Here is a 72,089-nt window from a genome sequence, read left to right as displayed (position 1 = left end):
CATCATATCCTGAGGAGGCAATGGCAGCTAAAAATAAGCTTACTTCTCACTTGGCTGATACTGAGGGATTAAAAAAAATTAACTATTCATATTCTTTTATTTAAAGGTATTGCCTATCTGTGTAATCCTACATAAGATGCTTTTGAGTCTCGTTTAAGATTGTAAGATCACCCCCTTTTGTCTTCTGAAAGCAGTTCCTTTTAGTTAATTAGTTAACTAAAAGTTTAATAGTTAAATTAAACTATTATCTTTGATAATTATGCTTATTAAATGAATTAGTGAAGGGAGAAAGATATAGTCATTTATTTTTCCTCTGGGGCAATCTGAAACTTCAGTTTATTCTGCATGCTCAGCTTCACTCAGCCTTACAGCTTAGAATTTTTCAACAAAGCGGATTTGGTCTTATAACGCTTCCTGTGATACTGTCATGATTACTGCGAGGTGCCTGTAGAAAAGAAGGGCCAGCCCTCTTACTAACTGGATTATACCTGAGAAACAGCTTCTACACTTCCTATTATGGCAGATGTCTGTGCTTGGTAATTACCGAAGGCTATTATAATATCTTCTCCCAGTCTACCCCAGGGTCCTTGGCAATTTGCCGCTATGATGCATGGCTTTCATTATTAGTTAACTAGTGATAGAGCTTCACCTTGGGTGTTCTCTGGAATTAGGTTATCTGTAGGGGTATTACTCAGATTGGATCAAAGCAGAAGAATATAATCTTATTAATAGCAAGGGGGTAAGGATTCCAAAGTATTAGTGGGCTGCAAAAGGTTTCTGATTAAAACATTCATGCAGACTGATCAGAAATTCTCTGAACATTGCTGTGTCACTTGATCTTCCTTTGGTCAATTTGTCTTTGCACCCACTGTGAACAATATTATCTTGTTTTCTACAAAGGCATCACTTGCACTTTCTCATAGTGGTGTCTCTACTGCTGTTTTCACCCTTCAGAGGCAATGTATCAACCAGGTAAGAGCAATATCACACTGTGTTCTATGAGCCCAGTTTTATTATTCTGAAAATGATGTGACTCTTAGCCAGTATTTGCTTCTTCAAAACCACAGTTTACTTATTTATAAAATGGAAACACTTACTTGCATGAATGCCTTGCACTCAGTAGACAATTAATAAATGATAGGATTCCCCCAGAACGTCTTACTTATTCCTAATCAGACCTCAAGAACTAGATTTGGCTGTAAATTATAAGCAAGAAGTTCTACAAAGTAAAGGCATCTTTCAAAGGAATTGCCCTACAAGGAATCATCCCATTAAAAAGATTGTACCTTGAACACCTGATCTCTGTCATATTCTCTTATTCATGTAACAGTGGATCCACTTAGAGAATGAGATTGTTGGCTGTAGTATTTCCAAGAATGAGTGTTAAATTTTTATTCTTCATCCCAACCTTGTCCCCACAGCCCCTGTCCTGGAATATTTTTTTGTTGGAGTTTTCCTTGGAGCACTGTAGGGAAGCAGCCTTAAGGGGCATTGAGATAGAGGCAGAACTATCTGCTGATATAGTTGGGCACTGCTCTTGCTTGTGGTTGACTGCTGGTGAGGACTTGGTGTGGACAAAGGGACATTTTTGTGATATCTGGGCACAGGTACAGGCCCATCTGATTGCCTAGGAGGGCACTGAGTTCCTTCTCCAACACTCACAGTGAACCCTTTCTTGGCCACCAGCCAACACATAATTATAAGAGTTTCCCCTTAGATTAGTTTTCCAGCACTGTTCTCCTGGAAACTGTATTTTATGGCTGCCTCCCTCATCATCTCTGAGCTTCCTATCCACATTTCCATTTCCCTTCACACCAAATACTCTCCCCACTCCTTCTCCCAGTCTCTTACAAAAGCACCCTCTCACTCTCTCATTCTCACAGTAGTCCTTAATGGCTAACAAAGAAGTGTCTGAGCACTAACCATTATCGAGCTTAAATTATCAATCATAGAATAAATGGTTTCTGCATTAGTCAGTGTTCTCTAGAGAAACAGAACCAACAGGAGAGATCTGTAAATGTGAGCTTTATAAAGGTGTCTCATGTAACCAGGGGAATGGAAGAGTCCAAAATTTGCAGGGCAGGCTGTAAAGCTGGCAGCTCTGATGAAGGGTCTGGACAAACTCCACAGGAGACGCTCGTTGCCTGAAGAAGCAATAACCAAAGTCTCTCTTTCTCTTTAAAATTATCCAACTGATTAGATTATATCATTTGTGGGATATATCAATTTGTGGGATAAATCATCAACTGACTGATGATTTAATACAATAGGTTTCCTGTTTCTCAACCAGCCACAAAATGTCCTTGCAGCAATGGTCAGGCCAGTGCTTGCCTGACAAGACAACTGGACATCACACCTGGCCCAGTTCACACCAGAACCATCACAGTCCACCACTTGTCAACTTGGCAGCCATACAAATCACCTTGAAATATGCTTAATTTCCAAAAAGAACACAATAATAGACATATGTTTCATGTACTCAACTGTCCAGCATACAACCTGAAATGCACTACATTTCTCCAGAATAGGCTGAAAGTCCTTAGGTAAAATTCACTCTCAAACTTTATATCCTAAAACTTTTTTTTTTTTTTTTATTAACGGAAAGAAAAAAAACAAAGAAATTAACACAACATTTAGAAATCATACCATTCTACATATGCACTCAGTAATTCTTAACATCATCACATAGATGCATGATCATTGTTTCTTAGTACATTTGCTTCGGTTTAGAGGAACTAGCAACACAACAGAAAGAGATATAAAATGTTAATATAAAGAAAAGAAATAAAAGTAGTAGTAATAGTAAAAAACAACAACAACAAACAAACCAACAAGCAAACAAAAACAAAAAAAACCCTATAGCTCAGATGCAGCTTCATTCAGTATTTTAACATGATTACTTTACAATTAGGTATTATTGTGCTGTCCATTTTTGAGTTTTTGTATCTAGTCCTGTTGCACAGTCTGTATCCCTTCAGCTTCGATTACCCATTGTCTTACCCTGTTTCTAACTCCTGCTGAACTCTGTTACCAATGACATATTTCAAGTTTATTCTCGAATGTCCGTTCACATCAGTGGGACCATACAGTATTTGTCCTTTAGTTTTTGGCTGGATTCACTCAGCATAATATTCTCTAGGTCCATCCATGTTATTACATGGTTCATAAGTTTATCTTGTCTTAAAGCTGCATAATATTCCATCGTATGTATATACCACAGTTTGTTTAGCCACTCTTCTGTTGATGGAGATTTTGGCTGTTTCCATCTCTTTGCAATTGTAAATAACGCTGCTATAAACATTGGTGTGCAAATGTCCGTTTGTGTCTTTGCCCTTAAGTCCTTTGAGTAGATACCTAGCAATGGTATTGCTGGGTCGTATGGCAATTCTATATTCAGCTTTTTGAGGAACCGCCAAACTGCCTTCCACAGTGGTTGCACCCTTTGACATTCCCACCAACAGTGGATAAGTGTGCCTCTTTCTCCGCATCCTCTCCAGCACTTGTCATTTTCTGTTTTGTTGATATATATCCTAAAACTTTAATACTTGAACATAAGCAATACAACTTATGTCATATGATAAGAGGAAAAGAAGATATTTGCTTATGTACAAATACAAATATACTCATAAGAAAGCAGGGAGGAAATAGTCTTATAATCACAGTCCTTGCTTCTGTAACTGATCACATGGTTGTAGTTAATGTTTATCACTACCTTCTTCCACTACCCATTCCATGTTCCCTTTACCCTCAGCAAGCACTTCACCTGGCCGTGGTTCTTTGCCCCATGCGGGGACCCAAACCTTAATTCCTGAAGTTTCTGGGCCATTGGTAACCCTGCATGGGTTGAGCTGTTGCAGTTTTCCATTGACTTTAATCATAGGGAATGGCAGTACTAGGAGACACCCTAGGAGGTCTCCTGTATCCCAGGAAATTCTTCTTTACCTCTATTGTGTAGTTGCAGTCCTATTTGCCCTTAATAGTCAGGATCAATCACCTCTGACAGAACAGTGATCCCCCTTCCTTGCTTGTTGATTCAGCAGCGTGAGAAGCCCAAAGTGGCCAGGTAGTGGTCTTAGCTTCTAATTTAATTGAGTCGTTGTTGTGTCTCCTGGTAAGAGCACTCCTCCTTTTGGAGCTAAGACCTATAGACCAACAGAGCTTAAGGTTTCAGGAGCAGGAAGCAAAAATTCTTCTAAGATCACGAAGGGTGATAATGAGTGGTGCCACACCCATTTCTGTATCTTAATTACTGGACCCATAAATCCTGGCTATGGGAGAAACAGCACCATACAGTAGAAGCTAATTTAGAGCATATACAGCCTCCTGGAGAACACTGCATGAGCTCTGCAAGTTACTGCCACCTAGTTGGTGCAGTAATTGTGTCTTCAAGAGGCCATTCCACCATTCTATCAACCCAACTGCTTCTGATGATGGGGAACATGGTAAGACCAGAGAATTCCATGAGCATATGCCCATTCCCAACTTCATTTGCTGTGAAGTGGGTTCCTTGATCAGAAGCAATGCTGTGTGGAATACCATGACAGTGGATAAGGTATTCCGTAAGTCTATGGATGGTAGTTTTTACAGAAACATTGCATTAAGGGAAGCAAACCCATATCTGGAGTATGTGTCTATTCCAGTTAGAACAAATTGCTGCCCCTTCTATGATAGAACTGGTCCAATGTAATCAACCTGCTACTAGATAGTAGGCTTATTACCTTGGGTAATGGTTTCATATTGAGGAATGAGTATAGGTCTCTGCAGCTGGCAAATTGGGCACTCAGCAGTGGCCACAGCCAGGTTGTCCTTGGTGAATGGAAGTCCATGTGGCTGAGCCCATGCATAACCTCCATCCCTATCACCATGCAACACTTTGTTCATGAGCTACAAGAGTGGCTGGGGAAAGAGGATCGCTTGTATGCACACATGGATCATCTTATCCACTTGATTGTTAAAACCTTCCTCTGCTGAAGTCACCCTCTGGTGGGCATTGCATGGGACATAAAAATCTCCGTGTTTTTTGCCCACTCAGAAAGGTCTATTTTGTCATCAATTTTCCAATCATGCTCTTTCCAAGTCCCTGCCCATCCTGCAAACCATTAACAACAGCCCAAGAGTCAGTATACAAATGCACCTCTGGCCAGTTCTCCTTCCAAGCAAAATGAACAACCAGGTGCACTGCTCTAAGTTATGCCCACTGGGAATATTTTCCCTCACCACTGTCCTTTAAGGATATCCCAGAAAGGGGTTGCAATGCTGCAGCTTTCCACTTTTGGGTGGTACCTGAATATCATGCAGAAGTATCTGTAAAAATGGCCCGAGTTTTCTCTTTCTCTGTCAACCTTGACTCAGTCAAGGAACTTCCTAAGAGACCATAGCTGTGTTCTGGGAAACAGGATAATGTGGCAGTGGATGGTCATGGACATTTAGGCTTCTTCCTCATGTAATTTACTTGTGCCTTCAGGACCTTCTTGAGTCCTATCTCTTATATACCATTTCCATTTTATGATGTAGTACTGCTGTGCATGCCCAACTTTATGGCTTGATGGATCAGACAATACCCAGCTCATGATAGGGAACTCAGGTCTCGTGGTAACTTGGTGGCCAGTGGTTAAGTGTTCAGCCTCTATTAAAACCCAGTAGGAGGTAAAAAGCTGTTTCTCAAAAGGAGAGTAGTTATCTGGAACAAATGATAAGGCTTTATTCCAAAATCCTAAGGCTTTATATTGTGGTTCTCCTACAGGGACCTACCAAAGGCTCCAGACAGCATCCCTATTTGCCACTGACACTTCCAACAACTTTGGACCTCCTGGATTATATGAACCAAGTTTCAGAGCAGTTTGCACAGCAGCCTGGACTTGTCATAGAGCCTCCTCTTTTACTGGTCCCCACTCAAAGCTAGCAGCTTTTCTGGTCATTCAATAAATGGGCTGAAAAGCACACCCAAATGAGGACTATTGTCTCCAAAATCCAGAGGCCAACTAAGCATTGTAGCTCTTTTTTGGTCATAGAAGGGACCAGGTGCAACAGCTTATGCTTCACCTTAGACAAGATATCTTGACAGACCCAACACCACTGGACAGTTAGAAATTTCACTGAGGTAGAAGGTCCCTGTATTTTTGCTGGATTAATGTTCCATCCCCTGATATGCAAATACCTTACCATTAAGTCTAGAGTAGTTGCTACTTCTTGCTCTCTAGGTTTAATCAACATGATATCATCAATATAATAGACGAGTGTGATGTCTTGTGAGAGGACAATATGATCAAGGTCCCTGCAGACAAGATTGTGACATGGGAAGGTGTACTGCTAGCCTTGCCAGCTGAATGTAAACTGTTTCTGGTGGTCATGACTGACAGCTATTGAGAAAAAACATTTGCTGGATCAATAGCTTCATACCAAATACCAGGTGATGTGTTGATTTGCTCAAGCAATGATACCACATCCGGAACAGAAGCTGCAACTGGAGTCACCACCTGGTTAAGTTTACAGTAATCCACTATCATCCTCCAAGACCCATCTGTTTTCTGCACAAGCCAAATAGGAAAGTTAATTGGGGATGTGGTGAGAATCACCACACCTGAATCCTTCAAGTCCTCAAGAATGTCACTAATCTTTGAAATCCCTCCAGGAATCCAGCATGGCTTCTGATTCACTATTTTGCTAGGTCAGGGCAGTTCTGATGGTTTCAACTTGGCCTTTCCTACCATAATAGCCCTCACTCCATGAGTCAATGAACCAATGTAGGGATTCTGCTGGTTGCTGAGTATGTTGATTCCAGTTGGAAAATGACCACATATGGGTCCAGGGACTCACTGGACCCACTGTGAGACTGAGCTGAGCTCAAACTCCATCAATTACCTGATCTCCATAAGCCCCTACTCTGACTGGTGGACCAGAGTGACATTTTGGGTTTCCTGGCATTAGTGTCACTTCTGAGCCAGTGTCTAATACGCCCTGAAATATCTGATCGTTTCCTTTTCCCCAGTGCACAGTAACCCTGGTAAAAGGCTGTAGGTATCCTTGGGGAAGCCTGGGAAGAAGGTTAACAGTGTAAATTTGGGGCAGTGTAAAAAGGTCCTTCCCCAAGGGTACCAGGCCCTCCCCTCATTCAAGGGGCTCTGTTGTCTGTAAACTGTCTCAAGTCTGGGAATTGCTTAAGGGGTCATGACTCTTTGTTTTTTCTATTCAAGTTAGACTTCTGTTCACTTGACCTAGAATTCTTCTGCTTCTACAGCTCAGATAATGTCAGCTGTGTTTTGATCCATGTTTCAGCCAACCACCCAAACAAACTGTTAATGCTTTTTCTAACCCCTTGAGCTATATAACATCAAATGTAGAATCTCTGCTTAGTGGGCCCATATCAATGAATTCAGCTTGATCCAACTTTATATTACTTCCACCATTATCCCAAACCCTTAATATCCATTTCCACACATATACCTCATTTCTGTCTATATAGATTGGAAAACTCATGCAGTTCTTTTGGAGTATAGTGTACTTCCTTATGGTCACACTTTGTAACTCACCTATCTGGGCCTGTTGGGACTTTAGTCTAGCTATAGGTCTTGAAGAAAAGAGGGTGGTCAGAGTGGGTCATGAAAAGAAATAGAAGTGTCTTTCAAGCCAATTACCTCAGGGCATTCCATTGCAGTTTCATCTGGTGAAACAGGACAGAGAGGAGGAGGGCTGATTCCTCAGGGGAGGTGGTTACAGATTTAGCAGGCAGTGAAGAGTTAATCTCATTAGGTGGAGATTGAATGGCAGACTTCTCTGGAGAATCTGGAGTCCGGGAAGCTGTTGTAATCCATTACAGGTCTATCTAGAAATGGCTCGGCTTTCCACGGATCCCGTCTCCACATTGCCTTCATTATCAAGCCATATATCCCCATCCCATGTTTCAGGATCCCACTCTTTGCCAATCAAAGCCCTTAATTTAACAGTAGACACCCTCCAAAATTGAGATTTTATTTTATATTGTAAATCTGCTACTCGCACAATAAGGCTCTGTGTCTGGTTTTCAGAGATTTTAAGTCTGTGACCACAGGAAATAAGACACATGAACATTTTTATATGATTCATATGGTGTATACATTGCAAATTTGAAGTCTTCAGTTCATCCTTTTCCTTCATAAGTGTATCCAGCATATCTGCCAACAACCAGCCAACATCATTATACTTCATAATTCCACAAAACTCCATTAAGGTGTCGGAACACTCATCCAGAGCCCTGCCTTGTAAAAGTATACAACTGGCAGAATTAAATGGTGATATTTTGCATATCTCTCTTGCCAACTTACCCCATGGACTGTCAGTTCCATATTGATTATTGGAAATAGAGTCATTAGTGCCTTTGAGTCTAATCAGATTAAAAAACCAATTGTAAAAACCCATTTGTAAGATTCTGTTTCTCAAGAACCACTCCTGGTGCCAAGCTGTTAGTCAGGCTTCTCTACAGAAACAGCAATAACAAGAGAGATCTGTAAATATGAAATCTATAAAAGTTTCTCACGTACCTGTGGGAATGGAAGAGTCCAAAATCCCTAGGTCTGGCTATAAAGCTGGCAGCTCCAATGCACTTCACAGGAGAGACTCACTGGCTGAAGAAGCAATGAAAAAGTCTGTCTTCTTCCTTAAAATTCTTCAACTGCTTGTATTATCTCATTTGTGGAAGACATACCCTTAGTTAATTGCAGATGCAATCAGCCACAGATGCAACCTTCCAGCTTATCAACCAGCAATGAAACGTCCTTGCAGCAATGGTCAAACCAGTGCTTGCCTGACCAGACAACTGGGCATCATCACCTGGTCAATTGACACCAGAACCTGCTATCACAGTTCCTCTATCGTTGGGACACTTTTATCCTCTCCTTGGGAAAGTGACCTTCTTTAACCAGAATATCTAATAATTTCCAGTAATCCTATGCAAGCATAACCTTAGAGTTTTCCTGTCAGAAAATAGGTTAAACTTTCATTTCCCGCAGTATTTACTGTGATGTAGTGGCTACAACATAAAGAAACTTCCACGGAATAAAACAATTTTGGTGTAGTATAGCTGCCTCCTTCATCTTCTGCAAAACGCTAGATGCAGTATATTCTTTAGCCTTGATCCTGCCTGAAGATTAAGATAATCAGGGATGCTGTTTCTACATTGGATAAAAGAAATCTCTAAAAGGAACAGATTTCCACATGGGGAAATACACCTGTGTCTTCAGATGACTGAAAAAAAAAAAGAGTAAAATAGTGTAAAAGAGGAAATGGTCCATTGTCTTGTCCTGGAAATTCCAATCAAAGACTCCTGTCTGTAATTTTTTCTTTCCTTTTTTTTTTTTTAACAGTTTATAGAGATATGATTCACATACCATACAATTCACTCAAAGTGTGCAATTCAATGGTTTTTAGTATTTTCACATAACTATGCAACTATTACTTCGGTAAGCTTTAGAACATTTTCATCATTCCCTAAAGGAATTCATTACCCTTAGCATTCACTTCCTATTTCCTCCATCCTCCTAGACCTAGCAGCCACTGATCTTTCTGGCTGTATATTTGCTTATATATTTGCCTCTATAGATTTGGACACTTGATATACATCAAATTATACAATATGTGGTCTTTTGTGACTGGCTTCTTTCACTATGAATAGTTTTCAGGGTACATCCATGTTGCGGCATGTTTCAATACTTCATTCCTTTTTACTGCTGAATGCTGTACTTTTATATAGACACACCACATTTTATTTACCCATTTATCAGTTGATGGACATTTGTGTTGTTGCTATTTTTGGCCATTGTGAATAATTCTGCCATGCTTGAACATTTGTGTGCAAGTATTGGGATGAGTATCTGGTTTTATTTACCCATCATTGGAATTGCTGGGTCACATATTTTATCTTATGCAGAACTGCCAGACTGTTTTCCAAAGCAGCTGCACCATTTTAAATTCCCATCACTAGTATATGAGAGTTTCAATTTCCCTGCATTCTCACTAACGCTTGTTACTATGTATCTTTTTTATTATACCCATCCTGGTGGGTATGATGTTATATCACATTTTGGTTTTTATTTGCATTTCACGAATAGCTAATAATATCGTGCATATTTTCATGTGTTTATTGGTCATTTGTATATCTTCTTTGCAGAAATATCTGTTGAAGCCCTAAGACTTTTTAAATTAGGTTATTTCCTTTGTATTATTAAGTTCTAAGTGCTGTTTATGTATTCTATAAGCCATTATCAGAATATGATTTGCAAATATTTTTGCCAATTTTATGGGCTGTCTTTTCACTTTTTTGCATTTGTCAGTAGTGTCTTTTGAAACACAAAAACTTATTTTTTTTGGAATTCAAGTTGCCTATTTTTTTCTTTTGTCACTTGCGATTTTTGTGCCATAACCACGAAGGCTTTGCCTAAACCAGTGTCATAAGGATTTACTCTTGTATCTTCTTCTAAAAGTTTGTAGTTTTAGCTTTTAGGGTTATGTCTCTGATGCATTTTCAGTTAATTTTTATATGTGTTTAGTGAGGTTGGGTCCAACTTTTTTCTTTTTCCTGTGGATATACAGATGTCCGTGAACCATTTCTTCAAGAGATCTTCTCTTCCCATTGTTTTGCATTAATACCCTTGTAGAAATTCAGGTCACCATAATCGTAATGGTATATTTCCAGACTGTTTGGCCTGTCTCCTGATCTCTATGTACATCCTTATGCCAAAACCACACTGCCTTGACTACTGTAGGCTGTTAATAAATTTTGAAATCAGGAATCATGGGTCCCCAAATTTTGTACTTTCCCCCAAAAGATTATTTTGGCTATTCTGGGTCTTTTCCATTTACATATGAATTTTAGGACAAGCTTATCAATTTGTGAAAAAAGACAGCAGAGATTCTGATAGAAATTTTGTTGGATCTATGAATCTGTTTGGAGAATATTGCCATCTTGACAATATAAAATTCTCAGTTTTATAGAAGATTTCTTTCCATTTACTTAGGTCTTCTTTCTTTCCACAATGTTTTATAGTTTTGGGTTAAATTTTGCACTTCTTTTGTTAGATTTATTCTTATGTATTTTATTGTTTTTAGTGGATTTCTTTGGATTTTCTGTATACAAATTATTGCATCTGCAAATATAAATAGTTGTACTGCTTTCTTTCCAATCTAAATGCCTTTTATTTCATCTCCTTGCCTAATTGTTCTGGTTAGAACCTCCAGAATGATGTTGAATAGATATGGTGAGAGCAGATATCCTTGCCTAGTTCCTGATCTTAAGGGAAAGCAATGTTTTATCATTAATTTGATGCTAGCTGTGGGTTTTCATAGATGTCCTTTATCAATAGACATTCTCTTCTATTTCTAGTTTGTTAAGTGTTTACTGATAAAGGAGTATCAGATTTTGTCAAATATTTTTTCTACATTTACTGAGATGACCATGTAATGTACTTTTTCTAATTGATTTTTAAGATGTTGAACCAACCTTGCATTCTTAGTATAAATCCCACTTGGTCATTAACTTTTCAGTGTATTCCTAGGTTTAGTTTGCTAACATTTTGTTGATATCTGACAGATTTTTTTTTATATCTTACTGAAATTTAATAGGAAAAATAATAGGAAATGTACAGTTCACCCTTCAATATTTTTCTTTTCTTTTTCCCTGAAAAGTAAGACAGATACACACACACACACACACACACACACACAATACCCTGAAAAAGTACATTGCAAGACACATCCTTGTTTTTTTCTTCAATTTGATAACAATAATCTTTTTTCTTTCTTGCTTAATGACCTTGACTCCATTATCAGTAGAGTATGTTTGGGGTATGGTCACTTTCTTCTCCCAGAGCCTAATGATGTGTAGTAAGTGGAATTCATTCGAGGTAGAAAAGCTGAAAGGAGAAGAATGAAAATAATGAGCCAATTTTAAAAAAATTGTAAAAATATATAGGCAAATATTTTAAATGCTTCCAACTTCCATAGGAGTTGAAATTTTTTAAGCATAGTACCAATTTGATGAGATGATACAGGAACATGGGGTAGAGTGGAAGAGGGATGTTGGAGCATTAGAAAGCAGGAATAATGTTGAGGATATAAGGTCAATTATATTTTGGATCTCAGTTGTCTAATCTTTATGTCTTAGATTTTATGATGTTGCAACAAGGGATCTAGCAACTCCCTTCTGTGTCACAGAATCAAACATTAGTCACACTGGAACTTTTAGTAAAGGCTTGGTATAATAACTCATTCCTATTCTATAATAGGAATATGTGACCAGGCTATTCTCACCCATAAAACAAACAAACAAACAAAAAAGCAAGCACAATGGAAAAACAACTCTCCAAACCCAGCCTGAAGTCCTGAATATATTTTACTCTCTCCTTTTCATTAATAACTATAACTAAGATTATTTAATAATCAAAAATATTGTGAAATAGGAACTACTATAGATGATGAAATTGAAGCATATAGTACATACGTTGGCCAGGATAATCTAGCTAATAAGAAAAAACTGAGCCTGCATGACTCCAAAGGGAGTGGATCTTACCACTCTGGGGTCAGAGGTTAGATTGCCTTGTGCCTGGGGAACAGTTTGTGGAAAGGAAAAAAAAAATCAGTTGCCTGGATTACTCCAACAAGCCGATTTCACTGGGGACAGCTGTGAGGATTGTGATGATTGGTCTTCTCAAACCAAGCTTGAATTTCCATCTCGAATCCACCAATCAGAGAGCAGAAGGTGGTGCTTAAGCCTTGTCTTCTTATAATGGAAATATATAAAAATTTGGAAATACGTTTCTTATCTTCTTGAAGGGATGCTCTTTCATCCTATCAGCAATTATTCATCCTCTCTTATGCGTTGTGGGGGAAAAGAAATGATTCCCCTCTAGGCTTTCACAAAATTCTGCCTTGAAGACTTGAATTTCAGGTTGATGAATGGACTCTGGGGGTGTAGAGTAGAAAATGAAATTTACATTTATCATCCTCATTTAATTTGTTCTAGTGTGGACACAGACTGAGAACTCAGATTCAGATGCCTGTGCATTCAAGTTTAATATTATTGCTTGGCTCATCCTACAGTTCCTTCACTGTAAGAGACTGTTTATTCACTGTTTATTATAACAGAATCTAAAACCATATCCTGTATTAGTTACTATCTTTCTGGCACATATTCTGAATCTGATCTTGGCCCCTGTGTCTTTATTTGAAATTACTCTGTTTGCCCGACTCCTCACATTAAAAAAAGGAGGAAAAATGAAGCAGCAGAATGTGCTTCTAAGACCAGCTGGAAGTAGGTATTAGGAACTCTGGCATGGTTATGCTTTATTGCTTAAAAATTAAGTAGGGTCAAGAAAAGTTTTGAAGATGGTCACATAGTATGGGGGAAACAACACTGAACCTGAAGCCAAAAGCTGCAAGATACACTGTATCATATAAGAAATGATACGTTGTAGTAATTGGTCAGAGAAGGAAGGGATGTCCTCTGGAATATAAAACTAAGTTGATTGTAATATTGGCCCCCAAAGAGAGATGCAAAAGTCCAAATGATACTTTAAAATGAAACTCAGTGTGGGGGGGAATGAATCATGTTCCCCTCAAAACTCATGTTCATGTCCAAGCCCTGGTTCTGTGGGTGTGAACCCATATATAAATAGGACCTTTGAAGTTGTAGCTAGTTAAGATGTGTCCAAACTGAATGAGGGTGGGTCTTAATCCAATATGGCTGATGTCTTATAAGCAAAGGAAATTGAACATGGAGGAGAAGCCACAGGGAGCAGCCAGAAGCCAGAAGTCAACGGATCCCAAAACTAGAAAGGAGAAGGTGCTGCCATATGCATTACCATGTGACAGAAAAGCCAAGGGCTGAGGGTCACTAGCGGCCAATCCCAGAGCACTACAGTTTTCTGAATAATAGCATCATCTTGCCGATAACCTTGATTTTGGACTTATGTAGCCTCAAAAATGTGAGCCAATTGATTCTTTTTGTTAAGTCAACCCATTATGGTGTTTGTTTTAACATTAGGGAAATTAAAACCACTGGTAAACCCAAACTTCAATTTTAAAATGATAATATTTATTTCTAGTGCATATTCAAGGAAATAGACATAGTTATCATTGATTATTTTACTGGAGCATAATTTATCAATATTAATCGAGTTGTTTATTTTTCTCTATACTGTCATTGGCATATTCACATCTTATTTTGTTTGCTAAAATATTATATCTAATGGCTGCATTATATTCTGCTAAATAAATATACCAAAATATTTTCAAAAGATACCCTATTATTGTACTTTTAGGTCATTTCCACTACCATACATAAATCTGTTAATAAGAGATGGTAAAAAATATTTTTAAAAAATATTGTATAATATATAAATGTATATATTAAAATAATTTTAAAAAATAACAACTATGATTTATCCCTGAGAATTAAATTTAGGGATTATTTTAATTTTCATTTTCTATTTTTTTTAAGTTTCCCAGATTTTCAAAGAAATGAGCATGCCATATATGCAGAATAATTCCAAAAGATGATAAAATCTATCTTTTCACACAGAAAAAAAGAAAACCATCATGGATTTCTAGAGTTGCATCTGAAGTGCTCAGAAGCCTACCTGAAGAGGCTACTGCTTCCCAAATTTTGGACAATTTGAAGCATTAATAAGAATAACAGAAACAGACTGCTCAAATAAAATAAAGTAAAATCTGTCATAATTATACTATAAGTGAGAAGCTCATTAATCATTTTTGGAGGATTCTAGGAATCAAGACATTATTTTGAAAACTATTAAATAAGGGAAAAGACCCAGGCATGTATTCTCGGGTTCCTTTGGGAGCTATACCTAAAGGTAATCAAATAGCATTAAATAGTGATTTTTACTTATTGAAGCAATCTAGTTAATAAATGAGAAGAAATTGTAGAATAGTTGTAAATCTCAGATAAAATGATGGATATAGGTAATGATCATCAATGGCTCCTAAAATTACACCAAGGACAGCAACCTAAATTATGTGTCTCCTGATGGACGTGCACAGAATCTGTGAGACATTCTTGATGAAGGGTCAACTCTGAACCTGATCAAGACCCTCAGATAGATCCAGCTATCCCTTTGCAAAAAGTGCAAATGAGAAAGAGACATGTTAAATGACCCCACAGGGATGCATTCATGCAATGGAACAGTCTACAGCATCTACAACCTATTTTAAGCAAGATAAAGAAAAAAAAGGAGGAAAAATATAGGTTAAAAGTGACTTGAGGGGCAGTGCAAGGGTAGCTCAGTGGTAGAATTCTTGTCTGTCATGTGGAAGACCTGGGTTCATTTCCCGGACCCTGCACATGCCAAAAAAAAAAAAAGAAGTGACTTAAAGGACACGACAACTATTCAAACCTTATGTGAATACTTATTTTAATGAATATTTGTAGAATTATTCTACAGGATAGTCAGATAAATTTGAACATTTACTAGATATTTGATATTAGGGATACAATTTTAATAGATCTAATGGCATTGTAGTTAAGGTTTTTCTTTTGAGTTCTTATCTTTAATTACATTCTGAAATGTTTCTTTATGCATTGATAGGATGCCTGGGATTTGTTTCACAATAATCCAGTGGGAGAGGGAGAAAATGGTGGGGATGCTGATGGGATGGGTTGGTTAGAAATTGATGATTGTAAAACTTGGGTGTTAGGTATATAGAGATTTATTATATGAGTCTCCCTAATTGTGTAAATTTTTAGAATTTTTCATAATATTTAAATGATCAGGCCACATAAACTGGGGAGGGAGGGGCCAGCCCTGTGTGTGGGGCGTGACCTCAGTTTAACAACTGAAATCTGTGGCAACAGAAGGCTGCCAAGAGCTGGTAGAGGGTCATGGAAATTGGAGGAAAGGGTCCTATTTCCATCAAAAAGCTGTAATGGAAGACATTTAGAAGGACATTTAGTAACACAGCTTTGAAATCAGATAATTCTTATCTAGACTTCTTACCCCTCTACTTGCCCAGATCTTAATCTTTCTGAACCCCATTTTTCTCATTTGTAAAATGGTGATAATGATGGTTCTTTCCTCATAGATTTGTTGCAAGTTTGAAGATCATTCTTGTCAAGTGCTTGGCACACTGTCCAGTCCATACAAACTTTAATAAATGTTAGCTTTTACCATTATTAACTAAAGGCCATCTTGGCATCCAAATTCCATGAAATTAGCTAAAATTGCTCAAGTCGCCATTCCATGCCAGATGCAAAGCTCAATACCCTCATCCCACTTGTCTGCAAAATTTTTGGGAGGAAATAAAGGTCCTTGTGTGGCTAAGGTCCCCTCTCCTCCAGGCTGGTTCAGATTCCTTATGGCGTTATCATTTGCATGCACTTTCCCTCATCAACCCAGTCAGAGAATAGGGCCCCATCCCTCAATTCCCATGCACACAAAACAATGACCTAAGATACTTGCATGCAGGATGATTTATTAAGTGTTGAGGTGCATGGGTGGGTTACATCACGTAGCAATCCACACCCTCAGATGGAAAGTAATAATAGCCTACGTATTGAGAACTTACCAGATGTCAGGCATATTACATCTATTCTCTCTTGTTTTATTCTCATGTTGCAGATGAGAAAATTGAGGATTAGGGCATATAAGTAACTTTGTCAAGGATTAATGAAGAAGTAAATGACAGAGCATTTTTGTCCCTCTTCATATTTGTGAAAGCATGTAGATCTCTTCACTTCAACTGGCTTTGAGAATGAGCTCCTCCAGCATCCCAGAACCCAAAATGAACTGACTTGGGATGCATCCCTAGAAAGTATATTGACCCTGAGATAAAACGTGTCCTTGGCATAGAATGTCATACTCTTGGTAAAGTGTTGTATGCCAAGATGATATTAATGTTATTGAATCCTAAAACAACAACAAAAAAACCACAAAAAACACTGTAAATATGTTGACCACAATTAGTATGTAAGCAAATTGAGAAAAACATGTTTTTGTAATAAGTGATAACCACTTATTTATGTGAGAATGATGAAAGCGACTCCCTCCCCCCAGAAGGGCACTTCCTATAAAATCCAGGGCAGCTGCCACTTCAGCGAGCATGAGCATTAGGTAGAGGCAGGCTGACACCGGTGGCTGTAACTGCCAAATCCATGGCCCATGCTGTTCTGGTATCTGCCGCTGCTCTCACTGATGCACTGCCGCCAGACCTGCACCTCCCACCACTGGCTTTGGAAGCACCACTGAATACTGCATCAGACCCGGCTCTGAGACCCATGGTGAAAGGTGTAACCTGCTTGCATTCAGCTTTCAGGCAGATGGACGGTCAAGACTCTGGTTCCTCCACCTTTAAATGTGTTCATTATTGCACATCGGTCAACCAGCAAATAAGTTGTATTGAACATTCAAACTGGAGTTCTGTGGATGTGCTTTCAAGTGATGAATTTACTTTGCAGTTTTAACTGCTCTTTATTTGTTACAACAGTTTCATTTACATGACCGTTGGCAGAGAAACCCCAGGATCTCAATGCCAATGCAAAGTCCCTTGTTAGGGCACTACAACTGTAATATTTTCATTTAAATTCTAAATTCAGAGAACAAACTTATAGAAGGTGAGAATTAGTCAGTCCCCAGACCAAAGGGAGAAAACTGATCACAGGTCATAGACAGATGCCATAAAGGTGCTCACTAGTGCAAAGAAAAATTCTGTGGAAGGGTCCACTGGTCCCAATTCAGATATACGCTATTAGAGCATCCACCAATATAAGGAGTACGCTGTGAAAGCACACGTAAAAGAATAACATCTGAATCCATCCACGTTATCGAGAGTTGTTATCCAGACATTCTCACCATCTATTTTGGAATTTTGTATGTTCTTATTTTAATTAGCATTTGTGCTTGCATAAAAGAAAACTGAGAAAAAGATAAGAGAAAACTCAAAATGTGGAAAAGTCTTTTGAAACAACAAAAAAGAATACTATGGATTAAAAGGGAGGATCTTTTGGAGGCGATGGAGGCATCATAGAACTAAAACGTAGGATGAGAGACCCTCCAGATGTGGGCATGGTATGTGTCCAGAGGAGTTGACTCCTCTAATTAAAAGACCTGGAAAGGGTGAAACATCTTCTTTATTGCTGGGAGTAATGTGCAACACAGACAAGGATGGAATCAAAGGAGAATTCTGGCCTTGAGGATTGTGCCTGAACATCCGATCCCAAATCCCAAACCATTTGCTCAGATCATGACGGAATTGCCCCAGGGGTGGTGACTGCCCAGGTGACCCACACAGCCTGGGGGGACAGTAGCAAGACCTGTGACTCATTAAAACCACCAAAACAAGCAGTGATCATGATCCCATGGTAGTAACAGCAAAGGGCATTTGCCAGCCAAGATATCGTAAAATAGAGGCAGAAGTCTTGTAAAATGGAGAGACAACTGAAACACATGCTTTTAGATCTATGGTCCAAAGGAGGATATAATTTGCCACTAACAGGCAGCAAATTAATGCAATTAGGAAGCATAGCTAATGATGCTAGACTGAATCAAATACTTAGAAGTTCTGCAGAAGAATATCCAGAAATAGGAAGATCACTGTTTTGTTGGATATCTAGGGCCTGGAAATTAAGGTGGCCCTTATCGTTATTTAACAACAGCCAAAACAGGGACTTAGTCTTCTACAGGGGTTGCCACAAATATTTTGGTGAAACTGGGGCCATTGACTATGATTTGTGATGGCTGTACTAATAGTCTATTAGAAGCAGAAGCCAACAGACCAAATTAAGAAAATTATACTGAGATCAGTACCAAGTCATGAGAGAACAGCTCTATTTATAATTTTCACAGGTACTGATACAATTGTCAAATTAATTGGTGCAATTAGAAGTGCTAAAGAATTAAGTCAAGATAAAAATTGTGCATTCAGAACACTGTTCAGATTTGAAAAAAAACAATAAGACCACCCATATTCAATCCAGAATTTAAAAAAAAATTACCAATAGGGGAAATGCAGATATAAAATGGGATACCAAATTTGAGGAATCTCTTCAATGCGGGAACAGGGAATTTGGGAAGATAAGAGCACCATTTAGAGACAATGGCAGTGGCAGTCAGAGCTTTAGACCACCAAGGACCTTTGCATAACGGGGGCAGTAAGAAGTTAAATGCAAGGTAAACCAAGAGAAAGGATGGAGAAACAAAGAGACCTTATCACCCTAAAAGGACTGACAGTCTTTCTTCTGGTCAAAACTGGAGACAATCACCCATGAAGATGGCCATTTCAAAGTGTAATTATAAATATGAACAATATTTAATGTTAGTAGATACTGAATCTAAGATCACGATGATTAAAATCCTGACTAACAAAGATGAAGAAAATAATGAAAAAGGTTATACTGAAGATCTTGGAGGCAAAATCAGTGCAGGAACTTGGGTTAATAGATTTATTATAAGAGGAGAAATGGAACCCATGAAAGCCAAATACCTTACAGGTCTTAATTTAGAAAATGTATTGGGAATGGATGTTATGCCTCCACATGTAAATAGAAATAAGGAATATAAAACAGTTCCATTCGCAAAGGCTAAATGGACTTCTGTAGTGTCACCAGACTTAAATAGAGTAATTAATACCCCCACAATAAAATTTAAAAGGAGGATTCCAGGATATTACTAAAAAGATACAAGTATTACTGGAAGAAGGCATAAGAATTTCTGTCATCTCACTTATAATAATCCCATTTGTCCAGTTAAAAAACTGAATGGATCTTATAGAGTCACTGTAGATTTTAGAAATCTCAGTAATGCTACTCCTAAACTGGTAGAGAGCACTATCAGATATTGGCATGCTAATTAATAAAATTACAGTAAGAAAAGGAATATGGTATACCAGCTGTAGATCTTGAGTGATAGGTTTTTTGTGATAACTATGGCTAGTCACCATCAACATGTGACAGCATTCTCATGGGAAGCAGGAAAATGTTCACTGGATTTCCACATGGATATAGTAATAGCTCAGCCTGTTAACACAGGATTTACATGTATTTTCTAACACAAATCCACAGTAGGATACTGCTTTATTATACATTGATAGAATCATTATAACTGGTTCAGACAGACAAGAACAGAATACTAACAATTTTCTTTCTAACAAAAAAGAAGCTGGACTACAAGTTCTAATAAATTACAAGAAAATGTTCAGGTCTTCAGAAGGACAAATTATACCACATCCAATCATAAACAAATTACAAAAGTTATAACTACCCAAAACAAAGGAAGAGGCACAAAAACTGACAGTTTTATTCTGCTAATGGAAATTGCATATACCTCATAGAGGTATATTGTTGAAACCAATATTTGAAATAGTAAGGAAAAGAAAATCATATTCCTGGGGAGAAAAGCAGGAATTAGCATTATAACACCTAAAAGATGCAATTTACAATTTACCAGACATTAGCCCCAATAGTGCCAGACTCCACATTTAGACTAGGAGGTGTATTTACACAATACTAGGTTAACCTGGGTCTCGAAATTGTTGCTTTCACTAAGACTTCTGCTCTGCCATGGGTTCTTTGGACTGAGCCAGTTGACTCCCTGACTTCCAATTCTTTCATGCTCTACTCTCCCCAGTTTGACCACTGAGGTAGAAATGCCTGGAATCCCCTTCAGCAAAGTTCCATTAGTCCTCTCAAGGGCTGCACAGACACCCCAGAATTCAAACCATCTCAGGAATTAAGCTAACTGGAAACGATCCCCTGAAGTCTTGGAAAATTAGCAGCAGCTTCTTGGCCTGCACAAGCAGGCCTCCACAGGTGACCCCTCCAAAATTGTATGCTAATTGAGCTTATGGAAATCTAATGATATGTTCATTGTTCTTTGGAAGGAATTGAAATTTAATTTCCCCTAATGCATTTTTAATACAATGAATCACCCCATCTTCATTTTTACGTTTTGTAAATCCAGATGGGGAGTATGCTGGTTTGAAGCTATTATGTACTCCAGAAAAGCCAAGTTCTTTAATCCTCGTTAGGTGTTGATGGGTGGGAGCATTTTGATTATTTCCATGGAGATGTGACCCAGCCAATTGTGAGTGATAGTTTTTGATTAAATGGTTTCCACAGAGATGTGTCTCCACCCATTCAAGGTGGAGTTGCCTACTGGAGCCCTTTAAGAGAGAACCATTTTGGAAAAAGCTCAGAACCACGAGCACCACCAGAGCTGACAGAGCCGACAGATCAGACAGAGCCCTGGAGAAGCCCTTGAAGAGAAGGCCAGCAGATCTCTCACCATGTGCCCTTCCAGCTGAGAGAGAAACCCTGAACATCATTGGCCTTCTTGAACCAAGGTATTTTTCCCTGGATGTCTTAGTTTGGACATTTTCACAGCCTTAGAACTGTAAACTTGCAACTTAATAAAAAATTCCCCTTTTTAAAAGCCATTCCATCTCTGGTATATCACATTCCAGCAGATTACAAACTAGAATAAGAGGTATGGCAAATCAGGGGTCTGTACATGGAGTTGGCATTTGTTAGCATCTCAACAGTATCGTCATCTCCCACTTAACTCTTCTAGGTATTATACAGAGTGAGTGAATTTTAGACATCAACATGGCTTCAGGTGAAGGTCTGGAGAGGCAGCTGATGTAGGAAATGGGAGGGAGGGAGTGCTTTTGAGCCAGAAAGACTTGGGCTTGAATTCCTTTTCTGTTATCAGTTGGGTACATTTATGTGAGGAAGTAAATCCTTTCTAATCTGAAAAATACTAGACTTGGTGTCCACATCTATTAAGGGGTCTGATAATACAGACCTTTGAAAATGATTAAGGACGATCTAAATAGTCAGTGCTTGGTAAATGATAGATTTCAGTGTTGTGAGGCATTTTGTGAATCCCTAACAAAGTAAATTGTTAATATAATTGTAATTGCAAATGTAATTGTTAATATAGTGATATATTATCTTTAATTGTTGGAACTGATGCATCCTGTAGGTCTGTTCTCTGAATTTACCTTGGAAGATGATTCCTAAAGTGACCAAGTTACTCAACAATGGTTTATAACTAGTTCAGCTACAGCTTCAACCAGAATTTATTGCACTAACCACTGTATATTCAAATAACAATTCCAAGAGTAATAAACATTTATGACTGTGAGCCAAGCACTAGGTTTTATACTTCACTGGCACTATTTTATTTAATTCATATAAGAATCTTTTGAGGTTTATTCTGTTATTATTTCCATTTTATATATTAGGTATTTGAGGACATGAGAATTAAGCATCTTATTCAAGACACTTATTCAAGATGCACTGAGAGATCAAAACCTAGGGCTGTCTACCTTCTAAGCTCATGTTCTTATAGGCTGCCTCTCTTTTTCAATGCTTCCAACCTTTCTTCCAAAGAGGTTCTCAAATTAACCAACTGGGCAGAAGTATGGAAATTATGCCATGGGTATATGTGCTTGAGTGGAAAAGATTCAGGCCCTGAAATCATACAACCTAATTTGTCAAGCACATTCAGTTCATCTTCTTAGTAGCTGTGTGATCTTTAGTAAGTTACCTAACCTCTCTGTGCCTAGGTTTGGGAATAATTCTATCACCCACCATGATTCTGAGAATTGAGTGAATTAACACAAGAAAGACTCCTTTAGCAGTTGACAGTGCTCAGTCAATGCACCAGCTATAAATTTTAACAGATGAGTAAGCCGAAGCCCAGAAAGGTGAGCAGCAGAGCTATTAGAGCTGTTAGAGCTCAGTCTCCTAGTTATAAGTCTGGTTTTCTCACCACCCTTCCTGCAGGTCCCGTTTTGCACATCTTTTCCGGATAGTGTTCTGAAATGGAAGTCTCTCCTCACCCAGTTCCACTTGGCTTTTTCTTAAAGCTCTATCTGGGAAGCTTCCTCCAGATTGTCCTCTTCTTTGTTTAAACAACTGTATACATTATTTACATACTATGAAATCCATACGTCATCTGTCTTGAGTATAAAATTCAATTAATTTTCAGATATTTACATTGCTTGTGGACTCTCTGCTTTGTGGCGCTGCTCTCTCTGAATCTCCTTCATTCTCCAAAATGTTTCCTCTTTTATAGGACTCCAGAAACTTATCAAGACCCACCCACATGGGTGGAGACATGTCATCACCTAATCCAGTTTAACAACCACTCTTGATTAAATCACATCTCCAGGGAGATGATCTGATTACAGTTTCAAACATACAGTATTGAATAGGGGTTATTCTGCCTTTATGAAATGGGATTTAGATTAAAACATGGCTTTTCTAGGGGATCTACATCTTTTCAAACTAGCACACAGACTTTAAAGATTTCTAGAATTCCTCCTGTTCTAGAGTTGGAAGGAACCTGATGACCTAATAATCAGCTGAGCAGACATTATATCTTCCATCATAGGAGCCCTTTTGAGAATGAGAACTTCTCAGCAATGGGAGGAAAGGAAATTTGAAAACAGGTAGTTGGGCATTGCTTACCTCTACCTCAGTTACCTAAATTTGATTATCTCTGTCATTGCTGTCTTCAACAGGAGAGAGGGAAGGGAAGGAGCATCTCATTCTAGGACCCCTTTGTTATGGGTTGCTTTTCTCTGTGACCGTACATTGTCCCTTCCATGAGTGGTTCAGCATACTTCCCAGTTACCCAATTATCCCTCATTACCCAGATACCGCTGACCCAGTCCCTACTTTATTTAAACCAAAGGGATTTTTTGTACTGGGACTATGACAGAGGACAATTACATCAATTAATCATAAAATCAATCAAACAACAAACATAAAAATTAACTATAAATTCCTGTAACTTGAATCCTTTCTGTGATTAAATACTTACAGAAATATTACCATTTGCTTTTTAAAAAAGGCTTAATGACCATTTTCAATTCAATTGGGCTTGAAAATAGGTAACAGAGGAATCCTGCAGTAAATTTAACGTTTTATGCTGTTGTTTTATTTTCAATATAGTTATTTAAAATACACTTTTTTCCTCTTGGAATATGTCATTGGTAACAGAGACTATCAGGAGTTAGAAACAGGGTAAGACAATGGGTAATTGGAGCTGAAGGGTTACAGACTGTGCAACAGAACTAGATACAAAAACTCAAAAATGGACAGCACAATACCATCTAATTGTAATGTAATTATGTTAAAACACTGAATGAAGCTGCAGCTGAGCTATAGTTTTTTTTGTTTGTTTGTGTTTTTTGTTTTTTTCCTTTTATATTTTTATATTTTTTATTTTTATTATTATTTTTATTTTTTTCTCTATATTATCATGCTATATCTTTTTCTGTTGTTTTGCTAGTTCTTTTCCTAAATCGATGCAAATGTACTAAGAAATGATGATCACACATCTATGTGATGATATTAAGAATTACTGATTGCATATGTAGAATGGAATGATTTCTAAATGTTGTGTTAGTTAATTTTTTTTTAATTAATAAAAAAATACACTTTTTTCCTCATTGACTTTATAAGTCAATGCATACATTAAAATTTCTACCTACAGAATTGTCATAAACCCAACATAAAATTTGAGACAGGCATTAATTAATTTCATAAAATAGATAAAATTTCATATTCCTTTAGATATTGGAAAGTCTGGGTTATATGTAAAAACTTAACTAAATTTGGAGATGAGGAAACTGAATCTTAGAGGGGAGAAATAACTTCTCCTAAGCTCACAAAACTAGAGACACAGTCTAGATTCAAAACAAAATCTGTCTGCTCCAAAATCCATTTTATCATAATATTTTGTCTGAATTTATTCCAATATTAAAATATCCTTATAGTCTAAAAATTTGGTCATGCATTTATGGGTATACAAATAAGAAAATTATAAATTAGCATTTCTGGATATTATGTTTGTAACATAATCCTGTAGAAAGCTCAGTGTTTATAATTCCCCTGCTTTTAGCTTTAACTTTATCTAAATTATTGTTCAAAATGAATCACAGTAAAGAAATATATCAAAAAATTAAAATTGGTTTTATATGACAGATAGGATTATGGAATTTAAAAATGTCTCTTTTTCTCTAGTCCCCGAATTTTGTCAATTCTGTTTAATAAAAAATTACCATGTTTTGGAGATGATTTTTATAAGCTATTTTACTGTGTGTCTTATTGCCATGTCACCAGTGCCTGGCTCAGTGTTATTGTTAAGTAAATAGACGTTGACAAATAAATGAAAACAATGAATGAACTTAACTTTCATATATAAATTGCTTCTTCTTTTAATCATCTTTTAACATAAAGAAACTTCACTATTATCATTATTTAACATGAAGAAACCAAAGCTCAGAATGGCTAAATAACCAATCTGAAATCAAATAGCTTGCAAGTGAAGAGATGACCTTTAAAACCATTTTGCTTGACCCCCAAATCTGTCCCATTATGATGATGGTGGAGGTACAAGTATTTGTTTTTAAATGAGAAATTCAGTATTTCTGTAAAGTTTAGCCTAAACTGTTCAGAAAGGCAGCAGATATGGATTGGAACCAGTTGTGAGTGTTTGGTGAGCAGTTTGGGACTTTGCTCTGGGGAATTTATACCTGGAAGAGTCCTAACTTCTCTGCCTACTTTCTTACCAAACAGGAGGTGTCCAGTTATTTTTGAAAATTAGTAAAAGGCGAAGGAAATAGCTGACGAGTTTCCATTCTCCAAACTTGCGTTTCTTTATAGCAGTGAAAGGCTGGTGGAAGCAGCGAGACTCGAGCCCCCGCCTTCCTCATCGACCCTGCTGTGTTGTGGGCTCTCCCTGACTTTTTCATGCAGGCATAAGAACGAGCCCCAGATGGTCCCTCTAAAACTAACCTTTGTGCTCCAAGCCTTGGCCAGTCCATCTGGCCTTTTGTGCCTATTAATAGATTTCTCATCTGAGCCTTGGTAGTCAGGAATGGAAATATGCTTGTTTCATTCCTGTGGTGCCAAGAAATAAATCATCAAAAAGCATTGGAGAGGTTTAAACCAAGCAGAGTCTTTCCCAAAGATAGCGATTCCTGGCTGCTTAGGACTGTGCTAACTCCTTTGTCTTGCAGTGCTTAGCAGGAGTCGGAGCCATTAGACCATATTTTATATTTTTTATTCCTCATTTGAAACTCTCTCAGACTGCCTTCTATCTCAGCCTTACTGGCACCATAATAATGCTGCAGCTTTTGATTCTTTGCTTTTTAGTGGACAGGTGCTCCATGAAATAATGCACATTATAATAGTTTCATTTATTGAATGCCACCAATCCTTAAGGTGATTATAAGGATACCTGTAAACTGTCCCCATTTTATAGATGGTTATATTGTGTCTAAGACAGAGTAAATGACTTGCCTACCTAATATTCTGGATCTGCTGCATGTAACTGCATATGAAATGTTAACCCTGTTCCATGATCAAAGCCATGCTTTTTAAAAAACGATGCCAAAGTCTCTATTGTTAAAATTCATAGTCACTGTTATTGCCATAGCCTTGGGTCTGATTCTTTGTATTTTATTAATCACTTTAACCTGAGTATTCCTTGCAGCCAGGAGATGCCCAGGTGTAATAGCATGAGCAGGATAGACAGGCATTGTGGGCATATGCGTCCTAAACCTCTCAGACACACATCAACATGCCAGTGGAATAAAACTGTAAGAAGAAAATGCTTATCAATATAGAGGCCACAGAAAGAGTATATTTTTAGCCAATAAACAAACAGCAAAAAACAACACAACCAACTAAATACTGAAAGACATCACCAGGAGCATAAGTGGGTGAACATAAGAGAGTTTCCACTGCCGTCCTTGGTTATTTGTGAGTGTTAAGACTATGATCTTTCTAACTTTCTTCATAGATTATATATTTTTCAGCATTTTTCCAAGAGAAAAGCAATTAACATTACAATAAATGTTATTAATTAATAAACACACATTGAAAAACCAAGCATAAATATCGATCTCTACTCTGAGCCTTGCAGCTTTTGTAATACAGGAAAAAAATGTGTAGTTCTGGAATAATCCTGAAAAAACAAGAAAGAAAGCCATCAGAGATCAAACGTGTTGATGAATTCTCAGAAGATAGAAAGCAGATGTGATTAGGTTAACCAAGAAACAAGATGGGGGCAAACAACAGCACTAAAAACTGGAGAAGAGAGCATGGCTGTAGATGGGAGGGTCACAGAGGTGCTCTAAATTCAGAGTAGTGGTACCGGGCCTTAAAAGGTCTGGGAAAAAATGTTAGTGTGACTACTGAACTGCCTTGAAAGCAGCTGGACCAGTCAGTTGTTCACCCACTTATGCCAAGCAGTGAACGATGTGGCATTTGTCTCGTAGAGAAAGGAGTGGGGATGGCCTGGCCTGAGTCCTAGGCAGATAAAAATTCCAGAAAGATGAAACCCAGAATACAGGGAGACAAGTTACTCCCCATCAGACCTATAGCATAACTCTCACGATGTATGTCCCTCCCTTCCCTCCTGTGATATGCAGAGAAGCTCTGATAATAATTTAAAAATATATAATCCACTAAATGAAAAGAGGGCTTTCTCAAATGAAAAATAAACATAGACATCCAAATATCATCATATATTTGAGGAGACTGAGAATTCTCATAGAGATTTAAAAATGTCTTGAGAACAAAATAATAATAGGTCATTATGAAAAGATAGGGACATTGAAAGTTTAAAATATGCCATAAAAGCCCTTAGTAAATGTGGATAGTAAAATGCATCTAATATAAGAGCAAATGAGTGAGCTTTTTTTAGTGATATTCAATTTAATACTCTAGTGGTCAGAGAACATATTCTGATTTCTATTCATTGAAATGTATTGATTTTTTTCGTGTCTCAGAATATGATCTATCTTGCTAAAGTGTTCCAAGGAAATCCAAGAAGATGGTGGGTCTAATTAGATGATGATATGTGCGAAAAATAAACTTTTGTATTGTTTATTTACAAAAAATTATTGTTTTGTAATAAATTGAGAGAGGGGGTTATTATCATTTCTATAGCGAATATAGGTAGAAACAATATGCAAAGGTGAAGGAGCTTGTGCTGGAAACTTTGCTGGAACCCAGTTAATGGTTAGTTCTCAGGTGATTCAGTTTCCCCCATTAGCATCAACATTAGCAAGGCTACCCTTGTGATTACAAGTTTCCAAGGTAAAAAAATAAAACAAATGGATAAAGAGGGTACCAGCTCTTTATCTTTTGTGATTGTGCTTTTTACAATCACAAAAGCACAAGATAAAGGCTTTTACAATCATCACCAGAGATCAAGGCCGATGGATTACAGTTCAGAGATTTCAGGTATTTCCTTCTGTATACTCTAATATACCAGAAAGTAAAAAGGGATATTTATACAATTATCCAGTAACCATACTCATCCCTTAAATCCTTCTCAGGCGCAGTATGAAGGCATAGAAAAAATTTAACAGGTAAGTGCTAAGTAAAAGGATTGTAGATGTAACAATATTAAATGGAATTTGAGGTAAATAATACTAGAAGAGATAAATATGGATATTTCAAATTGATAAAAACATGTTCTGAAAGAACACTTGACCCAAACCTAACAGTATTGTTTCAAGATGGATAAAAGAAAAATTAACGGAAGCAATGGGGAAGCTACAAAGCTGCTACCATAGGAAACTTCTATAGAACAGAATGGCTGTGATGGCGGCACAGCCTCTGGACGCCACCTCGGGGCGTGGCTACGTACAAATTCTGGGGCCTCATCTTTGTCTTCCTGAATCAGAGCATTTGTGCATGAGGACCCCGAATTTGTGTCTTAGCCAGCTCTCCAGATGACCTTTATGCATCCTAAAGTTTGAGAAGCATTATTTCAACACCCATCTCACAGAAACTAACTGATCAGCATTACAAAATTAATAAGGAAAAGAGGATTTAAATATCAGTATAAAATATTGTCAAGCTTTCACGGACGGTTCACCAAAATTCAGTATGTTGAAGGACACAGAAGAAATCTCAGTCGTTTTAATGACAGAACTATAAGGGTTGCACTTCCATGCATTAACCCACACCCAATGATATTAGGAATTGATAAAATAATAGCTGAAGAGTATTAATTCAATTGTAAATTTAAAATATTACATGCCAGTCGAGGAGAAACAAAAATTTAAATAAGTACATTTTCAAAATAAATAACAATAGACAGCAATTAAGCAACAATTTGTAAGTTTTGTCTAATGCAATACTCAGAAGCACATTTATAGTCTACATTTCATTATTGAAACACAATGAAGTTTGAAATGAAATGAGCCAAACATTCAGCTTGAATAAATAGGAGATGACAACAAATAATCCTAGAGAAAGAAGGAAGAGAAAGGAATTAATAAAGATAAAAGGAAATTAAAATAATGAGATAGGAAACTAAAGGCTGGTAATAATTCTCAAATGATTGTCATGCCTGAACGACAACATCAAAAATTAATCAGAAAAGATACACACAACACAGTTATGTGAGATATTAAATCAAATATAAGGGCATTTAATGTATGATGCTATTCTAGGAAATAGCAGAGTTAGAGTAAATGGATACCTTCATTTCAAAATACTAAAACATTCTAGAATGTAATTAAAGAAAGTTAAAAAAGAAAAGTTGAAAAATATGCATAGACAAATATGCCCAGGAAAAATTAACAAGTTAATTCCAGATCATTCTATAGAATAAGCACCAGGCTAAAATGGTTGTATGGATGAGTTCTATTAATCCTTAAAATAATGGATATTTACTGAGTTGTATGTTATATTTCAGAGCAGAGAAAATATATAAATAATGGCCATTTCATATTATTAGGCTAGTACAGCCTACAGACAAAACTAAACAAGAAGATATATGAGCACATATATACCACACTTAAACAGAAGCCAGTCTCATATACAGATTCTATATTTCAAAATCAAATATTATAAAACTAAATCAACATTATTTTAAATCCTAATATTTCATGACCAAATAGGTTTATTCCAGGAAAAATTATATTTCAAAAAGAAATATTTTGTGTATGTTACCTGATTGTATAAGACAAAAAACTGGCCATCAGAATGGAAATTGCAAACACTTGCTAAAATTCAGCACCATTTACTGAATTAAAAATTAAAAATATCTTAATGAACTAAAAACAGTTTGAGTTGTTCTTAATTTAATAAAGTGTATATACCAGGATGTATTAAATATATATTTTTATGCTCACTTGGGTCTTATATTGCACTTCCTGAGCTTTATTTTTCCCATAGCACTTATCATCTTTTGACATAGTCCATAATTCACTTTTTAATTGTATTTATTGTCTGACACTTGTGTTTGTCTTATTCATTGATGCATACATGAATGTGTCAATAAATCAATGAATATTCAATGGTGAAGCATTAGAAATTTGTTGTATTATAATTAAAAAAACACATTGTACTGTTTAATAAGGTGACTGTATATTAGAGCAGAATATTAAAAAATTATAATTTTCCCCTACAGCAAAATGAAGCAATTAGAAAATGCAGAAATACAAACACATTTAAAGTCACCGTAAAAATTTACAAAACATAGGACCTATAAAGCACTCATATCTCGTAGGGAACATAGGATACACACATAGGCAGCTATAATAAAAATTAAAGTACTTAAATTTTAACAGCTTGAGGAAGACAAAATTAAAGTTTCGGAGGAGAAAAAATGTGTAATCATCTTGGAATGAAGGGGTGTTTAGGGAAGCCTTCATGAAGGGTGGTGTTGGAATCCGGTTTTAAAGAATCACTAATACCTACACATGTGGAGGGTTTGGGGATGGGCTGGCAAAGGTTCCATGCACTCCAATATGAGCTTAAGGAGTAAGAGACAGTTATCAATTTATAAGACATATGAAAGAAAGCACTGGGAAATAAAGTTGAGAAGTTGTGGTTGGGAATACATGCTAGGTGGATTTAAACTGGAACTGATAACTAAGCGTTTTGAAAAAGGGAGTCACCTGCCTAGAGCAAGGATTCAGAAATTGACCTAGCAGCAATGTGCAAGAATAACTGGAAAGAGGGAGGGACACTGGATGTGGAGAGGTAGTTCATCTAATTCTCTCTCTCCTTGTCTCTGTCTCTCTGTCTCTGTCTGCCTCTCTGTGTGTGATAATGTGAGTGATAGACTGAGACCCTTAAAGACATTGTAGTTTCCTGATAAGTTAGAACAAGTTATGAACACCTTGCGTGCTCACAAAATTTAGTATAAACAGAGTGTTCCTTGAGAGCAAGCACTGTGCCTTTATCTGTTTATCCTTAGTGCCAAGTACAAAGCCTGCCCCATGCAGACACTCAATAAATGCAGGTATATGATAATTGCTCCCTCTCATTTAATTCCTGAAGCTTACATGGGAGAGACTGTTTGATCAGACTGTGATATTATTAGGTGAAATATTAAAATATTAGTCAGTTGCAAAATATTCTGAGACTCTAATACGGAATGACATAAATTATATGGAATGTTTTGGGGTTTCATTCATTCATGCATTTACTGGATTTCTGCTCTGTTCCCAGCACTGTTCCAGGCACTAGAAATTATAAAGGTGATGGCATGGTTCCTGCTTTCATGAGCTCAGTCTGTATCAGGATGAAATCCATCGGACACAGCATTGCAGTAATAGTTAATGTTGATAATGATAAAGATAAGCAAAGGGAGTTATGTAAGAGCAGAACAGTTGGAATTCAACTGAATCATGAAGGAATTTTTTCATTAGTCAGGGTGAAAGAAGAGTGAGGAAGGATGGCCTAGCTAGAAGAAGGAGTATGGGCCCAAAGTAGCAAGGTATATGGAAGTGTGATGCAATGCGGGTTTCAAGCATGCTCAGAGTATAGGTCCTTTTGAGGATAGTTGAGGAATGTAGGGGCTTAATGATGGAATGAGTGTGTTTATGTGTTTCTTTGCTCTCCTCTGGCTTTGGTATCATGTGGGACCAACCAGATAAAGGGCTTTGAAAATTTGCCGTATTTTCTCATGCCCTAAAACATCGTAATTATGTAAGAATAGTCTATTCCTTGAAAGTTTAGGCTTTTTCTTGTAGTGTTTGACAAAGAGTTTTATATCATTAATTCACCAATCTCCAAATCTTTTGATTGATTATTTACAGTAAGGAATTTTGGAGCCTTTACTCCAATATATAAGTATTCAATGTATGAATTTTGGATTGAGTCCTCATTGCATTGATCTGTTAGTGATGGAAGTAATCCACTCATCAAATATTTAATGTTAGGAAAGCATACTTTCTTCCCTATAATCTTAGATGCAAGTCATATAATAGTAGTTCTAATATTTCCTTCCCATAGCCCAATGATTTGCCTTGAACATCTTTGTATTTGCTTGTTTATTAATACTACCCTTGGGCTTACATAAGTAAGCTTATGACTTTTCTTTCTCTAATTATGTCCCTGCCTGATAATCAGTTGCTGCAAAACCTATGACAGGTGTGGTGGTTTGAAGCTGTGTGTACCCCAGAAAAACATGTTCTTAAATCTAACCCATTTCTACAGTAAGGAGGACCTTCTGATGATGTTACTTCAGTTAAGGTGTAGCCCAGATCAATCAGGATGGGTCTTTACCGTATTAATGGAGTAACTGGTTAAGTGGAATGAAATTCAGACAGAGTGAGAGAAAGCCACAGGAAGCAAGAAGTTGAAAATCAATGGAACGGGGAAAAGAAGGGAGAGACCAGGAGACATCTCCATGTGCCTTGCCATGTGACGCACTAAGGACCAAGGATTGCCAGCAGCCAGCCCCAGAAGGCCACTGCCTTTGGGAAGAAAGCATCACCTTGATGATGCCTTGCTTTGGACTTTTTCCAAGCTTCAAACCGTGAGCAGATAAATTCCTATTGTTTAACACAACCCACTCCTTGGTATTTGCTGGAGGAGCCTAGGAGATTAAACAACAGGTCAAGCATGCTTGAGAGCCATCCTCCAAGGGTCTGGAGGGTGTGACACAGGGAAACTTTTTGTGAAGTAACATTAACCTCTTTTTAATACAGAGGGCTTCCCTACTGCCTCCTAACGAGCAGTCCCTAAAAGTTCTTTCTTTCTTTCTGAGCTTTCTGGAGGCTAAATGGATATCACTGACTTGAAAACCAGTCATCTGGACCCCTAGTTTGTTTCAGGAATTACTTTGTTGTAAATGATGCAATGAATAAACACACGAAAGAAAAGCATGATGTTTTTTGTAGGTTCATGTAGCAGACCATAAAAAAATATATACTTGGCTGGCAGTAAAATCTATCAAAATTTCTCAACAGCCCCATATTTTTTACTTTCCTTGGCTGCCACCAGCAGCTGCCTTTACATATGTTCCTTGATTTTATTGTGCACTACAGCAGCATCAGAGCTGCCGTAACACTGCAGGCACGTTTTTATGGGGAGCGATTTCAGCACCGTGCCATTCGGCTGGCCCACCCGGCCTTCTGTTGCTGGAATGAAATGGCAAAGGTGTTTAATGAAGAGGATAAAGAGTTATATAGAGAGTAGGTGGTCCAACATGAATAGTGCCTTTCCTCCATGTCAGGAGAAAGGGTTTGGAGGTTATCTTCTTTTCCAACTCATCAGGGCCACCAGCCTCCCTAAAATGGTCCAAAGAGCAAGGTTTTAGAGGATCCTTATTTCTACGAGAATATAACCCATGAAGAAGCAATTTATAACCTCCATGAGGACAGCATGACAAGTGTATGCGGTTAGAGGAGATGCCTATGTTCCAGCAGGGTGATCTTAATGATTATATCATTATTGTCAATGCATGCAGCAATTGTGTAATCATGTCATTAATATTGGCTATTTAGACTATTTCTACAGAAGGGAAGTGTTTCCAAGAGTACCGCAATTGGGGGCCCCATTTTTCTTTTTTCTCTAGATCTAGACAGTGAATGATCAGATGGTGTGTGGGTGGCCTTGTCTTCGTGTCCAGAAGGCGCACAGACACCACCTCCTTCTTCCAGGCTTCATCTCTGCTTTCTGCATAAGTGTGGGCTTGAATGTGTCTAGCTTCAGCCCCATGAGAAAGATGTTTCAAGTGGTGAGAGTGGGGAGGAAGGATGCAAGGATACGTGTGAGAGAGGAGATGACAACTTCCCCCTTGGCATAGATGATAGAAGCTCATGCTACCACCTTTAAGGCTCTGAGCAAAGTCTCTGTTAAAAGAAGCGAGAGAAACTCTTGGTTACTGTTCTTGGGGAAATCACACTTCAGTGCAAGTGTAATGTTTCCAGAGTTGGGTTTTCAGACCACCAGACTGCACTGGCTCCAAGGTAATAACAGCCAAAGTCCTTAAAGTGACCTTATGTTTCAATAACTGGATGTAACTAATGACTTTGAGCATTCACTAGGCACCCACGGATTGATCTTAATTTTGAAGCAATGCACTTCCTAGGATATTGCTTTATTCAACTTCTGCTGTTCCAGGCTCTATGCTAGAGGCCAACTAGCAATTTACTGAGTTTTTGGTGTTAATATACCTTTGGCTGAAAAGAACAGCATTTATTGGGCTGGAAGGGGTTCAGAAATCAGTCAGTGCACCCACACTCTATTGTGCAGATGGAAAAGCTGAGGCATGGAGAGGGCAAAGTGGTTTGTTCAAGGGAAGATAAAGAGTGGAGAACAGGCTGGAAGCAAAATCTTCTGATGGTTTTCCCACTGCATATCTTCAGAGTTCCTTTTAACAGTAGACTCGGAAGTCACAGTCTCATACGTTGTCATTTCTGACTTGCCTTTCATGTACTTAGACAATACTTCTCAAAAGGGTGTGTGTTCTGTGCATAATTTTCTGGGGGCGGTGATGATTGGAACAGAGCCCAGCAGTCCTCTTCCAGCTGCATTTCATGAGCAGAGCTCACCGCTCCCAAGGCTGGTGCCCCAACATAGACTTCATGACATTCTTTCTGCCTTTCTTTTGTACCACCAAGAACATGTGGCATTTTTCCCAGTGGTCCAAACACTTATCTGGCTTGCTCTCTGTGAATTTCTGTGCTGACCTTTAAATTCAAAGAGCACAGCTCACTGATGACCTGTTTTATTGTAGTTATGACGCTCGTGATCTTGATCTCTTTGTGAACATTAGTTTATAAAGAAATCAGAATGCATATTGTCTTGGCTGTATTGTTTCAATTGTTTTTTGTAAATTCTTTACTTTGTAGGTGAATCTTCTGGATTTCTCTTTATGTTTCATTAATTTGCGGTAGGCATTTTCTTGTCATAACACCCATCCCTCCCTCCACCACCTCAATACATACCAGTTTGCATTTTCTGATGAGAATCAAGGGAAGTGAAGAGAAAAACAATGACAACCCAAGAAACAGGCCCTGGTCTAGGCAGATACTTTGCAAATGAAATGTGTAAATTTTACAACAAAATTTCAAATTAGGTGTTATTTTCCACTTGACAAATGAGGAAAACGAAGCTCAGCAAACTGGAGTTACTGTTCAAATTTTCAGAGAGAAGCAGAAGCATAGCCAGGATTCTAACTGCACAGTCCACCTTCCAAGATCCTGCCCTTTCTATTGCAGTGTGAGGCCAGACCCTGTGCTCTGCATATTTGTGTAATTTTCCTCCTTTATTCCTCATAATAACCCTCTGAGATGGGGTATACGAAGTCCATTTTACAGATAAGGAAACTGAGGTTCAGGGAGGTTAGTGATCTGTCTAAGGTGACTCAGAGAGTGGAAGAATCAAGGTTCACATTTAAGTTCTGACTCAAAGTCCATCTTCTTCCCATCTGACCATCTAACTTTTTTTTGTAGGCTGCATGACGGGGATCACAGGTCATTCTTTTTCCATGTGAGTATTCCGTTATTGCAGCACCATTTGTTGAATTTTTGTTTGTTTGGGTTTTCTGTTTGTTTTTGATCATTTGTTTGTTTGGGAAGTGCCTGGGCCTGGAATTAAACCCAGGTCTCCTGCATGGTCGGAGAGAATTCTACCACTGAACTACCCTTGCACCCCACCACGTACCATTTTATTGAAATGTAATTATCTGACTCATGATACTGTCAGATCCCAATCATTTGTTTAGGAGTTGGCAACGTTATTATTTTCTTTTTACTCCACAACCAATTAGATATGCAGATTGCTTTAATTTATGTCGCTGATCTCCCTGAGTGGAGAGAAATAAAGGAGGAACCAAAGAGGATATGAGTTTATCTAGTCAGAGAAGGGACAAAGAACAGAAGATGTGATTGAGGTTTCCAAATTCTTTCAAGGGTTGCCATATGGAGGAAGGATTAGCTTTTGTTCTAAGTGACTTAACGGATTCGAAACGAGCACAAAGAAGAGCTTTCTAACAGTCAGGGCTGGCTAGATATGGAATGGGCTGTCTTCAGTGACCACTTGTAAGGATTGGTCTGGGTAGGGGGATCTGATGAAATTTAAGGTCCTTGAGATGGGATGATTTTCTGACATGGTTTTGCATTCCTTTTCGTTCATCCTTGGGTGCTTGCCTAGTCACTCTGCAGAGTCTGGGATGAGCTCCCTAACAGGTGGCACCGGTGGCTTGGAAGAACACAGAGCCAGGAAGGCTGGGTCTGTACCTCAGTCTCCATGAACACTGCACGTGTCAGTCTACAGGACAAAGGGGAGGAAGAACACTGCTGCCACGTGTCATCAAAGTCCCAGAAAAGGGAGGTAGGATAGGTCATGACTGCCTCTCTTGATCCTTTGTCACCACAAACAGCAGAGAAGAAAAATTGCTCCCTGAGACCTGTTTTTAAGGGCAGAGAGTAGATAGAGTTTCAATTTTGAGGAACGTTACCATCTGTGGCACAGATACTTTTCTCTTTTGTTTGAATGGCAATTATAAAATTATTTTATATACCAATATAATAATGCTAAAGTAACAATAATGATAGCTCATTGGTAGGTTACTAATTTTTAGGTACCATTATTCTTGACACTTAATAGAGGAGCAAAGCAGGGTGTGGAAAGCTTATGCAACAAGGTCCCACAGCTACAAATGGCAGAGCTAGTGTTCAAATCTATATGCATTTAAAATCAGAGCACATGGTCTTATCTTCTTTTTGTTGCTGATAATTTCCACGTATGATACCTTTTGCCTTTGATATAAAAGGTTTTTAAAATATTTTCTATTGCTATATTGGATCTTTTTTGGTGAGACCCTAATAGGATACCACAGTGGGTCTATTCTAGGTGTATTTTGTGAGTATGCGGACCGTCAATCTATAAATAGGACAGTGGAAAGAATATTGCTTCAAACAATGCTTTGTGTAGGTATGCTGGTTTGAAAGGATGTATGACCCCTAGAAAAGTCATGTTTTAATCTAAATCCCATTTCATAAAGGTAGAATAATCCCTATTCAATACTGCATGTTTGAAACTGCAATCAGATCATCTCCCTGGAGATGTGATTTAATCACGAGTGGTTGTTAAGTTGGATTAGGTAATAACATGTCTCCACCCATTTGGGTAGGTCTTGATAAGTTTCTGGAGTCCCATAAAAGAGGAAACATTTTGGAGAATGAAGGAGATCCAGAGAGAGCAGAGCAGAATGACATAGCCAAGAGAAGCAGAGTCCACCAGTCACTGACCTTTGGAGATGAAGAAGGAAAACGTCTCCCAGGGAGCTTCATGAAACAGGAAGCCAGGAGAAGAAGCTAGCAGATGATGCCGTGTTTGCCATGTGCCCTTTCAGATGAGAGAAGAACCCTGATCGTGTTCACCATGCTCCTTTCCAGATGAGAGAGAAACTTTGACTGTGTTTACCATGTGCCCTTCCACTTGAGAAAGAAACCCTGAACTTCATCGGCCTTCTTGAATGAAGGTGTCTTTCCCTGGATGCCTTATATTGGACACTTCTATAGACTTGTTTTAATTGGGACATTTTCTTGGCCTTAGAACTATAAACTAGCAACTTCTTAAATTCCCCTTATTAAAAACCATTCTGTTTCTGGTATATTGCATTCTGACAGCTAGCAAACTAGAACAGTAGGATACATTGGTTTCTTCTCATTTTAACTTATTCATCTATAAAGGAAGATGAATAAGTGAGTTTGTGTTCACCTGACAGCAGAGTCCAAGACAAGTACTTGGATGGAGGGAGTTTTTTAGGATGACCCACGAAGCAGATATAAGGGAGCAAAGAAGGAAGAAAATCCAATCACATTATAGAGGTCCCTGCTGTAAGCAACCAAATTAAAATCTCTGGCACACAGAGAAGCATACCAAATGCCACAGAATCATCCCCTAAAATATGGGAAAATGGCACACTTTTCTACCCCCTTCTGCCCCCTATTGGTTGAGGATTACCCAGGGATTCCACTTGCTTGACACCTAGTGAACTGAGCAGAATGTGCAAAAGTAGTGTGCATGTTTGAAGTAGGAAATGGACAGGGTGAAGGAAGTATAACTTTCCCAGTACTGCCCACTGTATATTATATCTTAAATCAGAGGTGGATTTAGGGGATGTGATTTGATACTAGTGGTATGTGCCACATATTAGAATTAGAATTAGAATTAGAATTAGAATAAATGCTCTTTAAAATTTCTCTTAATATAAAATTTGTAAAGCCATCCAATTTTGAGCTGGGGTTGATATTGGTAACCATCTAATCTAACTTCCCTATTTGTCAGTTAAGGAAGCTGAGGTCCAGAAAGGGAAAGCTGACTCTGACACTGTACCATACTGGTCACTTCCTACTTGACTCTAAATAATACCTAATTAATGACTCCTTCCCTTTTTATAGTCTGGAAGTCCTGTGAGCTGGTTATCTCTACCAGCTTAGTTGAGCCTTTTCAAAAGCTGTCCTAATGGGGGTGCCTTGTCCAGATTGGTTAATTCCTCCTAAGACTGCAGACTAAGAAGGATAAGATGATAATTAAGGAGAAGAAGAAAGCTCCTTCCTCAGAGCTGTGCATCTCTCCCGTTGTTCATCTGTACCCATGTGATCCCCTCACACTGCCATTTCCAGTTGCATTTGCATACATCTACTGCTCCCAGCAAAGGCCAGGAGAGTGATGAGGAGGGATTACTAGAACATGAAATCCAATAAGGATACTGAGTTCCATCTTCTGAACTAAGACGTGCAGTAATTAGAGCAGTATTTACAATGCAATAAAGGCAGAGCTAATTACTGGCAAATGAGACTGAGATGATGCTCTTTCCCAGTGAAACCTGACTAGGTTCAGCCTCCTCTATAAATCCTCCAACTGTCTCCTTTCTTAATTATGATCTTTATAATCCCCTTCTTGGCAATATTTGCCTAATTTATTGCTACTCAATAAAGAAGAATGGGAACTGACATAGGAGTGATAGAGGGAAATTGGGATGTTTATTTGGACACCTGGATTATGAACATAGAAGTGAAGTCTGGTGGAGAAGGGGGCTACTGTAATAACTTTAAGCCAAAATAAAGCTATTCTTTTGAATAAGTAGCACGACTTGATCCCTTGCCAAAGTGTTGTTTGACAACTTCTTTCAGGCCACATAGAAGGTGCATCAGGAAGCTGTATATTCTCTGTCTTTATTATTAAAAATAGATTCCTGGTGCCCATGCAAAAAAAGAAAATATATTTGGGACCTCTTTGCACAGTGCTGTGATGCATCAGTGCTATCTAAGGAGACATTTAATCACTATCCCTACTCTCAAAATATCTAGAGTAAAAAATTATCAATATGGGAATGGACAAACTTTTAAAAGGCCAGAGAGTAAATGTTTTTAGCTTTGTGGGGCCATAAATGCTCTTAGTTGCAAATCTTTCTCCTCCTTCTCTTGCTTTTTACCAATTGTCTTAGTTTTCCATGCTGCTGTGACAAATGCCACACAATGGGTCAGCCTAAATAAACCATAGACATTTATTACACATGGCTCTGAGGCCAGAAGAAGTCCAAAATCGAGATACTGGCAAGACTTGCCTTCTCAGGAGTCTGTGCTGCTCTGGCGCTGGCCAGTAGCAATCCTTGGGGTTCCTTGGCTTGATCGCATCTCTTGTCCTTCTGTCCTGTCCGCTCGTCTGGTTTCTGCCGATTCGCTGCTCTTATCTGCAGCCTTCTCTAAATTCTGGCTTCCTGTTTCCTCTCTTTATAAGGCCTCCTGTAATCAGGATTAAGATCCGCCCTTACTCAGTTGGGTCTCATCTTAATTAAAAGTGACATCTTCAAGATGTCCTAATTACAATGGGGTCACACCTATAAGAATGTGGATTAAGATTAAAAGCCTGTCTAAATGGTGCACATAATTCACACAACAACCTCTAAAACTGTAAAAACCATTTTTAGCCTCTGGGTCACACAAAAACAGCCTATGGCTGTGGCCTGGTTTGGCCTGTGGACCATGGCCTGCTGACCCCAGCAATACATTGAATGCTTGTACAGTCAGACAAAATATAACCTGACTGGCGCCGAGCCAGATAATCGAGCACTTATATCCTATTTATCTATTCCTGTCAGGGGTTAAATTTAGGGTTGAAAGTAAGATGTAGAACTAGGAAGGGTGCAAAAGTAATTATTCTAGGACAATGGCGAACAGTATTAATTTTGTGTGATAAGCCTTTCTAGGTTGAAAGACTTCTAGGTTCTACAATTTTTAAAGTCGCATTTAAAATTAAGAAACGTGCTATCAGCAACTCTGATTAAGAATTATTATATTATTTTACCATTTACTCTCCTTCCCCCATTATTTGTTTTTTTAATGTCTAAATTTTAGAAAATAACTATTAATTCTAATATCTGGGACAAAGCTGTTTTTTAATAACATATCTTGTGAGAGGCATGGGATGGTTTGAGGGATTTGGGGACAAGGAGGTGGTTTAGCATCAGGGTTTAGCCACAAGCTAGGAGTAAAATGTCAGTTCTGGGGCAGAATTTCCAGAACAGGAGGCACTTCGATATTTTGTACAGAGCAATTCATTTTGCAGGATAGTCTCATGTACCTCCTTTGGATTCCTGGTCTCTTCCAATCCAGGAGAGACCAGCTCCCCAATCCATTTACAACAGCAGTACTTCTACACTCACACACATTTCCACCCCCTAGACTGTACCCGGGGTGGGGGTGGGGGGTGTTGCCTGGGGCTGAAAACCACGGCATTGGTTGATTCTTAGCTGTGGGGTGCCATATGGAGACATGTTTGCATAGGTAGGTCATTGAGACTGTGGCAGCAAGGAGAAAGCTTGGGAATGGTAGACGCGGAGTTCTGTGGAAATGATTTACTCCTTTCCTCAGTGAGAAGGAACATTCTTGTGGTAATCCCTTCCCTGGGAGAAGAGAAGGGGCAATTTTCTAATGTCTGTGTGCCATGTCATCCATGCTGTCATGTATTTAGCTAAGCAAGGTTTGAACAATCAGATTGCCAATGGCCTTTGCAGTGCTCAGTGCGGTGTGGCCCCAGTGATGTGGAGTTGGGGCGACTGGAGGGACCAGTTCCTGGACAGCTTTCTCAGCGTTGGTCCTGAAACGAATCTTCTATTCTCCTTCAATAATGCCTCAATGACAAAAGCTGTAAATATTGAGATGGACCTTAGGATGCAAGGCCAACAATAGCTCCATATTTGAAAATGTCACAGCATGGTATGTGGAAAAAGTATGAGTTTTCAAGTTATATAACTATAATTAAATCCCTTGCCTACCACTTGCTAGGGGAGGAACCCTAGGAGATTTCCTCAATTTTTCTGACTCTCAGGGATTATAAGGTCTGCCTTGAAGGGTGGGCAAGGAGATGATGAGTCACTGTGAGCGAAGTGCCCAGTACAAGGTCCAGGCTAAACTAGTTGTTCAATATTCCATCATTGTAATAACAATAACAATTAATTATTTTTTAAGAATAACAATAACGATTACGATGGGCCTATGCACAAAAGCATGACCAGAACTATTCTTTTGCATTATCAACTCCTGCCAATCTTAATTGGTAAGATGGGTGCTCTGTACCTATCTAGGAGCACAAAGCAAATGTCACTCTTTTTAGGCCAATATCCTTTGTGTGTGACTAAGCATGGAGCTGTCCAAGGCATAGTGTGTGGAACAAGCCCACCTTTGACTTAATTACAGGCCTGCCCCTTCTCAGTTCTCTGTCCTTGGGGAAGTTTTTCCATCTCAAAATGTCTTTATTCCTTCTCTGTATAATAAAGATACTGAATCTGTTCTTTCTGGGTAACCTGAGGATTAAATCAGACTCAGATGAGCCGCTGCTACGTCTAATGCAAACGACGTTCTCCAAGCAAGTAGACTTCCTTTATCTTCCTGTTCAGGGTTTGTCCTTGGCAAGGTTTTGCAACAGATGTTTCTCAAACATCCCTGTGACTTGATTTCCTTGCTTCTCTATACGCTTTCCTTTCAGTGTATTGAGTTTTCTGGTTCCTGAAGTACCTAAAAATAGTCCATTTGCATTAAGGTGAAGGTCATGCCTTACTTTGCTCGCTCTTTCCATTTGGCACTCACTCATTCACAGATAAACCTTCCCTCTGCTACTATTAAAGGAATGTTTGACAGTTTATGATCATTACAACAGTGACAGTTATCAGGGTCAAGTATGAGAGCTCCGGCATAGGTCAGTCCCAAGAGGGGTTGTCCTGGGGTCAAGCACATATGTGGGAGCAATGCTAATCTAGGGCCCTCCCTGGATTAGCATGGGTCAAGTGGCCCCCCCAGCCCACACTGAGACTGGCAGAAGACAAACCTGAGCAATAAGCCAGAAGAAGGTAAAGAAGCAAAGGGTGATAGGATCTGTGAATTTAATCAGGATTATTGCAATATTTTACAGAGCTACAATCCTTTAACTAAAACTCTTGGGGCAATGCGTTTTGGAACTCACATTTTTCAGGTTTTAGAAAGGTGCTTCTGTACATGTGGTACATATTATACGAAACCCCCAGTGGGGTCTGGGTCAGCACTCCCTTCAAACATACCGTTACTCTCTCAGCAAAATGGATAAATATTCACATTAATTGCAGGAAATTAAGATTTAAAAATAGTCTTATGTCAGTCCAGGTCAGGTTTCTCCATGAAATGAGAACACATTAGGGTAGTTTTGACACAAATTAGCCAAGGAAATACTTTTGATTCTCAAAAGCTCTATGTATTTTGTTATAGCTAATAACAGACTGTGAATTTGTAGCAGGAAACAGGCATATACAAAGCTATGGTAAAAGACAAGATAACCAAACTTCTCACATGCTGTTCTCTCTTGCACTTGGAGTTCATCATCTGTTCAATATTTGAGTGACAGCAATATGCTAGTAGGTTAAATAAAAGTGTACAAGAGGGGGCAGTATGATGGTGGCTCAGTGGCAGAATTTTTGCCTGCCATGCTGGAGACCTGGGTTCAATTCCCGATGCCTGCCTATGAAAAAAAAAGTGAACAAGAGGGACCAAGTCTCTACCTAATACAGAATCTAGAACAGGTACACCCCCTACTTCTTTCTCTTTTCTTTCTTTTGTGAGAAATGGACTGTTATCCTTCAACTGCTTTCACCTTCTCTGTGAGCTTTCCTGGGTTTGCCTAGGCAAAGAAGTAGTTTCTTCCTCTATGTGCTTGGAGCACTTGATATGTACCCTCTTGTAGCTTACAGCACAGTGTCTTATTTTCTTTTCTCACCCAACTCCCCAATTAGATGTGAGCTCTAGAGGAAAGGGAGTTTTCGAGTCTAGATGCGAAGTACAGGGCTCTACACATAGTAGGTGCTCAGAAAGGGCTTCGTGAATGAACACTTGTGTCTCTGGATGATCTAAGCATCTTCAAATTTCAATTTCATTAAATTATATAGAGAAAAGAAGTGAACTTAGACATTCTCCCTCTTCTGGATCTCCTGAGTGAATGGTTATTTCTGAATTGTTGTGTTTAAACAAAGGAATAAAGCATATTTTTAGCATCACACACCAGCAGTGAATCACCAGCAGTGATGACCCTTTTTCCTTTTCCTGTTGTCTTAGCTCTATAATAATATTACCATATTGCACCATCAGATAGTAAAATCATATTAATTATCAGGAACTGTATTAAACTGCCCAGAAGTTAGCTAATATAGTAGCACATTTGAAGGTTAGTAGCATCTGTTGGGTGTGATTCACCATGCACAAATGTAGCTCCTTGCTTCTCTGGCGATACAACAGTTTGTATTGTTTTCTAGAAGATTAATTATAATTATGAGATCTTGGAACATACAATAAAATCAATGTCATTAGGCTTTTTAAGTTACACAATAGAAGTTAAGATGATGGAATCACTCATCTGAGGCAGTTGGGTGTAAGAGTTGTTTACTTTAGAGAAAATCTTTCTTGCTTTCCACATTTCTTATTGTCTGATGTGGTTAGGAATAAGGGTTGGTCTTAGTTTGGCAAGGCTGCCATAACAAATACCACAAATTGGTTGGCTTAAATGACAGGAATTTATTGGCTCTCAGCTTGGAGGCTAGAAGTCTAAAACCAAGGTCTCAGCAGGCAGGTGATGCCTTCTCCAGTGTTCGTTGTATTTTATGGTGGCTTGCTGACAATCAATCTCTGTTCCTATCACATGGTGACCTGTCTCTTTCTGTCCCTTCTTGTGGCTCCCAGTTTCATGTCCAAATTTCTTTTGCTCATAAAGACTCTGGTCTTAATGCATTAAGACCCATCATGATTCATTTTGGCTTCATCTTAACAGGATCTTTAAAGATCCTATTTACAAATGAATTCACACCCCTGGGAACCCTGAGTTAGGACTTGAACATGTCTTTGTGGGGAACATTATTCAATCTACTACAGGGTAGAAAGTTCTGGGGTCTCATTTGCATCTGACTGGCTAGGCAACTTGGGGCACTTAAACTCTATGGGATTTGGTTTTTCTATCTATAGTGGAAGAAAAATATCTTGCCCTCTTTTCTTTCCCAATAATACTGTGAAGTGGATTGCGATATTTCCTGAGAATTTCTTTTCAACTCTTGAAAGGATAGTTATGGCCATTCATGTGCAGAGTGGAGAGGATTCAGGATCTGCTCTGCTACTCATGGGCTGTTCTAGCTTAGGGAACAACCTTCATTTACTGCCCCAATTTTTGTTACATTAAATAGGAATGACATTTTTTACCCTATCTACTTTGAAGGACTGTTTTCAAATATCTGCAAAAGCACTTTGTGAGATCTTAAAGCCGCACGGCCCCTAAGGGTTTTTGGATGCCCTTTAAGGTCCAGGGGCCCTCAGTCCTCAAGGACACCAGCCACGCATTTGAACAGCGCTCAGCACACCCTCGGGGCTGCTCCTTGCAACATGGAGACACTAGGAATTGAACAATCTAATTTTGCTTTTTGTGAGCTCAGGCAGGTTTTTCTCATCCCATTAAGAGGCAAAGGCAGGATTTGGTTTGTGAGTCTCAGAGAGAAATTTATCAAAGTCCTTAGAGTTTACAATTGGAAAAGAGATTAACCCAATTTTAAAAATCAAACATTTTTAGTATCACATACAGCAAAAATGAAAATAAACTACAGGAAAACAAGATTTGGTGGAGGGGATTGAAAGAAACAGTCTTTCTAGAGGTTTAATGCTATGGATACTTAAAATCACCTTGAATTTTTCTCCTAAAATTCTGATGTATTAGTTAGGGTTCTCTAGAGAAACATAGTCAACAAGGAACACTCGTAAATATAAAATTTATAGAAAGTGTCTCATGTAATCGTGGGAACATAGAGTCCAAAATCTGTAGGGCAGGCTGTGAAGCTGATGACTCCAACGGAGGGTCTGGACGAACTCCACAGGAGAGGCTCGCTGGCCAAAGCAGGAAGAAGAGAGACTGTCTCTTCTGAATCCTCCTTAAAAGCCTTCCATTGATGAGATTAAATACCACTCATTGCAGAAGACACTTTCCTTGGCTGATTACAAATGCAGTCAGCTGTGGATGAAGCAGACATGATCATGATTTAATTCTATGAAATGTCCTCATAGCAACAGACAGGCCAGCACTTGCCCAACCAGACAAACGGGTACCACCACCTGGCCAAGTTGACACATGAACCTGACCATGACACCTGATTATAGAATTTAATAAGTTACAGTGCAGCATGTCAGAAAGGGCATCATTGTCTATCAAGAGCAAGGTGGATTGACTTAAGTTTCCTGTGGCCTATGTTCTTGGACATGTTGGTGGGTGTCGGGTAAGGGACTCTCCTTCCATGATTTTCTATGCCTACTTTCTCTTTGTCATACGCTATTCTGTGCTGCTATCCTACATTGATCCAGATAGAAAATCAACACTTTTCTTGAATTCCTAAGAAATTTCACTTAAGAAACTACTTCTGGATATGGCCTTTATTGAAAAGTTGGGGTTCATTTCATCCATCTGATAGGCTTATAGCCTTACTGGATTGTTCTATGTCAGTTAGGGTAATTCTAGGATCCCTAAGTCTGACCCTGATTGATACAATGAAGGAAAAATCCCTCTTTTTGATATTAGGGAAAGCAGATAGAAATAAAATAAGAATTACCCAAAGAAAGAACTTGTGTGAGATTTGGAAGCTTGACGGGAAGCAAAAACCTTCTAGTTCTCAGAAGGTTGTTGTGGTCTGACAGTGACAAGCAGATGAAGAGTTTCCTTGAGGGTTTCAGCTTGTCCTTGCTTGGCTCTGCATCCAGCTTGTCTTCCTGACTGCTAGCAATTGCCTGTGGGCCTACTGAGGAGGTAACTCCACAGATGCAATGCTACCCCACTAGGTATTTGGACTCAAGCACTTTATCTGTGGGTCCATGTATTTGGACACATGGCAGTGTCCACAGACCTCCCCATGAATTCTACCTTTATAGTCCCATTTCAGGTGTGGTTGGCTTCCAGCTGTCCATCCACACTAGTAACTTCAGAAAAACTGGTTGATTAAGGTTTCCCTGATCTTCCCTCTCATCCCTTTTAGGCATCACTTCTTCAGCTCCTGCCACAATTGTATAGTCTAATTCTTACATTAAACCCTTATTTCCATAATACTTGTAGTTCCCTCACCAATATACAGCTTTGGTCTATTCTTGGCTCCTTTCCCCTTGTCTTACCCTCCTGTTAGCTCTTCTCTCTCCCCCTCCTTGTCTGTAGCAACAAATACATTGTTTCCTTTTTCTCATGCCTAGAGAATTTTTTCCTGCATTCAGCCCCTCAATCTACTTCAACCTCATATCACAGTATTTCCCAAAATTCAGTAATTTTCTTCTTTAGAGCAACTAAGTACTAAATATTTAAATTCAAGTACTTTATTTATGACTCCATGTGTTTAGAGGCATGTTGGACTTTAGATTTCCTCCATTTTCTTGGCCTGCTGATATTTCTGTGAGAAGAGCATACAAAGCATTTTATGATGAGGATCAGTGGCCATTTGTGGTAGGATGCAAAGACCCCCAAAGATGTGTCTATGGCCTAATCCCTGGAATCTGCAAATGTTACCTTATTTGGAAAAAGGTCTTTGCATTTGTAATTAAGTTAAGGATCTTGAGATAAGAAAATCATGCTGGATGCCCAAAAAGTATCCTTATGAGAAAGAGGCAGAAGACAGAGTAGAGGAGGCAATTAGACCACAGAGGCAGAGATAGAAGTGATAGGGTCAGAAGTCAAGGAATACCAGCAGCCCCCAGAAACTGGAAGAAGGAAGGAACAGAGTTACTTCTAAAACCTCCAGGAGGCTGCTGTAAGCTTTGATTTCAGCTCAGAGAAACTGATTTTGCATTTCTGTCATAAATTGCCATTGTTTTAAACCACCAAGCTTGTGGTAATTTGTTACAGCAGCCATAGGGAACTAATACACTACTCTAGGGTTGTTTTCTGTGAGTCAATTGCCTATAAATCTGAATCTCCTTCTGCTTGCCCTTGCCTCTGGGACCTCAATTATGCAGTTCCTCTTCTCCACATAATTGGAGGAGGCTTCCACCTCCAAACTTATATTTATGCAACTTCTGCTTTCTTTTAAAAATTCAGCTGAGACATTACTATCTTGGTATAGGTGCTCCTTATGTGCCTTCCACGACCATCTGTATTTCTCTGATAGAGCACTTGTCATACTGTTTTTTTTTCGTGCTATTTTGTAATTACTATAAAGTTAACTTTTTCTCTTTCCCCCAATGGAAAGTCCATTGAAGATAGGAACTGTGTTCTCTATAGTTCTAAAATCTAGCATTGAGTCAGACATTATTCAAAACACAGTAAATGTTTGTTGAATGAAATTAAATGGAGTGAGTGAAGTAAATAATTCATATTGGATATTTTACCATTTGTAAATTACTTTGGGAAAGAAAACTAGCTAGAAAGTTGTAAACTGCTAAAGTTGAGGAATTTTCTTGATGTTGAAATTATTTCTGCTAACCAATTCTTTCATTCACATGGATTATAAGAGATGAAAGAAGAGTGAGTGAGTTCAAACAGTCGATTCATATCTCAATATATTATTCTACTTATTGAATATGTGGTGTAAATCTAATGTTTAAAAAACACTTGCAAAAGAGATGGGCAAAAAAGTGATGCTTATCATCAAGAACTTTCTAAGGTGAGGGAAGACAGCCTGTTTTTAGATAACAATAAAATGCTATATTTTAAAGTCAATGCTGTGTTTCATTGTGAGGAAAGAGAATTTCTTGTAGTAAGAGCAGAGAAAGTTTTTGTGAGGGAGGTGGTTTTGTAACTGGGATGTGAAAAATGTACTAAAAAAGATAAAAGTCAACTAGTAGGCAGAACACATGGAAAAGCATGCAAATGGAATTGCAGGCATTTTCTGGAAATGGAAAGTAGCATAATCTTTCAAATTGCAATATTCCTATTAGGACGGTGATAGATAAATTTGGAAAAATGTGTCCAGTCAGGATTATGGAAGTCATTGAATGCTAAATCAATATGTCATTGGATCTTACTCTGTATGATTATGAGAATTATCAAAAGCCTTTGATAAAAGAAGTTACATTCTTGTAATCTTTTTTTAAGGACCTTTATCTATCGGGAGGAGAAAAGAACTATCAGAGTAGACAGGTACTGGAGGCAAGAAGGTCTTTAAAGAGATCTTCATGGAAATCCAGGTAAAAGAAAATAAATGATCGGAATGGGAAGGGAATGAAGGAAAGGAATAGAGAGACACAACTGGGCTTGGTGCCTTGACATTGAGTATGAGGGAGGATCTGAGGTAAAGATAACCCTGGGATTTTGGATCTAATTGTTGTAGATTCAGTCCTTCCAAAGGTTTCCTTCCAGTGATGGGCAGAAATAAGGGAAAAAAGCTTAGGTTCAAGGATGAAGAATTTGACTGCATACATAAATGATGAAGGGTCTCTCATCCCAATAAAAATATAGAGCTATAGATTAAGGGAATTGATACTTACAGCCACTGTTTAGCATTGTATATTGATCATACCATGCCTTACGGAGGGCCACTGATTGAACTTTAGAGGCAGCAGAAGGGCAGAACTACTCACTCATCTTGACCAGAACGCCCACAAAATGAGGCTTAGCATCTTCCTGGGCTGTGCTGTAAAGCCAGGGGTCACTGGGGTTTATGAAACATTAGTTGTGGCCACTCTACCAACCATAGAAGTGGTTCCTCAACTAGAAAGAAAGCCAAACACTTACCCTGGGTTTGTCATGGAACTTTTCTCTCATGTCAAACCAACCTTCTTTTGTCTATAACATTTTAAGTCTTCATTTTTGCTATTAATTGTAGCAACTCCCTAGCTTTCCTGGCTGTATTAGATTCCTAGGACTTGTTATATATATATATATATATATATATATATATATATATATATATGTTGTTGTAACAAATAACAAACAGGGTGACTTAAAACAACAGAAATGTATTCTCTCACAGTCCTGGAGGCCATAAGTCTGAAATCAAAGATGTCGGCAGGGTTGTTCCCTATAGAAGCTCTGAGAGAGGATCTGATCCATGTTTCTGGTGGTTGCTGACAGTCCTCGGTATTCCTTCATGTATAGATGCATCACTTCAATCTCCGCTGCTGTCTTCACATCGTCTTCTCCACTGTGTGCCATTTCCCCTTCTCTTTTCTTATAAGGACACTTGCCATTGGATTTAGGGCCCACCCAAATTAAGGATGATGTCACCTCAAAATCCTTAACTTAATTACATCTGCAAAGACCCTTTTTTCAAAACTAGCTGTGTTTGTGATTTTGAGTGGACATATCTTTGTTTTTTGGGGGCGGGGGGAAGAGGCACCATTGAACCCACCACACTGGCTTACACATGCTTTAACTGCCCTATGTATTATTTGTCTTATAATATCTTAGTGACTTGATTCTCTAGTCCTGCTATACCAGTGAAGGGTCTTAACAGTTCCATTGTTTACCTTTCTTGCATTCAGCTCTGACTCTAGCCTCTTTTTCAATGATTCTTATATATTTGATATCCAGCCCTCAGCTATGTTGTAACAATCAGAGAAATAAAAGCTAAAAGCACAAGATAACTAAGATGGCTTAGGAAGGGAACGTCAATATGTTTTCTTTTACCTGGTAAAATAAAAGTAGTGTTTGGAACACTGAGTTGCAGAATATTTTTGTGTTTAATAGGAAAGAATACCATGACTGATTAGCAATGTGTTCCTATGTGGTTGAAGATAGAGAGATGACATTCATGCAGTTATAATCACTCTTGTCCTAGAGAGATATTTTGGTTTGCTAAAGCTGCTGCAATGCAATATAATAGAATGATTGGCTTTTATAATGGGGATTTATTAGGTGACAACTTACAATTCTAAGACCATGGAAATGTCCAAATTAAGGCACCAACAAAAGTATGCCATCTCAGAGGAAAGGCAGCTGGCATTTGGGTTCCACTGTCACATGGGAAGTCACATGACAATGTCTGCTGTCCTTCTCTCCCAGCTTCTGGTTTCAAAGGGCCCTTTCAGCATCTGGCATCTTCCTTCTGCATCTTCAAATGTCTGCATCTGTGCTTCCTCCAAAATATTTCCCTCTTTAAGGACTCTAGTAAATGGATTAAGACCCACCTTGAATAGCTGGGGTCGTATCTCCATGGAAACAACCTAATTAAAAGGTCCCACCCACAATTGGTTGAGGTCACATCTCCATAGAAACAACCTATTCAAAAGGTTCCACCCAATAATAGGTCTGCCTCCAAGAGATTGGATTAGAAGAATATGGCTTTTCTGGGATACATAACAGCTTCAAACCAGGATAAGCACTAAGGGGAGAAATATGAAAACAGAACCTTGGGACATTATTTTGTCTCATCCTCAAAGAAGAAAGCAGTTTAGCATCAGACCAGATGAGGATGGGAATCTAATTCCTTCTAATGAAAGTTGTTCTTTCTACAAGTTCAACTAATGCAACAAAGAAAGCATTTACTAGCCAAGAAGGAGCATGAAAGTTCTCTTTCATATGCCTGGAAGACAAGTGATGCCATGTTATAGGGGAATAGAATTATCTGAGTTAGAGTGGATGATGATTCTGCAAGTACTTCCTTGAGCTGTGGTACAGCATCCTACACAGGTGACGTGAGTGATACAGCTCAGGGTGCTGACCAGTGTCCCACATAGGTGACAGTCATGATAAAGTTCACAGGTGCTGACCTGATGAAATCTGACAAATGTCAGACTTCTTTTTGCTGCACATAATACAGTCCAAAAGACTTAAATGCCGTCTGGCTTCCCCAGAAAAGTTTGCCATTTTCTGTTAATCATTTCTTTTCCATGTGACCTGCAACAGCTGTTTTTCAGCAATTACACAATTTCTTTCTGATAAGTTAAAAGCAATTCTATTTAAATGTTATAATGAAACCATCAATCTATGCTACTGAGGCAGAACTGTAATGTAATTAGCTATTGATACCACAAAGCAAGGCTTTATTGGATGAGAGTAGGATAGGTGACTGGCTCTAGAATGCATGCGAGGCACATGATCATCGTTGGAGACACTTGAGTAATTCCTCTGATTGTTTCCCCAAAGGACATGTTTTATGCTATTATGGTCCAAGGAAGCAGTGTAATAATATTGGCTTGAGATATAATGCAGCTATTCTCAATGCCAGCAGTGAGGTGTACAGGAATTAATAGGTTATTTTCTTTGGGTAGTCCTGTTAATCAATAATTTCCAAGGAAAGAACAATTTATTTGAGGAGTAAATAGGAATTCTGGAAGTATAATGAGGACTTTTCTAGTTTGTGTGCTGTTTGGATTACAAAGAAATGATGATAGTGAAGGCAACTTGAAAACTACGATGATCTCCTATTATTAATTTTGTATATTTCATCTCTGCTATCTGTTGTGGTGCTTTGTACACAGGAAGTACTGAGTAATGGCTCACAGAAACCATGCCCTAGTGTTCTGGATAATTGCACTGAACAGCACTGTTGGAATTTCCATATCACTTTACAAAATGAAAAACCAATTGTAAAAACTATACCTGCAAATACACCTCCTTCTCCTTTTAACAATTCAAAAATACATGTACCAAAGGTATAAGTATTTAAAAATAAGTGAAAAAAAAACTTTCATAACACCAAGATTGGGCCAACATGCCCCCTGGAATGTATAAACAAATGCTTAGTGTCCTAAATATTGGATTTTCCCCATAGAATGTCAGTACCGTTGCTAACTTATCAACATGAATAAGATTAGCCTTTTTTTCCTATTACACCCTTTGTATGGTGCATAAAAATGTAATCTGTGTGATTCATTATTTATTTTCTCAATAACTATAACTGCTGTGCATTGTCAACAATGACATCTGGTTTAACCAGGAAAGACGTTTATAAAATGTCATGTGTAACTTATAAGTCTCTGGAAGTATATGAAAGCCAGACTCTTAAGCCACCAATTCAGGGACAATTCCTAACCCCACTGAAGGGCTTTCTTCAGGTGAAATGCTGCACCAGCATTGCTTGGCCCTATGATGCTTAGTTCTGCAAGTCAGAAACTCTGCTGCTGCTACCTACAAGGGACCAGGTGCCACTGCAGCACAACTGCCAGAATGGCAATTACCGCACGCTCAGGGTGTCTGCCTCGCCCCTCAACCCAAACTGGTTCAGGTATATGTGAATGGCAGAGTCTAGATTGCTAATAAGCCATTAGTGGTGGGGAGTGTACAGATGTAGGCTCTCTGGCTCCTGCCTCAGAACAGCTGGATTCCCCAAAGTAGAAAGTGGCCAAAATAAGAGGGTGTGCAAGGTATGCTGTGGAATCATGAATGGTGCATGCGTGTCACCCAGAGGCATCCAGGTGGACAATTTTTACACAGCATTAGGGGCTTACAGGCTCTTGAAATGTTTGAACATTTTCAAATGAAAGTGAGCATTAATTCATCTACAAGTGACAGCTACTTCAAGCTATTCACAGTCTTCCCAGACTAGTGCACGCTTGGATTTTTATTGTAATGAACGTGGGACAGAATGGCTTAATCAACTAAAAAATTTTGGTCATGCATGATAGAAGAGACTCACACCGCCATTTTCTGACCCAGTGACTTTGTGGTACTTTCTTTGTGAAGGAATTCATAAACTCTAAAGGAAAATAGCACTGAATAGATCACGTTAATTTGGAATGGATTAGTTTTTCAGGGAATTTGAAAGCATTTTCTATGCCTGACTTAGCAAGATATCTAAGGGCAAAGTTCTAGGATGACCAGTTATTGATATTGAATATATTTCAAAGTGAAAAGTTCAGCTCCTAATAAGTGAGGTGTATTGAATAAAGATTTATCCCTAGAGAAATTTCAAGGTATACCCTGCAGTCTATGGAAGACTATAACATAGAAAAGAATGCCTTTGTCACAAGTTTCTCTATTTGAAAGAGATTCAAAATTCAGTTCTATGGGATTGCTTACAGGCAAAGAGATCAGCAAAATCAGTGTACTTTATTCTAATTTATGCTAATTTTGTCCACCTACCCTCAACATTATGTTAATTTTCTTCCATATAACCTCATAGATATTTTTCCTATTTCCTGGGAAGGTTTTGAAGTATTCAACCATGATTCATCCTCCTGAACTCTTCTTATTCAAACAGCTAGGGTATCCTGAGCCATTGCCTCAGGAGAGGGATGTGGCAAGCCAGAAAGAAAAAAGTTGCCTGCCAATCTCCTCCTGGCTTTGGTTAAAAGCCTAAAGCACTTAAGAGAATTGAGAAGGCTCCAATCAAGCACAGATAAAATGTTTAGAGAAACACAATGAGACAGAGAAAAAGAGTTCCACCTCCCCTCCTGCCCCTGCACAGCCTGTAGTCCCACCCCATCTATTACAACTGCCAACTTTTCTAGAACAGAATCACCTAAGCTGCACTTTAAGGAGGGATGCATCCAGAGACAGCTGTCCACTGGGTGCAGCCAAATGGGGTCCTTCAAAAGCCTCAGAATATGTCCCCAAGTATCCTAGAGGCTGCATGATTTGTCTAACACCAAGTACTATCCAAAGTAGCAGAGCCTCTGTGCCTGGAAGGTTGGTCAGGTAGCAGGGAATGAGGCTACTTATGCGGACCCATAACCAAAGGCCAAGCACCATGATGGACTGCCCAATAGATGTTTATTCTGCCTGCCTCCCCACCTCTGCTCCTGCAGCCCGTGTCATCCTATCTAGAACTTCCCCTGGAGAGGTGAGGAGAAACTCATCAAATTGATGGAAATTAAGTTTCTGCCTTCCAGGTTTTGTAAAATAAATTATGGTTATAGAAAAAAAATAAGTACCTTTTTCTATGCCTGAACTGTGGACTTGGATACCAACTACACAGAGAGATAAAAGAAAAGGTTTTGTTCTTCTTGGTTTTGCATTAGAATTAATTCAAATACAGTTCTTATTTTGTTGAGCACATATGTATTCATCTGCCATTTATAGCTTTAAGGATTCTACTTGGATAATATTAACCACATCTTTTACACTTATCCTTTACTGGGGGTATGCGATTTTGTCATATTTGTTTGTATGAATAGCAGCAAAGTCAGAAGAAAGCTTTCTTTATGACAGCAATAACTAGTTATGGCCTCATGTTTTAGCATCTTTTATTCATATATTATAATTGTTGGTCTTGTTTTCTTCTATTTTATCTTAATTCAATTAGTTGTGGATCTAATGGTTTCTTTTCCAATGCGAACTAGGTAAAAATAATGGATAAATACTACCACATTTTCAAGTGGAAAAGTGCAGACTTTGAAGATATCAATGCATTAAATTATGTTACAAATTTTAGAGCTAGGCTTAATGAGACCAATCCATAAGGTGCAGTTTGCTTCTCTTTTTTTTTTTTAATTTTTTTTATTAATCAAAAAAAAGAAAAGAAATTAACACAACATTTAGAAATCATTCCATTCTACACATGCACTCAGTAATTCTTAGTATCATCACATAGATGTATGATCATCATTTCTTAGTACATTTGCATCGATTTAGGAAAAGAACTAGCAAAACAGCAGAAAAAGATATCGAATGTTAATATAGAGAAGAGAATTAAAATAATAATACTAATAAAATATATATATATATATATATAAAGGAAAAGGAGAAAAAACAAACACAAAAGATACAAACAAACAAACAAAAAACTATATTTCAGGTGCAGCTTCATTCAGTGTTCCAACCTAGTTACATTACACTTAGGTATTATTGTGCTGTCCATTTTTGAGTTTTTGTATCTAGTCCTGTTGCACAGTCTGTATCCCTTCAGCTCCAATTACCCATTATCTTACCCTGTTTCTAACTCCTGCTGGTCTCTGTTACCAATGATATATTCCAAGCTGATTCTCGAATGTCAGTTCACATCAGTGGGACCATACAGTATTTGTCCTTTAGTTTTTGGCTAGACTCACTCAGCATAATGTTCTCTAGGTCCATTCATGTTATTACATGCTTCATAAGTTTAGTCTGTCTTAAAGCTGCACAATATTCCATCATAGGTATATGCCACAGTTTGTTTAGCCACTCGTCTGTTGATGGACATTTTGGCTGTTTCCATCTCTTTGGAATTGTAGATAATGCTGCTATAAACACTGGTGTGCAAATGTCCGTCTGTGTCTTTGCCCTTAAGTCCTTTGAGTAGATACCTAGCAGTGGTATTGCTAGGTCGTAATCCATTCTGCCAGTCTATGTCTTTTGATTGGGAAATTCAGTCCATTAACTTTTAGTGTTATTACTGTTTGGATAATATTTTCCTCTACCATTTTGTCTTTTGTATTATATATATCATATCTGATTTTCCTTCTTTCTACACTTTACTCCATACCTCTCATCTCTCTTTTCGTATCTGACTCTAGTGCTCCCTTTAGTATTTCTTGCAGAGCTGGTCTCTTGGTCACAAATTCTCTCAGTGACTTTTTGTCTATAAATGTTTTAATTTCTCCTTCATTTTTGAAGGACAATTTTGCTGGATATAGAAGTCTTGGTTGGCAGTTTTTCTCTTTTAGTAATTTAAATATATCATCCCACTGTCTTCTAGCTTCCATGGTTTCTGCTGAGAAATCTACACATAGTCTTATTGGGTTTCCCTTGTATGTGACAGATTGTTTTTCTCTTGCTGCTTTCAAGATCCTCTCTTTCTCTTTGACCTCTGACATTCTAACTAGTAAGTGTCTTGGAGAACACCTATTTGGGTCTATTCTCTTTGGGGTGCGCTGCACTTCTTGGATCTGTAAATTTAGGTCTTTCATAAGAGTTGGGAAATTTTCAGTGATAATTTCTTCCATTAGTTTTTCTCCTCCTTTTCCCTTCTCTTCTCCTTCTGGGACACCCACAGCACGTATATTTGTGCGCTTCATATTGTCATTCAGTTCCCTGATCCCCTGCTCAAGTTTTTCCATTCTTTTCCCTATAGTTTCTGTTTCTTTTTGGAATTCAGATGTTCCATCCTCCAGTTCACTAATTGTAGCTTCTGTCTCTTTAGATCTACCATTGTAGGTATCCATTGTTTTTTCCATTTTTTCTTCTTTGTCCTTCACTCCCATAAGTTCTGTGATTTGTTTTTTCAGATTTTCTATTTCTTGTTTTTGTTCAGCCCATGTCTTCTTCATGTCCTCCCTCAATTTATTGATTTGGTTTTTGAAGAGTTTTTCCATTTCTGTTCATATATTCAGCATTAGTTGTCTCAGCTCCTGTATCTCATTTGAACTATTGGTTTGTTCCTTTGACTGGGCTATATCTTCAATTTTCCGAGCGTCATCCATTATTTTCTTTTGGTGTCTGGGCATTTGATCAGATTTCCCTGGGTGTGGGACCCAGCTGGTTGAAAGGTTTTCTGTGAAATCTCTGGGCTCTGTTTCTCTTTTCCTGCCCAGTAGGTGGCACTCGTGGTGCTCGTCTGTCTGCAGGTCCCACCAGTAAAAGATGCTGTGGCTCCTTTAACTTGCCAATCCGAATCTTGCAGTCGGCCCGGGAAACCGCGCGTGGAGGGGGGGGTCGCCGGCTGCCGCGGCTTAGGGAAGTGCCGGTCCAAATTGCCCAGCTGGCCCGAGATGCCAAGCGTGGCGGGAGGGCCCCGCTATCCAACGTTCCTAGTCAGACCGGGGAGCCACGTGCATGGAGGGGACTCCAGTCGCCAGCCGCCCCGGCCGGGAAAACGCGCGCCCCTCGGGTATCTCACTGCAGCGGATTCTCCGTGCCTGTTCAGCCGTTCCAGAATGGGGTGCACTGTCTTTTTGGTCTCTGTCGTGGCTCCGGGAGCTGTTTCGTATTGTTTCTGTTTCTTTAGTTGCTTTTCTGGAGGAGGAACTAAGACCCGCGCGTCTTACTAAGCCGCCATCTTCTCCGGAAGTCCAGTTTGCTTCTCTTATCTCACTCATCTTTTACAGTTTTTTTTATTTTTATTTTTTTTTGCAAGGGTGGGCTCCGGGAATTGAGCAGGGGTCTCTGGCATGGCAGGCGACAATTCTGCCACTGAGTCACCATTGCACCACCTTCTTTAATTGTTCTTAATCCAGATTTTCTTGTTTGGGAATGGCTACTAAGCTCGAATGGAATACTGTTTTTGAAAAATTGATTTTTTTATATCTCAGCTCATAACTTTTCCAGGACTCATATGTAAATGTCTGGTATTCTTTGGAACTTTAGAGAAGTTTTACATGAACGCATATACATGCATATACACCTCTTTCTGGCTTTACTCTCCTCTAGGTTTTTCTTTCCCTCCCTAAGAACAAATAAACAATACAACAAAAAAATCCCTCTAAAATCTTCTTGCTAGGGAAAAAGCCACTTTTCATTTGAAATTCCATACTCTTATCTTACATTTCTCTCACATTCTAGTTAAGTAAGAAAAGTGATAAAAAAAGAACAACGTTCCATGATGCCACTGGATGTATAAAATACTGAGATAGAGGGCAAGCCACAGTGGCTCAGCAGGCAAAGTTCTCACCTGCCATGCTGGAGACCCGGGTTCGATTTCCAGTGCCTGCCCTTGCAAAAAAAATACTGAGATGGGGAAAAGTAGAGTCAAGGGAAACAGTTTTCTGTCTCTCCATAGGACTAATTTAGTCTTTTAATTATTAATTTTACCAGTATATCATACATATATTATAAAAAATTAATTCTGTGACACGAGGGTTCCAAAGAGAGAAAGAAGTCTCTTACACAGGTGCCAGCAAGGAGAACTGGAGCTGAAGGATGAAGCACAAATCTGTCTTCCTGAATTGGAGAGACTCTGAGGTTCTTATGAGACTCAGGCAAAGGGAGATGGAAATAGTGGCATGGGACATTGGGAGATATTGATTGATTTGTTCAGTTGGAAGTGTGTGAGCATGGACCGGAGAAGCTGCTCTTGAGGACTGATAAAAGCCAGCTGGGGAAAGCATAGAGTTAGAGGTCACAACAGTGTTGTCAATCACCTAATTAATGTAAGATAACAAGTAGAGGAATTGAACTAACCAACCAAAGGGCCATTAAGAACTGTCAACATCTAGCTGGTCTGGCTGAGGCACTACTTATGCTTGCAGGTTGCTGTAAAGTCATAAATGGTTCAATGAACTTAAGATAGCATGTAAGGGTTTAGGTATTGTTTCATTTTCTTTGGGTATCGAATGTTGTATTAGTCCATTTATCCTGTTTTAGTGTTTTTCAGTAGAATGGCTGAATTTTGCCATTGCCAAATTTGCAAGAAAGGCTCATGGGTGTTATATGCTCTGTGTTCTTTTGTCTTTAAGAATGCTTTTGTACCATATACATTTAAATAACAACCTAGTTGATCATTTCATATTTTTAAACCTTATATGAAAAAAAGATGTTTACCTAATCAATGTTAGATTTCCAAAATAAAGAACAGGTAAAGTTTCTCATGCACAAATTCTAAGAAAATGGCATCCATAGGATGAATAAAATTTAGAAAACCAAGAAAAGAGAAGCCAGTATAAGAGAATTAGTAATCATTTTATCATCTACATATGTCTAGGACTAAAATAAAATAAAGTAAGAATTATGGTTAAAAAACACAATTTGATGCAAAAAATTTAAAATAAAAGTAACATAGGTTAGAAAAATTGATAGGTGGGAGGAGACATGGTGGAGGAAACATATGAGGGCAACTCACTTCCTATATTATTGTAGGGTATAGGTGAACAATAAAAGAGACAAAATTTTAAATATGATGATTGCAACCTCATAATATTTTTCATAATCTTTCTAAAATACATGAGTAACCTTTTCTTCCATTAAATTCAATTTATATTAAATGTTAAGTATTTATTAAAAACTAGCAAGCATAGAGAGATACCAGGAAATCATAGCTATCTATGGATGGTAAAATTTGGAATAATGGGTTCTATTTCTCTTCTTCGTAATTTGTTGGTTTAATTTTTAACAAGCATGTTTAATTTTATACGAAATAAAGGCCTTGTACTTAGAACTGTGAAAAAAAAAAAAGATAGCATGTGAGGGAACTAAGCTAAACAAAGAGTTTGTAGGATCTGACAAAAGCCAGTTACTGGTTACAGTAATGTTGTAAAATGTAAGATAATAGGTAAAGGAATGAAAGCAAACTAAAATACCTTTGCCATTAAAACCTTGTAGTCATCAGTTACGCTCCACAAGAAACAGGGCCTTACCCTTAGGGAAACAGGCTGCCTGGTGACATCAGAGGTTACATGCTTATACCATAGAGGATTCAGATTTATTCACTGAAGTTTAAACTCCAACTCTATCAATTTTTACAACTTTCTTCTAACGCAGTCTCCTTTAACAAATGACACAGTTTTCTATTTCCATCCAGGTTTACCTTGCTTTAAAAAAAACATGCAAGCATTCTTTTTCACTCTTCTACTATTTATAGAAGGGCCACCCTAAAGTGTCATGCCTGAGATATAAGGATAAGCAAGATCTCTCTCCTCAAGGAGCCCACATTCTTGTAGAAAAGATGAGACTTATATACAAATAATGATAATAAATAATAAAAAGTGATAAATTCCACAGACAGACAATTGCTATAGACATGAGAGGGTGTGGAAATGATTGTATATACCAAGGTTTAAAAAGAGATATAAAGTGTTCCCTTAAAAATATCAATGCTGTGAAATTGCATATTTGTTTACTATGCTTCTTGAATATTTCTGCTACATTATTATTCTCTTTGTTCTAGGTTTCAAAGATGGTCTCCAGATGCCTGTCTATGACACAGATTGTCATTTCATTAGGGAAGGGCTTTCAGTGTATTGGCCCTTGGCAGTGATGCCTGAAGAAATTGTTGGACTCTGCCTGGAGTCTACCATTTTGATGTGTTGTGGGAGTCTGATCTCTACCAGGACACAGAATACAGTAGTAAAAGACATTATTTTATGTATTAAGTATTCATTGAGCTTGATAAGAACAGGTGGAGAAAGAGCTGTCTGGTATATTGCACTGGAAAAGCCTCTCTTCCAAATGTAACCACCTCATGAGGGAACTTTTATAATCATATTGCAAGACTTTCTTTCCTGATTGATGCATCAAAGTTTTACAGTTTCTATTTGCCTATTGAGCTGTGAGGAATTAAAACAACTTTTGGCATTTTGAGACCCATGTCAGAGGGTATTTGAAACACACACGCACACAGAGAAAGACATTTCTAATAAGAGACAGATGGGATGATTAGTTCTAGTGGGCCATGAGTTGTTGTTGTTGTTGTTTGCATGGGCAGGCACCAGGAATCGAACTCAGGTCTCCAGCATGGCAGGCAAGAACTCTGCCTGCTGAGCCACCAGCCTGGGCCATGAGTTCTTGGCTGGCCTAAGTTCAAGTACGTTGACTCTCTTTGCCCTTTTGGGTTATATTGAAAAGGAATTTCTTTTCAAACAAAAGGCAAAGAGAGAAAGCATTGGGAATAAAACTCAAGTTCAGCATCTATGATTTGTGCTTGAAACAGTTAAATTATTTCTGTCGTACATAAATGAAAACTTTACTCAAATCAGCTAACTTAAATGGGAATTTATTTGATTATGTAATTGAGATGGCCAGGGCTCAAACTCACTCAGAGATACATTCATCTAGGGGCTCAAAAACTACCATTAATTCTAAGAATTTTCAGCATTTCTCAGCAAAACTGACACCTCTGATAGCTTCATTTGCAGGTGCTATATGGTAGTCCCCTATAGCTCCAGGCTCATGTTGCATTAGGGTCAGAAATAACTAAAAAGGAAGGAACCCCTGCATTAGTATTGATGCACTTTGACTGGGCCAGTGTGGATCAATGTGCCCAGCAATCCAGAACCAGTCAGAGAAGCAGAGGGATTCTTTTGCTGATTGGCTGGGCCTGGGCGATGTTTCTCCCCTGAAAACAAAGGATGCCCCGTCTGAAGTCCACAGACTGAGACTGGGAACGATTAGTGGATGGTCAGAAAAATGAACATCTACTGCAGTGTTCTAGAAGTTTTGCTATGCTTTATCCTGCATCAGAAGCTAGCCCAACAGTGTGAAGGTCTAAGGACCCAGCTACTTAACACATGCAATCCTAGAAATAGAATATGTGAATATTTGTATGTGTGCATGTGTGTGCATATAGAGGGGAGAATTATGCATATTTATATGAAAGGTTGTGGAGGGTCCATTCCCAGAGAGAAGAGAGTTCCTTGGAAGTATAATGGAAATCAGATGCCAAGAGTTGTGGGGAATGCACCTAATGCTCCTTAGAGATAGCAGGGACTCTGATGGGGGCATGCACATGTTTGGGCCCTGAAAATTAGTTCCATTGTGAAACTTAGTTTGACCCTAAGGGAAATGAGGAGGTGTTGGTAATTTCTTTTAAGATCAACTCTATGCAGTCTTTGAGCTAAAACTTTGATCTGAATTCTGTGCCTAATTGTGAAATTGATTTTCAGAGGGATAGTCAGAAAATTGTCTTTTCTCTTGTAACTATTATTTCTCTGCCCATACTTTTTAGATTATGGTACCTAGTTGATATTTAAGAGTGTGGACATTGTTATTTGAGAGACCCAAGTTCAAATGACAAATCTGATCATCATTATCCAGGTGAAGTAGCCTCTGTTATTCAAAGCTCAGTTTCCATGTTTAAAATTTTTTCTCAGCATAGCATTTTAAAGTTGGTTGTAGTAGAGGGAAGGAATAAAGGTTGATGGAAAATTGCACAGATTCAAGTCAGATTGTTGGTTTCAAACCCTGGATTGACTGCTCATGAGCTATGTGTTCTTGGACAATGTACTTATATGTTCTCTGCTCAGTTTCCTCATCTGCAAAATGAGGATAATTTTAACAGTTCTCACTTCATAGTTTGTTGTGAGGGTTCCTTGAGTCAATTACCTGTCAGACTGCCTTGATTAAAGCCCTCCTCCATCACTTACTTTCTTGCTATGTGACTTTGTATAGCATCCTGACCTGCTTCATGCCTCAGCTTCTCACTTGTAAAATGAAGGTAATATTGAAAGTACCTTCCCCATAAAGGTGCTCCAAGCATTATGAGTAATATATGTCAACACTTAAGATGGAATTTGGCACTTAATACATATCATATGTGACAATTCTCTTAACATGTTAAAAGAAACTGTCTCTTTTTGGCTTCAATAGGATCATCTGGAAGCCTTGACCATCCAGGGGAGAGTTCCCTCTATACAGCAATAAACATTAACTATGATAATCATTTATTGTGAAAAATAGAGTGCTAAGATTGCAATGGTATTACACTCTCTATATAATTATATATGTAATGCCATTCAGGTGGTAGTGTGAATGTAATTAGTATTCATGCTAATAATAATGATTGCAGTGAAGAAGAAGAAGGTAAAGAGAAAAGAAGATGATGATGGTAATGACGACGATGATGATGACGTCGACGTCAGAATTCTCAATCTAATGATCTCCTTTCAAAGTCCTTAGCATTCTGGACTCAAGTGAGCAGGCGGAATTCCAGGTCTCATGGAATCATCTTGGCGTCGGAGAACTGTACACACAGAGACGTGAACTACGAGTCAAAAGCTTTGCATTCCCACCTGCCATCACCTCCGCTGAGCTGTGCAGGTCTCTCCACTCCTTCCTCCCTCTCAGTTGTTACCTTCTTTGGCTATAACCCCTCTTTCTGCTCTGCCTCTTGGCAGGGGGTGAAAATCAATAGGAAATAATAGGTGGGAAATAACTGTGTTCCTTGGAGGATTTCTGAGATAAACAGGAGGCCCTGTAGTTATTAAATAACTAATGAATCCTTCTTCCCCTCGCTGTACTCAAATGTGGGCAGTATTATTGAACCCAGCCTTGGTCAACTGTGGTATTGATTTATTTTTGTGATTTCCAATTCTCTTCTCAAGTAACCTTAACTAAGACTTGAAATAGGAAAACTGATTCAAATTAGACAAAGTATGCACTAAACTTCAGACCTAGATTGTAATTAATGTTTTTTGATAAAAGCTTAGATTGACTTTTCTCATGTATTTATTCATTTATTTTTATTCTTGATACCTTTTGATTTTTATTTTACTGTGCAAGGTATTTTCTTGATGCTTCATTAATATATAGTAAATCATTTTTCATTTTTAAAGCAATTTTATTGAAATATAATTTACATACCATAAATTTCACCCTCCCTAAATAAACAGCTCAGTGTTATGGGGATCTTTAAAAAACCATGTGACCATCACTACAATCTAATTTTACAAAAACTTAATCACTTTGAAAAGACACTTGTGTCCATAACTAATGTCCATAATCAGTTTGACTTAAGCTAAGAGAGATTATCCTGGATAGATTGACTTAAGGGACCACAGAGTTGATAAGGGAGTTAAGGACATTTCTGACAGTGGAGGCGGCAAGTTCATGGGTATGGAATAATAAAAGTAAATGAAGTGTTCGTGAAAACAGAATGAACATTGGGCTTTTGTATAGGGTGAGAAAGGTCAATGAGGCAAGACTTTGAATGGTCTTTGATACAGTGCTAGAGAGTTTAGAGTTTGGTTTCAGGGATGTTTTTAACAAGGGAATGGTCAAATTTGACTTTTAGAAAGTAAAATCTAGGGGGCCATTTAGTTCACCCTAGCCGAAGTAAGACTATTTTTATCCAGCAGCACTGTCAGGGAAATAAATTAATACAACACATCATAGTTTATTGTTTCACTCCAAAAATACTTTTTAAATGTCTACCATGTGCCTAACACTATCCCTCGTAGAACATGTCTGGTTGGGGATTGATCAGAGAACAAGAAAGATAAAGTCATTACCCTCTTATGATTTACATTCTTAGGTGCAAAGCAGACAGACAAAGAAACAGACATCATAATGTTTGAATATGATAATTATTAAGTTGATGTGGTAAACTGGATTATGACACCCCAAAAGATATCCACATCCTTATCTCTGGAACCTCGAATAAGCACAGAAGGTCTTTGCAGATATGATTAAACTAGGGATCTAGAGATGGGAGAATTATTTTGGACATCTAGGTGGGCTCTAAATGCAGTGACAAGCATCCTTATAAGAGCGAGGCAGGGAGATTTGACACAGATAGAAGATGAGACGCTCATGTGATGGAAGCAAATGGAAGCAGAGTTAGGGATGGAAGAAGCTATGTGCTGGCCAAGAAGATGGAAGAAAGGGCCATGGGCTAGGAGATACAAGAAATACATCTCTGGATGCTGGAAAAAGCCATGGAAAGATTCTCTTCTAGAACCTGCAGAGGTAGTATCATCCTGTTGACACCATGATTTCATCTCAGTGATACTGATTTTGGACTTTTGGCCTTCAGAACTGTGAGGGCATAGGTTTCTCTTATTTTAAGGCAACAAAACAACATGTGGCGATTTGTTGCAGCAGTCATAGGAAGCTAATACAGCTGATTCTCCAAAAGTATGGGTTGCAAAAATTGTTTGCAAGTTCACTTTTGTACATTGTCATCTTTCAGGAGATACCATAGTTAAGAATTTTCACTCTGGGTTCAAAGACATATCTGTTATATGACCCCTGGGCTCAAAACAGGCATCCAAACCATGTTGGCTTAGGGAATTGGGCAAGTTATTTAATTTCTCTAAGCCATTTAAAAAATATTATCACAGAGAAACATCTATCTTATAGTTTGTATCTAGATGGCCATGGCTGATGAGGATCTCTCTATGCGAGTGGTATTAAGTGCCTGTGAGAATATGCTTACCCAGGTTAGAGTGATATTAATGATGGGACCCAAACACAGTAATTCTTTAGGGTTGGGGTGCCACTTACCCCTCCACTCCTGGCATTCTGACTGATGGAACATATATTCAAGGATGACAGGTCAAAGAGCTAAAGTAGCAAAAAAGTTCTAACTCCAAGGTGGGACTCTGCTCAAAGCTGGCTCAAACCAGACGACTTAGAACTAATACCTAAGCGGGACCCCTTATTTCCTATTTTGAATTTGTACTTAGGGATATGCAAATTAAGACATATTCAGAAAGATGGGAGAGAACTGAGGGAGAGTGAGAGACAGAGATAGAGAGGTGTGACTGTGAGCCCAAAGAGTAGCCTGAGTCCAGTTTCCCAGCCTATTGCATGAGGAATATTGCCTCATCAGCACCATAAGTAGGAAAAAATGACAGAAGAGGCCAACCCCTGGGTGCTTAGTGCATAGGAATGAGAAATAAAGGAGGGACAGCCCTATATGAGCCCAGAAAGTGAAAAGAGGCAGGGAGTGGTAGAACTAACATCCTTGCCCACAGGTAAACACTAGCCTTGACTGATTGATGCGGGTTACAAAGTCCTGGTCCCCTTGGCCCAGTTTGAACACCATTCAGGTTCCAAAGCTCCCATGGGATTTGCTGAAGCCTGTTTTGCATGGTGAGTCAACCTTATCCTCTGCCCGGTCCTGTCTCTTTTAGTCCCACACAGGTGTTGATCCTAAAAGCACACCTTAGCAAACCACCTGCATGCAACTCTCCATTTCAGAGTCTTTTTCCCAGGGAATGGAACCTAGGAAACCTCCCTCACAAAGTCCTCCTTCACTCCTTCTCAAATGAAAATGGGCTTTCCTTCATCTGAGATCCTCCAACCCTTTCAGAAATCCTTCTAATGGTGCTGATGTACTTCCTCATGGAAACGTCTAGTCATGTTTTGCCTTCCTTATTAGATTAGAGGCTTTCCAAGGACAGGATCTATCTCGGACCCCTTCTATGTGTTCTCCATGCCCCAGCTTGTTTTCTTACTTATATAACAAGTGTTAGCTGAAACACTTATGGAGGTTGCTCATGATTTCCAGAAGCTGGAAATTCAGACTTTATGTGAACTTTTCAAAAATGTACAGGCCCAGCAAAGAAGGTCTATGAATTGAATTCACCCTGGGAAGGCCTCATATCTGTCATCACAAGGTATCTCAATAACCCCATTTAAAGTATGATTAGGGAGCATCCAGAGAAAAGCAACTCATTTAAGAATCGCAGTTTGTCTGCACAGATTAAAACGAGGCTTTCAAGCTTGATTACCTCCAGGTGTCAAGTAGCTAAAGAAAATAGGAAAAGTGTGTGTTTCTCTCCGAAGTGGCAAATGTAGGACAATTTTCTCTCCAAAGTGGCAAATGTAGGACAATTGAGTAACTGGAACCCTTGCCTAAGAAAGAGGGAAGGGAGCTGCTACTTAGCTACAGCCAATCTGCCATGTGGGGATGAGGGTTTAGTGTTGCCAAATCCTCCAGTTCTTTGTTATTTTTTTCCAAGAGAAGCTGAAATCCAGACTTTATATGAAAATTTCTAATCTTTCCAACATGTGCAGGCCCAGCAAAGCCGGTCTATGAATTGGATTCATCCTGGAAGGCAGCATATCTGAAACTCCTGGGCAGGACATGCTAGATGTTATGTAGCTTTGGTTTTCTGAATTGTGTGTTTCTCTCCAAAGTAGATGCATTTCAGGAGAGGATGATGAACTGTATTTATTTGGAAGGTCCTTGTATCTGCACATGTGTACTTGTATTCTTCACTGAGAGGCCAGAAGAGTGGTTGTGCGCTAAGCACAGTATTTGGATCATAATTTCCAGAATGTTTTAGGCGTCTCAGAGGAGAGGGTCAATACAGCCATAAGATAATTGTTGAGGCTTTGTTTTTAATGCCTCTTTTTTCACCTTTAAGATAAGCTGGTGAAATGGACTGTTTATTGAGGAGAGGCAACCGGGTCGTTTTGTGCCAGCATTGTTGTGTTTGTATCTCCAGGATGTGAACCACATTTTTCATGTAGCATATAGACAAATATATCTCTTTTTTCTTTCATCTGATCACTCCTGACATCTGTGCAGTAAATATGGATTAGATAAGGACACAGACACTAAATTTCTTTTGTTGCTTCTAACTTGTAAAAGGAGATTACTAGTGTGGGTAAGAAAAGAGACTTTTCTATGAACACCCTATTAAGGTGATATTGTAAATGAAGAAGACACTTTGAGTTCGTAAATGTGTGTGTGTGTTATCTAAGCTCAGAACATGTCTGTGGGTGTAGCATGTGTGTATCTGTGTGTGTGTATGAAGCACTCTGGTGCAAGTATTTAGAAACTCAATAGCCTAAGGTGCACATGCTAGGAAATCCTAATATCTCTCTGGTAAGTATTACATTTTGATTACCTAAAGAGAGAATTATTAGGTTAGTATCTGATTTACTTAACATGGGGCATTTAGTGTAGGTCTAAGCAAAGAATCTAAAAGACAAAGAATATAAGAGACAAATACCAAGATTTAGGATTTGTTCTACTAACAGTGTCTATGAAAAGTGCACAGAGAAGTCCCAATTTAAGGTAGCTCTTATTTTGTACAAAGGGAGAGAGATCACATCTTGGGTAAGCCTGTGAGTCCATTATCATTTACACAGAGCCTGGCTTATAAATATGAGTTACAGGTAGAGAATAGAGGTTAGGGATAAAGAACAATTGTATCTCTTATTAAATCAGTTCTAACCATTTACCTATTTAGATTAAGGCATCTTATTTTCAATAGAGCAAAATTTAATGTATTATTATCCAAAGGTGTCCTTACACTCTCTGTCCTCCATTATAATATGGAGATTTGATTTTAGCCAATAGTCTTTTAAAAAATAATTCTTTATTAATAACATAAAGGCATTAATCCAACTAATAGTTGCTTTTTTCTGTTTAAAGTTTATTTCTGAGTTACAAAGAATATTTCCCTTTTCCCCATGTTTTTAGAATTTCCTATATTCCCCTATTTAATCTTGGCTACCACAATCAGAAAGCATGAGGATGTTTTTTTCTTGCATCTGTAGTGGAAACCTTTCTCGCATCTGCAGTAGACTTAACCACTCCAGGCCTGTCAGATGCATAACTAACCGATTTTTAACTTGACTCTATATAATGATCATGTTAACTATTCTTTCTTGTTTCATACACAATTTCATTGGTACTGAAGATAAGGTATATACATGTCTATGAAATAGATCTATGTGTTAGGGTTCTTTAGATAAACAGAACCAACAGAAGAGATCTGTAAATATGAGATGTATGAAGGTGTCTCACGCAACCGTGGCAATGGAAGAGTCCAAAATCCGTAGGGCAAACTGTGAAGCTGGCAGCTTTGATGAAGGGTCTGGATGAATGTCACAGGAGAGGCTCGCTGGCTGAAGAAGCAGTGAAAGAGTCTCTCTTCTTCCGTAAAAGCCTTCAACTGATTGAATTATCTCAGTGTGGGAGATGCACCTTAGTTGTATGCAGAAGTTATCAGCCACTGATACAATCAACTGACTGATGATTTAATGTTCAATATCCTTGCAGCAATGTTCAGGCCAGTGCTTGCCTGACCAGACAACTGGGCATAATCACTTGGCCAAGTTAACACCAGAACCCAACCATCATAATCTATACATTTTATTTTAAAATTCTCTTAAAAAGCACCCAGACTCTAGTAAATAGTCCTCAGAAGGTTATTTTCTCTCAGTAGGGTTTTGTTGGGTCATGTCTTCCTTTTTAACAAGTGGAGTAAATGCACAAAGCAGGAATGAAAAAATTCGTTCAGAGTTGAAGAGAGAAACCTTCAGATTTCACTGCCCTTACATTTACAGTGGTCAATGTCTACTTTTCCTAAATGATATTTCTTAACAATTGATAGTGAATAAAGAAAAATCGCATATCTCTCATGAATATTTCTCAGCGAACGATAGCTGAAGAGTCAGATTATATCTGACCAGAGACCTTGCAGAGTCCTCAGAGTTTTACAGTAGCTATAAAAGGAAAGTGAAGCATTTGGTTTTAATGCTGTTGTCCCTTGCATTTTGTTCCAGACTAGCTCATTGTCCTGAAGATGAGTGTCTGCCTGAAGATAGTGACAATAAGGTACACTGGTTAGAGACCAGCAGAAGCCTTACCAATGTGGAAGGGCTTGCCCATTTTTGCCTGGACTTTCCATATTGAAGACCAGTAGAAACACCCTGGTGGCAGCTACTACTGTTGACCTCTCCTGGAAGTTCCTGAATTCAGGGATCATTGGGTTATGACTGCTTCAATCTCATCCTCAAGGTTTCTATAAAGAACGGTACCATTGGTTCAGGCTTTCACACTAAGGACTATGGCTCTAAGCTCTCACCTTGCTAAGAACTCACTTGACTCTTCCCAAGTAGCCAGGCTTTTGCCCTGATCACAACACTGAAACACCTTCCCCAGGATCAGTGACTCCAACTTAATACTCTGACAGTTTCTCACCAAAGTACCCCTAAATAAAGAGACTGAACATATGCTTCTTAGTAGGATCGGGGAGTAAATGGAGGAATTTGGGAAGCTAGCACAAAAGGTTGTGGCAATGGTTTCGGGGGGTCTATCTCAAACCTCAAAGTTTTAAGTTGTTGCAAATTACCTTATAAAGTCACCCCACGTTTTATGTCTTATCCTGAGACATACAATGCCAAATTATAAATGTGATACTTAATGCTAATATTCAACAATAGTATCTAATATTAAAACTATTTAATTAGTTAATACTAATATGGATATAGAATAGATTAATATTTTAAAGAATGTGACTTTTATTGTTTCCAGATATAATACTTCCCTTAAACAAAGGAGTAAAAATGATTGTTCAGGATGATGTGTTAACTTCATCCAGTGGCTCCTCCTACTTTTACTGCAGATATCTCCCCAGCCTCATATTCGCCACTGCCCAGAGGGATAACAGACATGTGATGAGAAACATTGTCTTATCACGTATGTGGTCTACTTAGCTTAATATTTCCTTAAATATTTGCTGAGAGGCTTGGGATTTTACCTATTTTATGCAGCTTCTACCTTTAACATTGAGCCTACATTTTATTCCTTCCCTCTTTAAACATGTCTATAAGGAGCAGAAAAGTAAAGTTACGATTAGGGGTATTGTCAAATGTAATTTCCCCAGAATTGGTTGCCAGGAAAAAGGAAGAAGGACTTCCAGAAGGGATTTTTGGAAGCAAGCTACTTTATCTTTTTTATAAACTGTGTGGAGATTAGAATTTCACACAAAATAAGAAAGTAAATCTAAAAAATAATAGGGCATGGTTAAATCAATATTGATTATTTAGAGTGAAAATGCTTTATGGGAGGCAGTAAAACCTTTTAGGATCCTAGGGGAAAAATATGACTGTAAAAGTGGAATAAATTACTATAGTTTAATCACTTGGTAAATAACTAAAATACCGTTGCTGGATTTATGGTGTCAGAAGAGCAACCTCCTATTAAATATAGAGTACATTAGTGATTCAGTGTGGATGGATTTTAGAGAGATTGTGTAAGTAGTCACTGCTGTCTCTACAGCTTGCCTTTAGTATTTCTCTTCATTATTTTCCCCTGCATGGGGGTATGTTTTAAAATGCCCTGTGTTTGTAAAACAATAAATTTTATTTAAAGGGAGTTTGTCAGATTCTGAAACATCTGTTGAAAAGCTTTACCTACCTGCAGATAATTGCTATTGAAACTGTTTATGACTCCAATTCACTTTTCTCCTTTCTAGCCATTCACCCCACAACCATATTGAACTCCAGAGTGCCTTGAGGTTATGGTTATAGATTTGTGCAAGGTGACAAAACAATGTATCTTCAGATATTTAATATTTTCTAACTTCCACCAGCATTGTGGCAGTAAAGCTTTGATCTGAAGAAGGAGAGAGATTGGGCAAGTAATAGGGCCTCATGTTTAAGCTATGCATTTGGTAAAGCTAAATATCACCTCTGATGACAAGGAATGCAATCCATTCCCATTCTCCCTCTCATCAACCCACTCTGCTAGGATCTTCCTTTCCTGGGCAATTCTGACATTTTGAAAACTTTTTCTTATGCTTCTTATCAAAATTATATCTCTTCTGTATAAATGGACTAGAAATACTAGCATAGATTTTCTTAAAAGTTCTCAGTAATCAACAAAATAATAATGTTTTAATGCACAGTTTATATTTTTATGAAAGTTTTTATATATTTAGTTGCTTTAACATATGTCATATTTATTATATATATTCAGGTATTTATATCAAAATAGCAAATATAAGAAAGTGGAAAATGTTAAGATCTTAACATATAGTGAAGGAAATATACAATTACAAAGTAGGTCCCTATGGTAGCTTGGAGCTATGTCCTCCAGTAAAACATGTTCTCAAACCTAATCCATTCTTGTGATATGGGCAACTGACTGAGGGTGAGTTTTAATCCTATTACTGAAGAGGAAGTGACAGGGAACAGCTAAAGCTGGAAGTCAGAAGAATCTGGAAGAGAAAAGAGGAGCCAAGAGAGGCCACCATGTGCACTGTGAAGTGTCAGAAAAGCCAAGGACCAAGGGTCGCTCAGTCTTCTAAGAGAAAGCATCCCCTTGTTGACACCTTGATTTTGAACTTCTCCTAGCTTCAAAACCTTGAGCCAATAAATTCCTGTT

General features: G+C 38.4%; 1 long non-coding RNA gene across 1 annotated transcript; it reads left to right on the top strand.

The window, feature by feature from the left end:
- The first annotated feature begins 23,346 nt into the window (after nucleotides 1-23,346).
- On the top strand, nucleotides 23,347-62,272 carry LOC143643763 (uncharacterized). Its single transcript, XR_013156380.1, has 3 exons — nucleotides 23,347-23,433; nucleotides 60,411-60,589; nucleotides 62,187-62,272. It is a non-coding gene; the product is annotated as an uncharacterized LOC143643763 (long non-coding RNA).
- Nucleotides 62,273-72,089: the final 9,817 nt, after the last annotated feature.

The sequence above is a fragment of the Tamandua tetradactyla genome, chromosome 8 (genome assembly GCF_023851605.1).
Source record: "Tamandua tetradactyla isolate mTamTet1 chromosome 8, mTamTet1.pri, whole genome shotgun sequence".
In the NCBI taxonomy this organism is placed as follows: domain Eukaryota; kingdom Metazoa; phylum Chordata; class Mammalia; order Pilosa; family Myrmecophagidae; genus Tamandua; species Tamandua tetradactyla.
The sequence above is the reverse complement of the archived record's forward strand: the minus strand, read 5'-3'. Positions and strand labels throughout refer to the sequence as shown.